At 43.2% G+C, this 72,089-nt stretch overlaps 1 protein-coding gene across 1 annotated transcript; it reads left to right on the top strand.

The window, feature by feature from the left end:
• Positions 1–14,027: 14,027 nt before the first annotated feature.
• On the top strand, positions 14,028–49,487 carry LOC126259987 (uncharacterized). Its single transcript, XM_049957119.1, has 3 exons — positions 14,028–14,273; positions 24,303–24,388; positions 47,957–49,487. The coding sequence occupies exons 1-3, from the start codon at positions 14,046–14,048 to the stop codon at positions 47,994–47,996; spliced, it is 354 nt and encodes a 117-aa protein (XP_049813076.1). The 5' UTR covers positions 14,028–14,045; the 3' UTR covers positions 47,997–49,487.
• Positions 49,488–72,089: the final 22,602 nt, after the last annotated feature.

The following is a 72,089-nucleotide window of genomic DNA, read 5'->3' as shown; positions in this document are numbered from 1 at the left end:
GTATTTCTGCCTTTCTTCGGTCGTCCTCTGTTTCGGTGCCATCGTGGTCAACGAGTGACTGAATAGGGGATTTAGATCCGCTTACCGATTTTACATATGACCAAAACTTTTTAGGGTTCTTGTTTAGATTGTTTGCCAATGTTTTATGTTCGAATTCGTTGAATGCTTCTCTCATTGCTCTCTTGTGGTCAACTCCAGAAAATACTATTCGAAGAAGAACCACCATAAAGACCCAGCGTGCATTAACAACATACATGTTCCTGTCAAAGCCTGCTCAAGTTGATAACTTCCTGTTGTCTCACAAAAATCGTGTAATGGGTGTAAAACCAACATTAAAGAGTAACCTGGTATGCGAAAAACAGTGAGAGACTGACTTGTCCTCTCTCAGTGATACTGGATCATGTTAGAGTCACACGTGTGGCTAGCAGGGCATAGATGTAGAAGATTCTTCAATGACCATACAGCATGACGTTTAAAAGCATACTTCGAAGAATATGGTTCGAATGGCTCTGAGCACTATGGGACTTAACTTCTGAGGTCACCAGTCCCAGAGAACGTAGAACTATTTAAACCTAACCAACCTAAGGACATCACACACATCTAAGCCCAGGCAGGATTCGAACCTGCGACCGTAGCTTTCGTGCGGATCCAGACTGTAGCGCCTAGAATCGCTCGGCCACTCCGGCCGGCTTCAGTGTGAAAAGTATTGGTGGAACGGAAATTACATCCTTATCATACAGTCTCTCTGGAGTACCATACCACCAAGCTTCCTACATTTTGTTCTGTACACAGGTGGATTGGTGTTTTCAGTCGCTGCAATAGCAGTATGGGATACTTCGATCTCATTTCACTAATGACGATTCTCATTCAGCTTGTGACCCAGAACTGTACAGAACCAACCAATAGGACAGTATTTCCCGCTATTGAGTTTCACTGGGGCAGATAGCCTTGTAATCGTTCGAGATGTGCAACCACAATTGTTGGAGACTGTATCTTTTGCCCGTGGGCGGATGTGGTTTCAGTACGACAGTGCACCAACGCACTTCGGTATTAATGTGTATGAACAAGTAAACATCATATGCTATCATCATTACATTGGAAGTGAAGGTATACTTCCAAGATCGACGCAGTCGCCATATTCTGTGGATTTTTCACTATAGGTTACGTAAAGGCGGTGGCGTCTGAAATTCCAACTAACGTGCGAAGAGCAACTGATCCTAGGGTTCCACGTACTTATTTCATTGCCGCGCGGTTTGAGGCGTCATGTCACGGACTGCGCGGCCCATCTCGCCGGAGGTTCGAGTCCTTCCTCGGGCATGGGTGTGTGTGTATTGTTGTTAGCATAAGTTAGTTTAAATTAGTTTAAGTAGTGTGTAAGTCTAGGGACCGATGACCTAAGCAGTTTGGTCCCTTAGAAATTTACACAAATTTGAACATTTATTTGAATTTATCTGATTGCAAAACAGATAAATAATTACTTGAGAGTCTGACAGAATTTTATTCGTCGTTGTAATGCATGCAGGGAGAAGGGCACTCGTCATTTGGAATGCTGTTACGAGATTTAGTTGTCGCTGTAATGTGTAAGTTTATATCAATGAAAAACTAAATATTCTGTGGCATACTGCATATTGCAGGAGATTATCTGGTAATTCACTGATCAGCTGTTACTAGCACTCAATAAGCGTATTGCTGTTCATGGTATTGCACATGCCAACAATATTACAGACTGTGTAATGTTTTTTGTGGTAATCAAGTTACAACGAAGAAGTCAGAAAGCTGCGGTCTTATCTTCCTGTTGTACACCTCTAGAAATCCCAGTCATTTGCTCGCACCTCTCTTCACTGGGCAATAAGGGTCTATCACGATCATGTGATTACTCTTCTTGCCAGTTGACATGCATCCGCCACAGTGATGATTCTTAGATTTTTTTCAAATAGAGCAAGTTCCCCTCCGCTGTCAGGAGTAATTATATGAGACCTTACGACTCGTTCTCCAAATGGATTATTCACCGTAACTGCAATACCACATTGCTATGTCCGGTAACGTCATCCAACGACACACCAGGGCGTCGATATTACACGGGAAATCGCCTGCTATTAAGCCGCTCTCTCGGCAATAAACATGAACTGTGCAAGGCCCCGACTCGAGCTAACCAACGTTTTGGTCGCGCTAGTTATGTCCTGCTCGATCGACCGAGGAACTGATTGCTTCACACGAACTCAAACAATTAAATGGATTAATCGCGCAACGGATTGAATTAAGGGGAAAAATGGCCCTCGGTTATTATAAAATCATAAATTACTGAACTGAAAGTCTCGGTCCGAGATAATTCCAAATTTATTTGCTCTTCATGGGCACACACGTGAAAAAAGGGAAGGACCACTTGAAAAAAGAGAGAGACCACACATTAACAGGAATGGCAAAGATACTAAAGAAACAAAAAGGATGGCAAACATTTAATGTAAGTACGACTTAACTGAATATATACTGGACTGGCTTGGCGTGGCCCACTACACATAGCTAGGATGTGAGTGACCGCCATGTCAATAAATCATCCTCTAAAATTCATAATCACAACTGGAAGTACCCTATCCCCGATGTTATTCAATCTGTATATTGAGCAAGCAGTAAAGGAAACAAAAGACAAATTCGGAGTAGGTATTAAAATTCATGGAGAAGAAGTAAAAACTTTGAGGTTCGCCGATGACATTGTAATTCTGTCAGAGACAGCAAAGGACTTGGAAGAGCAGTTGAACGGAATGGACAGTGTCTTGAAAGGAGGATATAAGATGAACATCAACAAAAGCAAAACGAGGATAATGGAATGTAGTCAAATTAAATCGGGTGATGCTGAGGGGATTAGATTAGGAAATGAGACACTTAGAGTAGTAAAGGAGTTTTGCTATTTAGGGAGTAAAAGAACTGATGATGGTCGAAGTAGAGTGGATATAAAATGTAGACTGGCAATGGCAAGGAAAGCGTTTCTGAAGAAGAGAAATTTGTTAACATCGAGTATAGATTTAAGTGTCAGGAAGTCGTTTCTGAAAGTATTTGTATGGAGTGTAGCCATGTATGGAAGTGAAACATGGACGATAACCAGTTTGGACAAGAAGAGAATAGAAGCTTTCGAAATGTGGTGCTACAGAAGAATGCTGAAGATAAGGTGGGTAGATCACGTAACTAATGAGGAGGTATTGAATAGGATTGGAGAGAAGAGAAGTTTGTGGCACAACTTGACTAGAAGAAGGGATCGGTTGGTAGGACATGTTTTGAGGCATCAAGGGATCACAAATTTAGCATTGGAGGGCAGCGTGGAGGGTAAAAATCGTAGAGGGAGACCAAGAGATGAATACACTAAGCAGATTCAGAAGGATGTAGGTTGCAGTAGGTACTGGGAGATGAAGAAGCTTGCACAGGATAGAGCAACATGGAGAGCTGCATCAAACCAGTCTCAGGACTGAAGACCACAACAACAACAACAACAACAACAACAACAACAGTACAATGACTGCTTTGATCAAACCAGGAAACACGGTGTAGATTCCACATGAAAATGCCTAAACCTGCTTGGTGGTGGGCGAGCTATGAGACTAGATTTAACGCCGCTGCCTAACCATATTTAGTGTGAAACGAATCATAAATACCTAATTATGGCGCTCCAGTGATAACGGAATCTGCAAGCTACTGTCACCAAAATCAACGAATCAAGGAGTCATGGCCTGCATCTGTTACAACTTGCTATTGGCAGCAACTCATCAGTGACAGACAGCCAATACCGTCCACCTCCACGTCTGTATCCAGACTCTGCAAGCCTCGAGACGCAATGTCATCTTCCACATCATCATCCAGACCCAAAAATTCTAAACGTCCTCTTTGCTCCGCAGAAAACGGCACAACTGAGCTTCCAGCACTAGGAATAACTCGGCCAATGATTAGCTAATAGGATTTTTTAAACTGCACAATAACACTCCATCTAGCAGGTACCTTTTTATTCGCCCAGTGGCTGCCTTCCCAGACATGTAAGTTTGAGAACCGGATTTCCAAACTCCCACCTAGCTGATGATTTTTAGGTCCACAAATGTGCTGCCTTGCTGTGTTGCGAGAGAGAGAAATTTGCGGTCCACATGGAGTGGCGTCTAGGTAGTGCCAGACTCCCCCCTCACCCCCACTCACCCCCGCCCCTGAAAGGTAGGAGAAGAAAAAGGTTTATAATATTGTGTGCCACATAGCTTCCCTAGTGAAGGCATGAGTTGGTTATATTTCAGCCAGCCCAGCTTCCGTCATTCTCAGAATATCCTTTGAGCACAGATCCCGACTCATAAAATAAATTGTTTTACATTGGCTCGGACACATGTCACTGTCCCACAGAGCGAGCATTTAGAAGAAGTGCTCGACCATATGCCAAATGAGGTGCTGTTATGAAGAATTTGCGTGCATGCTTGCTGGCTTGCACCGTAGCAGATAATATCGTGCTCGCGATGCATCTCACGTTCCTGCAATGGCTCACCCATGGCTCCACAGAGTCATGCAACTCATTAAATAGAGGATGGGAAACTAAATAGATAGAATGACGAACTGAGATGCGTGTTAACAACTTGATCTTTGCAGTCACTAGCAACGTGGTTTGAGGCGCCATGTCACGGATTGCGCGGCGCCTCCCGCCGGAGGTTCGAGTCCTCCCTCGGGCATGGGTGTGTGTGTTGTTCTTAGCATAAGTTAGTTTAAGTAGTGTAAGTAGTATGTAAGTCTAGGGACCGATGACCTCAGCAGTTTGGTCTCTTAGGAATCACACACATCAGAATTTTTTTTTCAGTCACTGAGATACTGCAAGATATCAACATGGATAATTACCAGTCGTTATAGCGGTTTAAATAAATCGGTGTAACAGCAATTATATACGAACAGTATCATTCCAAAAACCTAGTTACATGTCTCAGTTGTAACGTTGCACCTCTGTCGCCACTGCGATATAAGGCGAAGAATTTGGCTTGCAGTCCGTCATTGGTACGACTCGCGTTATATGCCACTGTAATTTCAGTTACCGACCGGTTCCAAGTTTTCACGGGTGACACGGCTGGACGATCTGCCTGGCGTTGTCGAGCCGTAACTCCCGCGGATACCCTTGGATCGCGCTGGTTTATCTGCGAGAGTGTAAAGTTTGTTGGCAACCGCTGCGGCTGGATGGCGGTGGCTTGAAGAGGAGGCGCTGCTGCTCTCTAAGGATGCAGCCGATACCGAGTATTGGGCAGTGAGTGGCACGTCGGTTAATTTGGAAGCACAGGTCTACGGGACGACGAGGTGTAGGTGTGGCGTCTTCCTGAAAGCGAAACTGATGTTTGGCTGGGGGCATGAAGCAGACGTGGTTGCTGCCGACGGCTGTCGGTGTTCGTCTGCGCTCGCCGCAGCCGGTCCGGGGAAGAGGCAGAGTTGCTGGCTTGCTGCGGTGCTCGATTTTATATTAAACGGTGAGCCACATTCACTGCTCCACGTCCGACTACCTAGTGGGCTCGTGCTCTACGCAGTTAGGGCATTAGTCCCGTTGTTTCCAGCATTAATAGTTGTATCGATCTGGTGCCTCGCCCGAGCTCGTTGTTTGGTTCCGACTGCGCCCTGGTGGTTCTGAACGTAGGGTTAAGAATATGGAAAGGGAATTGACAGCGTTTTCTTGCTGTGCTAAGGACATGCATCTCTTTCTGTGAGACTCTGCTGATAGTTGGGAAAAAACTTTTTTGCTAGTGTTACTGTGGGACTGTCCCAGTTAATTTGTTAGACGAATGCTGTTGAATCAGAATTCAAAACTGTTTGGTGGGTTAATATTTCTACTGGTTGTTTAAACCATGTATAAAGTGCGCTGTTATGAGGAAACCATACTTGATGGTTACAGGTGCGAAATTTGTATTCGGCGACACTTTTAAGGTTCGGGCTTCTCTGTTCCTCTGAAAAATAGCTTGGAATACGAACGCTAGCTATAATTGTACAGATAATTTAACTGCTAGTGTCCTTGTTACGACAACACTTGACTGGCAATAGGGAGGCGACGGTTCACACTTGAGTCCGGTCGTCCTGATTTAGGTTTTCCGTGGTTGTCATCAAACGCTTAAGGCAAACGTCGGCACGGTTCCTTCGAAAGGGGAAGGCCCAAAGTCGCTTTCCTTCTCCATTTTCCCCTAATCCTCGGTGTAGATGGGAAGTAAAACACTATTCTCCTTACCCCCTCTCCTCTTGTTCACGACAATGCCCGAGCTTGTGAATTGCCTACTGGCTGATGTACCAAGATTTAGTTGCTGAAGCAACTTCTCTGTGCCAATGTTGCTTTCGTATGTTTTAGATCTAGCTGTTCGTAGTCTGTGTCATATCTGTGGAGCAGTCGCAAGTTGTGTCTGTGTCACCTAGTTGGTTCAGCGGCTTGTGCTGTCGTAACTGTCGACGCACAACGAGCCTGTGAGCTCTTGATTTCATTTTTGGTGAGTTTTTTGATCTTGCTAGTAGTATTAGTACTTGCAATTTGTCCATAAGATGAAAATTTGTGAAAAGGGAAAGGAGTTTATTGTTTTTAGTTAACACCAAATAGTGGAGGTCAGGACTGGCTGTTCAGCTGTAACGTGTTTTATGCAGTTTGTTTAATGTATGGTAATCAGAAAGGTTTTTAGAAGCAAGTTTGAGCCTAGTTGTAAAATGATAGCTTCCTCGCTTCTTAATTGAGATCAGAGCAAGGCAATGTTTTAGTGAGGATTTTCCTTCACATGCAGAAATCTTTCAAAACGAATGGCTCGTTAAATTGAGTAATCAATAGTAATCTTTGTTACTGTTACCTGATAATTTAGTGCTAACAGTTTTCAAAAATTATTTTTATAAAATTGAGCAATAATTGTATCTGGCTAAAGACTAGGGGAGCAAAGAAAACAGAGAAACAATAACATCGTTATTTAATTGCTGTTAATTTAAAAAATGTGCGGCCTCTTGTAAGGTAGTAGCCTTACTGCTTTATTTAATGCTGATTTAACTATAATAAGTTCAGAATGTTGCGTGCTAGTCAGTCAGTATTTATGCTAATACCACTGCAGCTTGTTTTATGCCTTCTGAAATAAATTAAAAGTTAAAACGTGTTTCCTCTACTGGACTCAGTGTTTCAGCCACAGCAGTCCCCGTGCCCTGTTTCCCAATAATCTGTTTATTAGTGAAAGCTTTAGCAGAATCCGTGTAGTACTTCCTGAGATTAGCCTTCACAGCTGGACGGAAAAACGCCGAGTGAGACTTCATAATTTGCATACATATGTTGTGATAGATATGTATAGATTCTGGTCAATATTCGCTGATCTCTGGAATTGCGGCTGCTGTTTACTGCTTTTTCCGCCAGTCAGCACCTCCTGTGCAGATGACCAGCTTGTAGCTCTCATCATTGACACAAGATGTCACTCCCACTGTCAGTTAAAAGTAGAGCAGATAGCAATACATACAGGATATATAAAAAAAGTGTTCCGTTTGACAGATGTTGGTATGGACCAAAGAAAGACACAAATTCCCAGTTAAATGTAGGTTCTAAAATGCTTACCTTAGGAACTAGGAGCACTTGTTCATCTTCGCTATTGTGAAACACACCTCTTCTACTTCAAGTTCTTTGCTATTACGAACAACCTACCGAATACAGTAAACAAATGACAGCACATGGATGTGCTGTTATCCACGGATACAGCGTGCAATAAACATCTATTAGTGTTGTTACTGTAAACTATATTCACCTTTCTAGGTAAGTTCTGAGCATATATTATTTCTAATGGAACCGGAACCATCTTGCTGAACTGCAACGTTTGTTGCGTTAACTGGTACGCCTTTAAATGTGGTCAACATTGCTTGATAGGTAGAACCCCTTGTTACAAAAACTTTACGGGCGTGCCCCTTATTAGAGTAGCACAAACAAACATTGTGCCAAGCACTAACTCTACTACCGTAGCTTCGCAGCTGCATCAGTGTATCAGTTGAACGTCGATTTTTAAAGACTTACCACTTGACATTATATTTATACCAAGTTTGTTTCTGACATCGGATTATACCCGAAACACGGTAGTAAAGCTTTTGTAACAAATATCAGCAGTAGTAATCGCGTGCCCAAACCATTTTCTTTTATGCAGTTTCAACATTTCAACATTTTTTTGACGAAGGAACGGGGGCCCATTTATTTCATGAAGAGTTTATTACAAATATGTCACATATGTAGCATATATATTTTGGCGACTAGTTTCTAACCGACTGGTTCATTTTGAAGCTTGACCTACTCGGGCTGCATTGAAACGGCTGATCTTAATGACAACTGTCTAAAATTGACAATACATTCATCACGCAATGACGGTAGAAAAATGTCACAAGATAGATTTGCTCACTGTACAGGTTGTATAGTGAGCATACATATAATGGACCGTCTGGTTCATTCTGAAGCCTGATCTACTGGGACTGCGGTGAAAGTGCCTGATCTTAATGACAACCATCTGAAATTAGCAATACATGCATCACTTGTGACGGTAGATAAATGTCACAATATATGTATGCTCACTAGACAAGGACGACTTGTACAGTGAGCAAATCTATCTTGTGACATTTATCTGCCATCACAAGTGATGCATGTGTTGCCAATTTTAGATGGTTGTCCTTAAGATCAGGCACTTTCAATGCGGCCTCAATGGGTCAGGATTGAGAATGAACCAGTCGGTTCGAACCTAGTCCCCAAAATACGTGTATTATGTCTGTGACATATTTATAATAACCTCTTTATAGTTTCGTACAGTTTTAGTGTATTAGAGGGGACGTGTACGTGGTTGTTACTAAAAGCACGATCGAAAAACGACTGTAAGAACACAAGGAGAACTACATAAGAGGAGAAACATACGGATCCGCTGTTGCGGAACGTGCTTTGTAGCCAGAGGACCACCGGATTCGTTTCGATAGGACTGAGCTACTGATAGCGACAAGCGGATACAATGCAAGGCTAGACAGATCACAGACATTACTAAACATCCCAGTAATTTTAGTCGGAAGGAGGAAGATGTGAAGTAAGACTACATCTGGATTTCGCTGCTGAAGGAGATGTGTACGTTTTTCACCATCGGATGATAATAATAACTGACGACAGCAACCGAGAACGGCCAATTCAGATCGAGTGTTCAAAGCATGTGATATCACGCATCTGTACAGGAGCACGCTGAAACGAAATTATACTTCAGTTAGAAGCGACTCAGGGTGTGCATCGGACCTTCGGAAAAGATACAGCCCTCCGGTGGAGGTGTACTCCCCAGAGGAGGGGATGTGCTGGGTTGTTTGAACAAGAAATTCATCCGACCACGGTGTAACAGCCAAATTACTAAAAAGTAAACTCCACCCGAACAGGCCATGAAGGCACAACGGTACCGACCGGTCTCGGAAAATGACATACGGCTGGGAGAGCGGTTTGCTGACCACATACCCCTCCATATCCGCATCCGGTAACGCCTGTGGGCTTAGGATGACACAGCGGCCTGTCTGTACCGCTGGGCCTTCAACAGCCACAATACACTACCGGAAAAAAAGTTATTACACCTGGAAAGACGAAGTCTATTTTGACCCGATGGCTTCATATGACACTTGGAAGACAGTAGATGTACAGTGCTGATAATTGTTTCAGTGTCGTCTGCGAACGCATAGCGTAATCGCAGAGCTACCAGAGTGCCATTTGTGTGTATCCTTTAATAGGGAATGTTACAACCAGAAGTCTCAGTGTTGTGCAGAGGTGTGAAACAAGCAGGCAGCCATGCTACACAGACGTATTCTTGCTTCCTACAGCCGGCAGAGCGAGTTAGAAAAGGGTCAAATTGTGGCCTTCCGAGTGGCGAGATGGTCGTTTTGAAGAAATACCACAGAGCTGGTCGTGCTGTGTCAGTTGCGCAACGATGCTAGTATCGGTGGTCACGTGAACATTCTCACACCTATAGAAGAGGTTCTGGACGTCCACCCAGCAGACTCACACCAGGTTAGTCGTAAGAAGAACAGTGGCAGAGCCGGCCGGTGTGGCCGTGCGGTTCTAGGCGCTTCAGTCTGGAACCGCGTGACCGCAAAGGTCGCAGGTTCGAATCCTGCCTCGGGCATAGATGTGTGTGATGTCCTTAGGTTGGTTAGGTTTAAGTAGTTTTAAGTTCTAGGGGACTGATGACCACAGATGTTAAGTCCCATAGTGCTCAGAGATATTTTTGAACAGTGGCAGATCATTTACCTACTAAAGCACAGATAAGAGGGCTTGTGAGCTCAGACATATCAACACGAACTGTTACGAACTGGTTATTAACAGTGGGGCTACAGGCAAGCACACTTCTAGCCCGTCATCCACTCACGCCACAGTGTCGAGGTGTACGGCACAACTTGTACCATCAGAGGATCAGTTGGAAGCTGGAATAATGCACCATGTTTTTCAGTGATGAAAGGGCATTCTGCCTGCACGCTAGTGATGGTCATTTGTGTGTGCGACGTATACCTGCTGGGCGCTGATTCGTAGAGTGCATTTGTCCAAGAGAGATTGGACTCACCCCAGGCACTACGGTCTGGGATGCGATAAGCAAAAATTCTCATTTCACCTTTGGCGTTTCTAGAGTACATTCGTCCAAGAGACACTGGCCTCACCACAGGCGTTATGGTATGGAATGAGATAAGAAAAAACTCTCATTTCACCTTTGGTGTTTCTAGACTGCATTCGTACAAGAGAAACTGGCCTCACCCCAGGCGCTAAGGTCTGGGATGGGATAAGCTAAAACTCTTGTTTCACCTTTGGTGTTTCTGTACGCGATGCTAACCAGCGCTCAGTACGTGTAGAATGTCTCTACACCTGTTCTTTAGCCGTTTTTGCAACAAGTAGGTGATGGGTCGTTCCAATAGCATAATGCTCAGTTAAGAATTACCGTGAACCTCTAAGTGATCTGCAAGACGCGCAGCTACTCCATTGAGCGGCACAACTCCAGACTTGCCTCCAATCGGACACATGTGGGATACGACAGGAAGAGAAATGATTCACTTGACTCGTCAACCAAAACCTCTTATAGAACTAGACGAATAGGCTGTGCAGAGGTGGAATAATGTATCCCAGGACAGGATTAGCCATTTGTAGGATCGACTGGATGCCAGGGTGAGCGCCTGCATTGCCGCCCGCGGAGGCTACACCACGAGTTGATACAGGTGCTTCAGCATGGGTCAATACCTGGTACCTCACAACCGCTTGTGCTATTGATCTGTAAATACAATCATTTCATGTACTCCATATGCCCTGTTGGAATAATACACTACTGGCCATTAAAATTACTACACCAAGAAGAAGTGCAGATGATAAATGGATATTCATTGGACAAATATATTATACCAGAACTGACATGTGATTACAGTTTCTGAAATTTGGGTGCATAGATCCTGAGAAATCAGAACCCAGAACAACCACCTCTGGCCGTAATAACAGCCTTGATACGCCTGGGCATTGAGTCAAACACAGCTTGGATGTCGTGTACAGGTACTGCTGCCCATGCAGCTTCAACACGATACCACAGTCCATCAAGTGTAGTGACTGGCGTATTGTGACGAGCCAGGTGCTCGGCCACCATTGACCAGACGTTTTCAATTGGTGAGAGATCTGGAGAGTGTGCTGGCTAGGGCAGCGGTCGAACATTTTCTGTATCCAGAAAGGCCCGCATAGGACCTGCAACATGCTGTCGTGCATTATCCTGCTGAAATGTAGGGTTTCGCAGGGATCGAATGAAGGGTAGAGCCACGGGTCGCAACACATCTGAAATGTGCCGTCAATGCGAAAAATACGTGACCGAGACGAGTAACCAATGGTACCCCATACCATCACGCCGGGTGATACGCCAGTATGTCGATGACGAATACACGCTTCCAATGTGCGTTCACCGCGATGTCGCCAAACACGGATGTGACCATCATGATGCTGTAAACAGAACCTGGATTCATCAGAAAAAATGACGTTTTGCCATTCGTGCACCCAGGTTCGTCGTTGAGTACACCATTGCAGGCGCTCCTGTCTGTGATGCAGCGTCAAGGGTAACCGCAGCCATGGTCTCCGAGCTGATAGTCCCTGCTGCTGCAAACGTCGTCGAACTGTTCGTGCAGATGGTTGTTGTCTTGCAAACGTCCCTGTTGACTCAGGGATCGAGACGTGGCTGCAAGATCCGTTACAGCCATGCGGACAAGATGCCTGTCATCTCGACTGCCAGTGATACGAGGCCGTTGGGATCCAGCACGGCGTTCCGTATCACCCTCCTGAACCCACCGATTCCATATTCTGCTAACAGTCATTGGATCTCGACCATGGCGAGCAGCAGTATCGCGATACGATAATGACGTCGCGATAGGCTACAGTCTGACCTTTATCAAAGTCGGAAACGAGATGGTACGCATTTCTCCTCCTTACACGAGGAATCACAACAACATTTCACGAGGCAACGCCAGTCAACTGCTGTTTGTTTATGAGAAATCGTTTGGAAACTTTCCCCATGTCAGCACGTTATAGGTGTCGCCAACCTTGCGTGAATCCTTTGAAACACTAATAATTTGCATATTACAGCATCTTCTTCAAAAAAATGGTTCAAATGGCTCTGAGCACTATGGGACTTAACATCTTTGGTCATCAGTCCCCTAGAACTTAGAACTACTTAAACCTAACTAACCTAAGGACATCACACACATCCATGCCCGAGGCAGGATTCGAACCTGCGACCGTAGCAGTCGCGCGGCTCCGGACTGAGCGCCTAGAACCGCGAGACCACCGCGGCCGGCTACAGCATCTTCTTCCTGTCGGTTAAATTTCGCCTCTGTAGCAGGTGACCTAGTAAATAGTGTCGGAAGTTCCATGCGGCTTTTCGCGGATGATGCTGTAGTATACAGAGAAGTTGCAGCATTAGAAAATTGTAGTGAAATGCAGGAAGGTCTGCAGCGGATAGGCACTTGGTGCAGGGAGTGGCAACTGACCCTTAACATAGACAAATGTAATGTATTGCGAATACATAGAAAGAAGGATCCTTTATTGTATGATTATATGATAGCGGAACAAATACTGGTAGCAGTTACTTCTGTAAAATATCTGGGAGTATGCGTACGGAACGATTTGAAGTGGAATGATCATATAAAATTAATTGTTGGTAAGGCGGGTACCAGGTTGAGATTTATTGGGAGAGTCCTTGGAAAATGTAGTCCATGAACAAAGGAGGTGGCTTACAAAACACTCGTTCGACCTATACTTGAGTATTGCTCATAAGTGTCGGATCCGTACCAGGTCGGGTTGATGGAAGAGATAGAGAAGATCCAAAGAAGAGCGGCGCGTTTCGTCACAGGGTTATTTGGTATGCGTGATAGCGTTACGGTGATGTTTAGCAAACTCAAGTGGCAGACTCTGCAAGAGAGGCGCTCGGCATCGCGATGTAGCTTGCTGTCCAGGTTTCGAGAGGGTGCGTTTCTGGATGAGGTATCGAATATATTGCTTCCCCCTTACTTATACCTTCCGAGGAGATCACGCACGGAGGCTTTCCGGCAGTCGTTCTTCCCGAGAAACCATACGCGACTGGAACAGGGAAGAGCGGTAATGTCAGTGGCAAGGAAAGTACTCTCCGCCACACACCGTTGGGTGGCTTGCGGAGTATAAATGTAGATGTAGATGTAGATGTAGGTCATCTTCGTGGTGTACCAATTTTAATGTCCAGTAGTGTAAATCTGGAGTGAATTGGAAACCTGTAAAAGGGTGTACTATTTTTTTTCCGGCAGACTATTTTAATAAGTGATATCAGCAGGAGTTCCACGGCTAGAAAAACTCCGACACGTGGAGCTCAGCGGTTCGATGCTGCATCACGTAAACAATGCCAGGTATAGTGGTTCCCCATCCTTCCATAACACCTGCGCCTTTCCTCCTCCAGCAGACGCGACGTAATTCCAGCTGACGTAAGGCGGTGGAAGCTCTCACGGCACAGTGGCGCAATCGCGGTGACGGCTGCGGCCTGAACCCGAGGCATGCAGGGCTCTGCGCTGGGGCTATGCACGGCGGGGCGCTGCGCCACTGGAAGTCCTTGGGCGGGCGGGGAACCCAGCCCAGGGCGGACGACCGCGCCGCGCCTCGCAGGCAACATACATCCCGCGACGGACGCCCCGCTGGAGCAGTCAGACACAGACAGCCGCCGCGAGGACAGCCGCAGGACGCACCGGCACTACCAGCGACGTCTCTCGCCATGGACGCGACTTCTCCGCTCAGAACGCTGACGCTTGTAAGTAGTGCTCCCGTCTAAATTTACACGCGGACGCAATACATTCTGTGCCGGAAGATTTTTCTGCCACTGCCATCAGTTCCCCTTTTCCCTGTTCCACTCGCGAATGGCAACTTGGAGGAATGTCGGTAGATAAACTCCCTTACGAGATACAGCTTCTCTGAGTTTCATATCGTGATCATTTCGCTGACCCATTTCGGAACGTACGCTCTCGGAAATGCAACAGTAACCCTCTCTGTGATACGCAACACCTCTCTTGTAGCGTCTGCCACTGGACTTCTTCGTAACGTTGCCGCGCGGGATTAGCCGAGCGGTCTCAGACGCTGCAGTCATGGACTGTGCGGCTGGTCCCGGCGGAGGTTCGAGTCCTCTCTCGGGCATGGGTGTGTGTGTGTGTGTTTGTCCTTAGGATAATTTAGGTTAAGTAGTGTGTAAGCTTAGGGACTGATGACCTTAGCAGTTAAGTCCCATAAGATTTCACACACATTTGAACATTTTTTTCGTAACGTTGTCGCGGATGTCTTCACTAAATATTCTACGAATCCAAAATGGTCAGGTATCCAGACCATTGAGCAACACTCAACAATCGCTCTTACAAATCTCTTGTAAACCCCTTCTTTCATGGACGAATTAAATCTCCTTAACGATCCTGCAGTGAATTTTGCCTTGCATCTGGATTTCCGACAGTAAGTTTAAAGCGGTCATCCCACTTCAGATCGTTCTGGAAGCGTTCTCCGAGATTTCTTATGGGTGTCACTGTTTCCAATGATTCATCGCCAACAGTGTAATCGAACAGTACGGGGCCCCCTCGCTTATTTATGCATAATATATTTCATACTGCAATTTTTTAAAAAAAGTAAGCGGGTCTGGAGTGCCGCAAGGCTCTCGAAAGAACGTATCATCTCAATCCTTGAGTGCTACAAGCGCCCTTAAAGGGGGTGCAGTATGATTGCGGTTCAAGATCCCGTCGCCGACTTGATCATGAACTAGGATTTGGAGATGATGGAGAAAGAAATCAGTCGTGTCCTTCGTAACGGAATTTTCTCGGCCATGGGCGAGTTAGGTAAACCACGGGAAGCCTACGTTTCGGTAACAGGACGGGGATTTGAACCTCCGTCCTTCCAAAAGCGGGTACTATGCCGTATTACAGCGTCCCTTCACTCCGTTTGGCGGGCGGAAACCTAATGACATTGGTCTGTACTGACAGCTTTCCGGTCGCCACCAACTGCAGTTAGCAAACAAGTGTTTAACGCATTTAGTGGACATGGATCAACTGTACTCCGCTAGCTGCTCTACTGTGCTTTCGAAAATTATTGGACAAAAAGTGCTCGGCAGAGTCAGAACGTATAAGATTCTATAAACCATTAACGGTAATCTTTTGGAGCCCGCCATATCGTTTAAATTCGTTCGGCTAACACTAAGAAGCAATACGAAAAGGAACGGACAACTGGAATCGGTAGTAGGCATTTCTCTTTTTTAGAATTAGTGGTAAATGCATTGTGTGTGTGTGTGTGTGTGTGTGTGTGTGTGTGTGTGTGTGTGTTGGCGGCTGGTTGGGTGGGCGGGTGTGTGGGTATGTGCGTTGAGGAAACCGTATGCAGAACTATAGTGTGAACTAACATTTCCTGTATGGCAATCACTTTAGACGCATTTTATACTGACAGAAGAAAATCGCAACCTGTCCGTCCCCGGTAGCTGAGTGGTCAGCGCGACAGAATGTCAGTCCTACGGACCTATGTTCGATTCCCGGCTGAGATTTTCTCCGCTCAGGGACTGGCTGTTGTGTTGTACTAATGATCATCAGTTCATCCCCATCGACGCGCAAGTCGCCGAAGTGGCGTCAAATCGAAAGTCTTGCACCCGGCGAACGGTCTAAATGACGGCAGGCCCCAGTCACACGACATTTATTTATTTATCGCAACATCAATAAATAATTAATGTAGAGTAACGAAACTTCAAGAATATATTTGTCTAGGTAACATATTTCAGTGAATAACTTTGCAAGATCACAGATTAATGGAAGCGCAAGAAAAGCCATTGCAAATGTGAGGTAGTGGTATAGGAAAAACCGGTATAACCGTGAATAGGTCGAATGCAAGCGTGCTAACGTGTATGCATAGTGTCCTACAAGTGCCATATGTCAGTCTGTGGGATGCAGTTCAATGCCGGTTCTACTTGGTCGGTCAATCCAACGACGGTTATTGCAGTCTGGGGATAACGCACAAACTGGCATCCAATGATGTCCCATATTTGCTCGATGGAGACAGGTCTGGTAGTCCAGTAGGCCAAGACAACATGTCGACACTTTACAGCGCATGCTGGGTTACAACAGCGGTATGTGGACAAGCGTTAGCCTCTTGGGAAACGTCTCCACCAATGCAGTTCATGAATGGCAGCAGAACAAGTCGAACCACGAATGGCGTTACGAATTTGCAGCAAGGATACGTGGGGTAGCCACGGGTGTTCCTACTGTCGTACGAAATCGAACCCCAGACGATACCCCCAGATGTAGGTCCAGTATATCTAGCACACAGACAGGTTGGTTACAGGCGCTCAACCCGCCTCCTCCTAACCAACACACGGCCATCAGTGGCAGAATCAGCTTTCATCAGAATACAAAACAGACCTGCAACCTCTCCTCCAATAACTTCTCGTTTGAGACCAGTGATGTCACAAATGGCCGCGATTTAGGGTCAGTGGAATGCATGCTACAGGGCATCTGGCTCGGAGCTGTTCTTGACCGATCTGTAACAGTTCCTTGTATCGCTGTGTTACCAACTGCTACTCAGGTTATTGCTGTAGTTGCAGTTGCGCCACAGAAGTACGCCGAACACGATGGTCTTCCCTCTTGGTAGTACTCCGAGGCCGCCTGGAGGCTGGTCTTCTTGGAAGCGTGTCATCATTGCCAGCCTGTAAAGTGGCTTCTTTCCTGCAAAGTCTTTCTGCAGTATCGGAGAAGGAACGTCCTACCACTCGACCTCGTTCAAACTCAACGAGCCGGCCGAAGTGGCCGTGCGGTTAAAGGCGCTGCAGTCTGGAACCGCAAGACCGCTACGGTCGCAGGTTCGAATCCTGCCTCGGGCGTGGATGTTTGTGATGTCCCTAGGTTAGTTAGGTTTAACTAGTTCTAAGTTCTAGGGGACTAATGACCTCAGCAGTTGAGTCCCATAGTGCTCAGAGCCATTTTTTTGAAACTCAACGAGATGTTGATAATGGCGTTTCTGACGCTTTAAAGCGATTCATGACCACGTCAAGTGTCAGAGATAACTAACGCTCGTGACTGTCACATCGTGTATATAAAGTAAACCTGATTTGCATTCTCATAGTGACGCTAGTGGCGTTGTTGTTATGCGAATGGCCCGAAACGTGAATAGGCATCATCTTTCAGATGCAGAAACACGATTACCGTGTTTAGTTTGTGTCGACCAGCCCGTTCTTGGTGTTGCAATTTTTCTCCAGCAGTGCATTTATGACAAGATATATATCCTTTTCGACAAAGCAATAAGACATCCTTTCCACCCACGATTAGGCTACTCATGCAATTACGAGGCGATTTTCAAACTCTGTATCAGACGTCGTAGTCTAAAATCGGACCACAGTGTGCCAAAGCAAAGTATTGGACGCCCTCAAAGTTTATGGCAGTACACAAATTCGTCACAAGAGGCTGTGTACAGCCACGAATTTTGGAACTGTCAGATAGTGTGGCCATTGCTTTGGATATCAGATCATGAGATGTGCTAAGACGGTTCTGATTCCTCTCAGGATGGTACATATGCCGAAATGGAATGAAGTGGACATAGGTTACAATCATGACTGTATTTATAGCTCAATCACGTATTAATCTATCTGCATTAAAACATGCGTTTCGGTAGACCATACGCCCGCTATCAGACACAAAACAGCACAAGAATTAGAATATTGCATCGAACAAAATCTGCAGATCTATTCATAAACATGAAAAATTCGGAACGTGGTTGTCTGCATTTACTTTTGGCACTTGTCTTGTCGGCCTCTGCCTTCGCCGGACAATACAGTATGTTGAACTTTGCAACGTTGTTCGTCAAGGCTATTACGAGCTTGTCATCCTACACGATCAGAAACCACGTCCGACTTGCACAGGCTGGTTATAATGAAACTTCCGCTACCTGAGCCAGTATGGGCAGAAAACTTTTTACCATATGAGTACCCAATTTTATAGGATGGTCAGACTGTGCGCTGCAGGATTTGCCGTGTTAGTAGTGTTAGTCTCATTACTCGCCGTTAGGCACTAGTAATGGTGCGACGGTGCAGGGCTGAAACAAAAGCATCGGTGTGCATTACAGTTGCAGACAGTCAACATGGGTCTGGACAGAGCGAGAATAGCTTTACTCGTAAAGCAGTTTTATGAAAACAACATCAAAAGTGTTTCTGCTCTCCCCAAGTATCAACATATTAACTCGATACGGAGACGTCCTGTTTCCGCAACGCTGTTGAAGTACCTGATTCGGAAGTTCTAACTAACTGGCGACTTGGGAATTGCTCCTGCACCAAAAGTTGTTGAAGTTACTGTAGCCATGGCTAAGCATGCTGCACGCAATGTGTGATCTTCAAGCAGTGCACGGCCTGTGTCACAACAGCTAAACATTCCATGGTCCACCGTTCGAAAAGTACTGCGAACGGCTGTGAAATGATATCCGTACAAATGGGAGCCGTACAAATTTCTAGGCTCTCGTCGATGCAGATGGCCATCACATTGAGAACGTTTGTAACATGGGACATAACCATGGTGCGCCATTAACAAATGTTACCTTGTCGTGTGGAAATTAAAATGTATTTCTTTCAATGGGTGACTCGTTATCTTTTTCCGTATGTCTTTAAAAACGTTCCCACAAAGTTTCGTTGTTCTACGATCACCAGTATTTCATGAGCGCTCTCTCAAATAGCGAAAGTTTAATTACGAGTGTGTTGTTGTGGTCTTCAGTCCTGAGACTGGTTTGATGCAGCTCTCCATGCTACTCTATCCTGTGCAAGCTTCTTCATCTCCCAGTACCTACTGCAACCTACATCCTTCAGAATCTGCTTAGTGTATTGATCTCTTGGTCTCCCTCTACGATTTTTACCCTCCACGCTGCCCTCCAATGCTAAATTTGTGATCCCTTGATGCCTCAAAACATGTCCTACCAACCGATCCCTTCTTCTAGTCAAGTTGTGCCACAAACTTCTCTTCTCCCCAATCCTATTCAATACCTCCTCATTAGTTACGTGATCTACCCACCTTATCTTCAGCATTCTTCTGTAGCACCACATTTCGAAAGCTTCTATTCTCTTCTTGTCCAAACTAGTTATCGTCCATGTCTCACTTCCATACATAGCTACACTCCATACAAATACTTTCAGAAACGACTTCCTGACACCTAAATCTATACTCGATGTTAACAAATTTCTCTTCTTGAGAAACGCTTTCCTTGCCATTGCCAGTCTACATTTTATATCCTCTCTACTTCGACCATCATCGGTTATTTTACTCCCTAAATAGCAAAACTCCTTTACTACTTTAAGTGTCTCATTTCCTAATCTAATTCCCTCAACATCACCCGACTTAATTTGACTACATTCCATTATCCTCGTTTTGCTTTTGTTGATGTTCATCTTATATCCTCCTTTCAAGACACTGTCCATTCCGTTCAACTGCTCTTCCAAGTCCTTTGCTGTCTCTGACAGAATTACAATGTCATCGGCGAACCTCAAAGTTTTTACTTCTTCTCCATGAATTTTAATACCTACTCCGAATTTTTCTTTTGTTTCCTTTACTGCTTGCTCAATATACAGATTGAATAACATCGGGGAGAGGCTACAACCCTGTCTCACTCCTTTCCCAACCACTGCTTCCCTTTCATGCCCCTCGACTCTTATAACTGCCATCTGGTTTCTGTACAAATTGTAAATAGCCTTTCGCTCTCTGTATTTTACCCCTGCCACCTTCAGAATTTGAAAGAGAGTATTCCAGTCAACATTGTCAAAAGCTTTCTCTAAGTCTACAAATGCTAGAAACGTAGGTTTGCCTTTTCTTAATCTTTCTTCCAAGATAAGTCGTAAGGTCAGTATTGCCTCACGTGTTCCAACATTCCTACGGAATCCAAACTGATCTTCCCCGAGGTCAGCTTCTACCAGTTTTTCCATTCGTCTGTAAAGAATTCGCGTTAGTATTTTGCAGCTGTGACTTATTAAACTGATAGTTCGGTAATTTTCACATCTGTCAACACCTGCTTTCTTTGGGATTGGAATTATTATATTCTTCTTGAAGTCTGAGGGTATTTCGCCTGTCTCATACATCGTGCTCACCAGATGGTAGAGTTTTGTCATGACTGGCTCTCCCGAGGCCATCAGTAGTTCTAGTGGAATGTTGTCTACTCCCGGGGCCTTGTTTCGACTCAGGTCTTTCAGTGCTCTGTCAAACTCTTCACGCAGTATCTTATCTCCCATTTCGTCTTCATCTACATCCTCTTCCATTTCCATAATATTGTCCTCAAGTACATCTCCCTTGTATAAACCCTCTATATACTCCTTCCACCTTTCTACCTTCCCCTCTTTGCTTAGAACTGGGTTTCCATCTGAGCTCTTGATATTCATACAAGTGGTTCTCTTCTCTCCAAAGGTCTCTTTAATTTTCCTGTAGGCAGTATCTATCTTACCCCTAGTGAGACAAGCCTCTACATCCTTACATTTGTCCTCTAGCCATCCCTGCTTAGCCATTTTGCACTTCCTGTCGATCTCATTTTTGAGACGTTTGTATTCCTTTTTGCCTGCTTCATTTACTGCATTTTTATATTTTCTCCTTTCATCAATTAAATTCAATATTTCTTCTGTTACCCAAGGATTTCTATTATCCCTCGTCTTTTTACCTACTTGATCGTCTGCTGCCTTCACCACTTCATCCCTCAGAGCTACCCATTCTTCTTCTACTGTATTTCTTTCCCCCATTCCTGTCAATTGTTCCCTTATGCTCTCCCTGAAACTCTGTACAACCTCTGGTTCTTTCAGTTTATCCAGGTCCCATCTCCTTAAAATCCCACCTTTTTGCAGTTTCTTCAGTTTCAATCTGCAGTTCATAACCAATAGATTGTGGTCAGAATCCACATCTGCCCCTGGAAATGTCTTACAATTTAAAACCTGGTTCCTAAATCTCTGTCTTACCATTATATAATCTATCTGAAACCTGTCAGTATCTCCTGGCTTCTTCCATGTATACAGCCTCCTTTCATGGTTCTTGAACCAAGTGTTAGCTATGATTAAGTTATGCTCTGTGCAAAATTCTACAAGGCGGCTTCCTCTTTCATTCCTTCCCCCCAATCCATATTCACCTACTATGTTTCCTTCTCTCCCTTTTCCTACTGACGAATTCCAGTCACCCATGACTATTAAATTTTCGTCCCCCTTCACTACCTGAATAATTTCTTTTATCTCGTCATACATTTCATCTATTTCTTCATCATCTGCAGAGCTAGTTGGCATATAAACTTGTACTACTGTAGTAGGCATGGGCTTTGTGTCTATCTTGGCCACAATAATGCGTTCACTATGCTGTTTGTAGTAGCTAACCCGCACTCCTATTTTTTTATTCATTATTAAACCTACTCCTGCATTACCCCTATTTGATTTTGTATTTATAACCCTGTAATCACCTGACCAAAAGTCTTGTTCCTCCTGCCACCGAACTTCACTAATTCCCACTATATCTAACTTTAACCTATCCATTTCCCTTTTTAAATTTTCTAACCTACCTGCCCGATTAAGTGATCTGACATTCCACGCTCCGATCCGTAGAACGCCAGTTTTCTTTCTCCTGATAACGACGTCCTCTTGAGTAGTCCCCGCCCGGAGATCCGAATGGGGGACTATTTTACCTCCGGAATATTTTACCCAAGAGGACGCCATCATCATTTAATCATACAGTAGAGCTGCATGTCCTCGGGAAAAAATACGGCTGTAGTTTCCCCTTGCTTTCAGCCGTTCGCAGTACCAGCACAGCAAGGCCGTTTTGGTTAATGTTACAAGGCCAGATCAGTCAATCATCCAGACTGTTGCCCCTGCAACTACTGAAAAGGCTGCTGCCCCTCTTCAGGAACCACATGTTTGTCTGGCCTCTCAACAGATACCCCTCCGTTGTGGTTGCACCTACGGTACGGCCATCTGTATCGCTGAGGCACGCAAGCCTCCCCACCAACGGCAAGGTCCATGGTTCATGGGGGGGTAATTACGAGTATAACGCACATATTCAGTTCTTCAAATCTTCCCAGCAAATTTGTTGTTGTTGTCGTGGTCTTCATTCCGAAAACTGGTGTGAAGTAACTCTCCATGAATCGCTATCCTGTGCGGGCTACTTCATCTGCTAACTACTGCAAATTACAGCCTTCTGAATGTGCTTACTGTATTCATCTCTTGGTCTTCCTCTGCAATTTTTACTCCCCATATATCCTTCCAGTATAGGTAATCCCTTGATGTCTGAGAATATGTCCCATCAACCGATCCCTTATTTTAATGATTTGTGAAGCAAATTTGTCTCCCCAGTTTTATTCAGTACTTCCTCATTTATTAAGTGGTTTAACCATCTAATCTTCCACATTCTCCTGTCGCTCTACCTTTCGAAAACTTCTGTTCTGTTCTTGTCTAAACTGTTATCGTCCATGTTTCACTTCCTTACCTGGCTACACTTCATACAAATACTTTCAGAGAAGACTTCCTAAAACTTAGATCTGTATTCCATGTTAACAAATTTCTCTTCTTCAGAAGTGCTTTACTTTCCATTGCCGGCCTACGTTTTATACTCTCTCTACGTCGGCCATTATCAGTTATTTTGCTGCCCAAATAACAAAACTCACTTACTGTCTCGTTTCCTGATCTAATTCCCTCAGCATCACCTGATTTAATTCGACTACATGTTGACGTTGATTTTATATTCTCCTCTTAAGGCACTCTCCTATCCTTTAGATGCTCTTCCTAGTTCTTTCGCTGTCTCTGACAGGATTTCAATGTCATCGGCAAACTACGAAGATTTTGATTCTTCTCACTGCACATCAATTGCGAATCTAGACGTTTCTGGCATGTGTCTTACCTGCCATTTGCTTTATGTGGTCGTTTGACTTTAAATCGCTCCGTACGCGTGCACGTAGACATTTTATGGATGCGACTGCTTCCAATGATTGTTCTGCATTCGTGTAATCATATAATAATGAGTCTTTCTGCCCAATACGTTACATTTATGTTGAGGACTAACTGCCAATCGCTGCACCAAGCATCGATGTCTTGCAGGTTTTCTTGCATTTCGCTGCAATTTTCTAGCGTTGCGACTTCTATATATACAACAGCACCATCCGCGAAGAACGTTTTGGAACTTTCCACCTTATTCACTAGGTCGTTTATATACGTTGTAAAAGTATTGGTTCTCTAACACTTCCAAGGGGTACTCCCGAAGTTACTTTTACGTCTAAAGATTTCTCTCTGTTGATAATGATATCCAGTGTTCATTCTGCTACAAACTCTTCAGTCCGATCACACAGGTGGTCTGATATTTCATTCGCCTGTATTTTGTTCATTATACGGAAGTGCGGATAGAAGACTGAAGAGATACGGAAGATCCAACGAAGTGCGGCGCGTTTCGTCACGGAATCGTTTAGTCGGGGTGAGAGCATTATAGAGATGCTAAACAAACTCCCAACACCAGACTGTTTCACTTAATAGTCTCAAATGCCACACAGGCAACGACAGTACTACTGCCAGCCAAAGATCACATTGCTTGTACTCAGAACCAGTGTGGTGTAACATATCGACTATTAAAAACTTCCGTCTGAAAAGTATTCAGTATACATGAGGGAAGTATGACTCATCGAATAAAACTAGAAATCACATCACTCTTATCGAATACAAAGAATAATCTAGAGATCTTACAATTAAACAGCACGAAAATGACAGTATTGCCTCTTACATGTTGTACTGCGATAACCTGGACCAAACTATATTTGACTAATTGCTGGTTCTTCCCGGTGTCCACAGATGTTGGCGATCTTGCTGTTTGTGGTGTTACTGTCGTTTGCATCCGATGGTGAAGCGTACACGGAAGTGGCAGCTACTAGGATTAGGTAAGTAAATCATTCAATAGCTATATCTGTCTCAAAAATCTTCAGTACCGTTGAATATTACAATTATGCCTATATCAGAAAACCCAGTATATAAATCACCTTCAAGGTCTACAAACTGAAACTAAAGATTACCTGTGCTGTGATTTAAGATAATAATAGATACCAGACACTTTGCATTTAATCGTGCAATCACACCATAATCAGTAACAAGCATACTTAGGATACTGAGCGTCAGATAGTGACATTAGGGCTAAAGTATGAGTCACAACGCAAAGCACACATAGACAGAGCTGAAGAATATAGTTTCTCTTATTTTGTTTCCCCTCTGAAAACGACTGTTTCTCTGGGTGCCCCCCCCCCCCCCCCACCAAAAAAGTGACCCCTGTTATCATAACACAGACGTTTGGAAGTACCTCGAGCTCTGTCCTCTCACCAGTTAAGTAGCATGTGTTGGCAATGATGCATGTATTGCAGCAACTCTTAAATAAACTACTCTATTTTAACGTTAAAACGCGGACAGACTCATCCACTGTATACACATTTTATTTCGTGAACGTGAGTCGTTCCTTGCGCCCCTGTATCGGAGCTCCGATGGCGTTGTAGCCGCGGCCAAAAACTTCACGTACTACTCGTATTGAAGATGTGCCGCTCTCGTGACATTACGCGGCGCAGTGCTCTTCAGATTTAACTGAATGTGAGGGTGGGTACTTGTCTTGCTCTGAAAAAGCTAATTTCTTTGACACAAGATATATGACACGGCTGTTCCACCTTGCAGGGATGAGCAAACAACGTCAGTCCTATAGGGCGTTAATCAGGTAGGGTCTTTGAGACCCCGGATGGCTTTGTCTATGCCCCCCGCGAACCGATCGATTCCATATTCACATTAAAGTCGTGAGACCTGGACCAACGCGAGCAGCAGGACCGCGGATGATAAACCGAAGTCTGTATAAATTTTGTACTGAACAACAAATTATCTCGCTCATTTGTGTATACCCGATTGTAGATCGATGATTGATATCATGAAACACGTTGCATGTTCCAGCTTTCCTTGAGCGTCTACTCTTCTTCCTTTCACAACCGTGGGCGCATTCGTTGCACACCCGACTTTGAGGCAACGACGAGAAGAAGTTCGTCTGTCGGCATACTGTATAAGATTTTCCTGAACGATTCCCAAACTTTTTATCTCTGTTAGTAACCACGGACGTAATAGAAGTACTGTACTTTAGTTCAATCACAGTGTCGTTTCTGCAGAACTGGGACACGGAGGCAGCAAATTACTTTCTCCTGTTAACCTTACCTGAGTAACAAAATCACACACACACCCACACATACACACACACACATACACACACACACACACACACACACATACACACACCACACACACACTATACGCATGCGCACGCCCACAGCCATATGAGAATGCCTGTGATCAAGGTTAATGGGAGCAATGATGTAATTTTGTTTTTACAAAGCCTACTAACAGGAAGGAATGACGCTCTTTCATTACATCCCACTGCCAATTTCCGTCTTACCACTGCACGAAAACACGGTTTCTACGCAATGGAAACGGCTCCGGGTTTACTTTTTATGGAATCGTCTCTACAGCGAGATATTCGTTAAGAGGATGTAAAAGCGGTGGGAAATTCGTCCTTTGTTCTCTTCCAGACATAACAACGCTATCGCGTCATTAGCTCCAGGAAGCACTCTGCCCTTTTTTATTACGCCTTTCATTAACGCCAGGCCAGGCGTTAAGGTCAGCTACAAGTGCTGTAAGGTGCCAGCGGCACTGTAGCACACAGCTTGAACGACGACAGAATGCGAAGAAAATTATGAACCAAATTAATTCTCATTTGTGAAGAGCAGCAAAGTGCATAAAGTGGGAGATAATGACCTTTGAATGAGATCCAGGATGAACCTCTCACTTTACAGTTGAGTGTATGCTGTTTTGAAACTAACCGGTAGTAGAACATTGAATGCCTGACTGGAACCCAAACCCAGAGAATTACCTTTCCTAGTCAATGCTCTTACCAGATGAGCTACCCTGGCACGTCTCATAGACCAGCTGTAAAACTCGTCGTACCGATTTCTCACACGATATTCGTCAAGCATGAATGAAGCGCAACAGGTAGATCCCGTTTTCCTAAATTTCAGGTAAACATTTCACACAGTGCCACACTACAAACTGTCTACCATGGTTCGAGTATGTGGAACAGATTCTCATATGTGTGTGTCGCCTGAAGACTTTGTAAGTTATAAAGCCCAGTACGTTACCCTGGATGGAGAGTGTGCATCAGAGATAAACGTATCAGCAGGAGCGCCTGAGGGAAGAAGGGGCCACTCTTGTTCTTGACACAGAATAATTTTGCTAAATGGGAACAAACTACAATAAACTATTCCTGACAGGATAAGCAACAAAAAAGGTCATATGGACATGTGTTCGGAGATGTGTTACAATGGAAACACCCATTTTAGGGTGCAGATAAGAGTTCTTTGAAAGTGATCCCATTATCAGCACTGGGCAGACGGCTAGCCAGCATAGGTAATGCAGACGACAGTAAAGGTCATTCACCAAGCCAACAGCCGCTATTTGTTTCACATAAAGAAATGTACGAGGGCCGTTCAGAAAGTAACCTCCGGTTGATTTAAAAAAATACACCAAGTTAAATAAAAATATTTTAATACATACATCTTACAACTACATCTTTGCACTATTTTTCTACATAGTCTCCATAGCGATTGAGGCACTTATCGTATCTCTTCACAAGCTTTGAAATTCCTTCTGCATAAAAATCACCCGCTTGTGCCTGGAGCCAGCCAATCTTGCTGTCACTATCTGGTACAAGAGAGTCTTAGAAATCTGTGGAAAACCAGTAGACAACTCCGACATTGAGAAACGTCGATTTTCACGAACTTTTGCATCAACTGTCTGAACGAGTTCGTCAGTCACCAATGATGGTCTACCACTCCTCTCTTCATCATGAACGTTTTCTCGTCCACTTTTAAATAAACGTACCCATTCACGGACAACTCCTTCACTCATAACTCTTGGTCCGTACACGGCACAAAGCTCACGATGAATAGCTGCTGCAGAATATCCTTTGGCTGTAAAAAACCTTATGACAGCACGCACTTCACATTTGGCGGGGTTTTCTATTGCAGCACACATTTCAAACTGCCAGAAAAACTAAACTAGCGCAGGTACGACGTTCACTCGACCACGGCCTGATGCCGACTGACCTGTTGAGTGCATGAACGCACAGATGGCGTCGTTACTCCCCCCACAACCTGCACTGTGACCAATCGGAGGTTACTTTCTGAACCGCCCTCGTATATACCAGGTGATCAAAAACTTAGTAGAAATTTGAAAATTTAATAAACCACGGAACAATGTAGATATAGAGATAAAAATTGACACACATGCTTGGAATTACATGGGGTTTTGATAGAACCAAAAAAAAAAAACAAAGTTCATAAAATGTCCGACAGATGGCGCTGGACAGCAAAACGTCAGTGACTGCGCTAGACAATCGTGTTACAGAATCGCATCATTTCCAGCCTGGCTGATAATCACCTGCTGGAACGTACGATGTTTATGCAGGATGGCGTTCCACCCCATATTGCTAGACGCATGAAAGATCTCTTGCGCGCGTCGTTTGGTGATGATCGTGTGCTCAGCTGCCACTTTCGTCATGCTTGGCCTCCCAGGTCCCCAGACCTCAGTCTGTGCGATTATTGGCTTTGGGGTTACTTGACGTCGCAAGTGTATCGTGATCGACCGACATCTCTAGGGATGCTGAAAGTCAACATCCGACGCCAATTCCTCACCATAACTCCGGACATGCTTTACAGTGCTGTTCACAACATTATTCCTCGAAGACAGCTATTGTCGAGGAATGATGGTGGACATATTGAGCATTTCCTGTAAAGAACATCATCTTTGCTTTGTCTTACTTTGTTATGTTAATTTATTGCTATTCTGATCAGATGAAGCGGCATCTGTCGGGCATTTTTTGAACGTTTGTACTTTTTTGGTTCTAATAAAACCCAATGTCATTCCAAGCATGTGTGCCAAGTTGTACCTCTCTATCTACATTATTCCGTGATTTATTCAGTTTTCAAATTTATACTGACTTTTTGATCACACGGTATTTTAGTGGTGTGTGTTCTGTCATGCATGTCCGTCAGTCTGCGTTTGGCACTGAAGTAGTGCGGACGTCTTCTTTATGTTCTTGCCGCAATAGGTTGGAAATTTGAGTCTGTCAGGGACTGTGTCAGGATGGCCAAAGTAGTTAATTCAACTGCTCATGAGAAGTGGCAAATCAGGATTTGAGTCCTGGTCCAGCACAAACTTTTTAACTCTCGCTATTGCATTTTCACAGTGCTCTATGTGGCTAGTAGTTCCTGTGCTGCCATTATTACATATAATAGTTTTGTTGCTGGTTCATTGTACAGGCCGCCATGATGCTACGATTGGTCTTACCCAACCTATCCACAGACGAGACTACCTTTATATGGGATGTATCGTCACCTTCACAACAATCACATGTGAGCTACAGAGAATTCCAGTGAAATGTTAGGAGTTAACCATCAGCCTTGGATCAGTCTCAGTGTGTGGGTGGAGATTATTGGCGACTGCCGTGTGGGGCCACTCATGCTACCATAATGCTCCACAGGTGAGGCATGTCTACAGTTTCTGTGGCTGAACTTGCCTCCTCTGCTGGAAGACATGTATTTGGTGGTAATGCAGCTGTAAAATGATGGCGTGCTCTAGTTCACTAGCCTCTTGAATGTGCAAGTAAAACAATACAGACAGAATAACCCCTCTTGTCTGGGAATGTAACATGTGCTACAGATCATTGTAACACAGGCTGACAAAGATCTTTTAGCACCAGCATCAAATTAGTGTTCCTCCCTTCCAACGAATTTTCGACCATATGTTCATGTGACCTTTTTTGCTCTCATCATTTCAGGAATCGTTTTCTGGTATTTGTTTCCATTTAGCAAGACCACCCTGTGGACTAGAACAATCTGACGGATAGGATACGTACCAACACAGGACTGTTTACTGATGACGCTTTAGTGTGTGGAAAAGTGTCATCGCTGAGTTACTGTAGGAGAATACGGGATGCCTTGGACAGAGTTTCTATTTGGTGTGATGAATGGCAGCTTGCCCTTAATGTATAAAAATGTAAGTTAAAGTAAATGAGTATGAAAAGCAATCCTGTAATAATCTAATACAGTATTAGTGCAGTGCTGCTTGATATAGTCACGTCGATTAAACATCTGGGCGTAACGCTGTACGGCAATATGAAAAGGACGAGTATGCTAAAATCACTTGTAGGGAACAAGAACGATCACCTGAAGTTTATTGGCAGAATTCGAGACAAGTGTGCCTCATCTATATGTAGAGAGACTGTGCGACCCATTATGAAGTACTGCTCTCGCGTTTGGGATGCCCGCCAGGCCGAATTCAAGGAGGACATCGAAGAAATTCAGAGGCGTGCTGCTAAATTTGTACCGGTAGTTTCAAACAGCACACGAATATTACAGAAATGATCCGTGAACAGGACTGGAATCTCTGGAGGGAAGATGATGTTCTTTTCGCGAAACACTATTGATAAGTACAATTAAGATTTTCACGACTGCATATCCTGATTGCTGATGAATTTTCTGGCCTGTATGGACATGTTCGAAGAAACTTTTCGGTTCCTCATGTTTTTGTCGTTGACAGGCGACAATCGACACTTAAGTTTTATCTCTGACTAGTATAATCTCTGATGATCACGTGTAAACTCGACCATTCCCACTTTACGCAATATTTATGTCGCTCTCCGACGTCTGACCCGTCCGTCAGCAAGACTCAGCTTTGTCATAAGCACCTCGGAAGATGTCCAGCGCAGCTCTAAAAGGAACGCAAGGAACCAAAAGCTTCTTCGACCATGGAGTACAGCCCGGAAGACTCATCAGCAACTATTGAGAGAGTTTAGAGAACAGACGTTTGCAACAGAATGCAGGACGATCCTACTGCCTCCAGCATGTATCTCACATTAGGACCACGAAGCCAAGATGAGAGAGAACAGGGCTCATATGGAAGTAACAGGGTGCGACGAAAAGTAATGCCTACAAATCTTCATGTGAAAAGTCTTAAGGCTTTTTAGATAAAACAAGCGTTATTAACATTCTACAGCTTTATTCTTCGTATCTAGATATTTATTGCTCGGTCAGTCATTCTGGAGACGAAAACCTTTATCCCAAGTGTACACCAATTTATTGACACCGTCGCTAGAGAATGGCTGGCTTCGTTGGTGGAGTCACAACTTTACCTTCGCTTGCACTGCTTCATCACTGTCAAAGTGAAGTGTTCGTGTTCTTTAAGTTTTGTAAACAGATGAAACTCGGATGCAGTGAAGTCGAGACTGTACGGAGGATAATCTGTGACACCGAAACCAAGGCGTAGGATTGTTCCAGATGTCTCAGAGTTGAAGGAGAGGGTGGCTCTATGTGTGGACGAACACTCAGAATTCGAAACTCGATTACAGCAAGCTGTTTCTCGCTCACCGACACACTTACGTTACACACGACCATGCTACACGCTACTACTCGGAGCCATCTTTCGGCACGGAGTTGCAACTGGCGTCAGAGGAAAAGTCGGCCGAGTAGCACGCATGACATGCAATATCTCAACCGATATTGTAAACAGAATAAAAAATTCGGAAGCGCTTCTTTTCAGCACATCCTCGTATAAGGGGTGACCCAAAAGTTTCTGTTTGAGGGCGTCGGTGCAGCATATATGCAACACCGCTACTCCAATTCGCTTGTGTAAAAGCATCGACACGTAAGCAAGGGGTTAGAGTGGTATTCGAAAAAAACATTTTGATCGTCGCTTATATGGGGTAATTCAGCTGCTCCTACCTATGGCCTTTATGCTACGTGCAATGCCTTCAAAAACTATGAGCAAGATTTTCATATTCTCTCGCTCGCTTTTAGTCCTACAGAAAAGTGAAGAAGACATTTTTTGTAGGAAATTTAATGCTGTTAAATTTTGTACTAGGATACGTTTGCGCCAGAGGCCCCAGTTTTCGAGTTATTCGAGAAAAACGTGTTTGAAGGTCATTTCTTTTTTCTTGAACAATTCGAAAATTATGTGTTCTAGCGAGAATGTACACCAGTACAAAATTTAACTATATTAAATTTCGTTCAAAAGGATCCTGTTCATTTTTCCTGTAGGACTAATAGTTTGCGCGTAGCAAGTGAGACGTCTTTTTGAAGACATTGCGGGTTGCATAAAACCTGTCGGTGGAGGCAGGTGATTCACCCTGTATACAAACGATTGTCTTTCCCTCGTTGCATCTGCGAGTGGAGCGGCAAAGAGAATGACTAGCAGCGTTGCACCGTATGGTGACTTGTCGAGTATGTATGTACAGTGGATGTGAACCGGGCTTCACAGCTTCACGTCTGCCAGTTCTCCTCTTAAGAAAGCTGGAAAGGGGTACTAACAGAAGTGGTGAAGCTCCGAAAATAGGAGAGAGGTACTGGTGGAGGTGAAGCTATAACTGTGAGGACAGGTCGTAAGACGTGGCTGGACAGGCTAGGCTTGGAGTTCCAGTCTACTTTCAGAACATGTTTTTAAGATGTCCATGAATTGATACCGGTACACATAGCTCACTACGTTTCGCGTCAATATTGAATTATTAAAGTGATTACTGGCAGCCTTTCATTTCTAAGGCCGTAGCAACGGTCGCTTTTAAGAAAAAATACGGTTCTCCTCAATATCAATTTAAAAATACATTAGAAACGTAAGTAAATTGAAAGCCCAATATTATAAAAAGGATAGATTGTTACTCACTGGATAGTGGTTATGCCGAGTCGCAGATAGGCACAACAAAAAGACTGCTAAGCAAGTAAACTTTCAGCCAAAAGGCCTTCCTCTGAAACGGACAAAACACACACACATTGACGCAAACATGGCTTACACACACATGACCACTGACTAGACTCTGATCTGGTGTTGGCTGCCAGAGACAGTGATCGTGTGTACGTGAGCCGAGTTTGTGTCATTGTGTGTGTGTGTGTGTGTGTGTGTGTGTGTGTGTGTGTGTGTGTGTGTGTTTTGTCTATTTCAGAAGAAGGGGTTTGGTTGAAGACTTACTTTGCTTTGCCTGTCTGCGACTCACTAAGTCCACTGTATGGTTAGTAGCAATCTATCCTTTTCATAAGTTTGTCACTATTCCATCCTGGATTTCCATCGTTAAATTTAAAAGTCTAAAACTGACAGTTCCCTTTATGAGACGCTCATATGCAGACGCTACCGCAGATGTTAATTATTTTTCTTCAGTCTTAAGGTACTGTAACTATCACTAACGTACGTACGTACGTAGAGAAGTGGAACATTCGAAAGAGGGAAGGTTGTAGTAAGTTCAGATTGCCTTCCGAGAGTAGATGTTCACGTTCTCCGCGATTTCCCAAAATCACTAGGATGATTACGTTGAAAACGTTACGGCCAATTGCTCGCGCTATCCTTATTCAATGCGAGTTCCACGACCAACGATATAACGCTAAAGTATATTTTCCCTTTGTTCTGTAACGGCCGCTCTGTGTTCCATCGAATGTGTTGTCATGATGACACATACCTATCACATTTGTCAGAGACTGATCATCGAATTAATCAACTTGAAATCCATATTTATTCACTTAATTTAATTTTATGCAGTTACTTATTCATTCCATATGCTGACATTGTAGCCTCTGCATTTGGGAATACGACTCGGCCGGTTATCGACTCCCAATCAGAGATTATTTCTGTAGTGACAAGTTGTAACGGTACAGAAGTCACCTGGACACACTGAGGAAATAGTGGGGAAGATATCTCAGCTACGCAGCAGTGAAACCAGGACTCTCTTGCCTGATGCTTCTCTGGTTTGCAGTTGCAGTCAGTTTCATTATGAAAATAATAGAAACTTAGAAGCTGCTTCGTATCTCTTTCTATGGCCTAACGACATAGGAACATTTCAAAGGCTGATGATGACATAAAGGTAAGATGAGAGATCCAGCAAAATTCAGTCGCTTTATAAGTCCAACAGCATGAAACAAATTTTTCGGAGAAGTAATGAACTCTAAAGTTACTTACAGAAGATATAGCTAAAATATGGTTGAGAAAATAATCCGAAAATGTGGGGAAGACGAAAGAAAAAGCAAATAAAATATATAATGTTTTTCCTTTATAAAAAGCTTTTTGTCAACTCTATGGGAATTATGAATAAAATCTTAAGTATCACTTGCCAACGTCACATGCAAGCCACTATCAATAGGTAATGGAACAATGTTGCCACGTATAGACGGGTGGTAGAAACGTAGTTTCGGATTCCAGACGAGGAGTAAAACGAGAATTTAGTGAAGAACGTGACAAAAATTTATCATTGTACTAGAATTATTTTAATAGTAATAGTAATAATAACAATATTAAGTAAGAACCAGTAACTTTGTTGCATGATGCACTCCTGTAAAGAAACTTGGAAAGATCTGGACGTGTGTCCAACAGAAAAAGGAAATTTGTAAATATGGATGTCATATATATATATATATATATATATATATATATATATATATATATATGACTTTTGAACATTATTAAGGTAAATACATTGTTTTTTCTCTATCAAAATCTTTCATTTGCTAACTAAGACTATCAGTAGTTAGTGCCTTCAGTAGTTAGAATATTTTATTTAGCTGGCAGTATTTGTGAGGTGATTCATGAAAGGTATAGGTTGTTGTTAGTCAGGGCCATTCTTTTGTAGGGATTATTGAAAGTGAGATTGCGTTGCGCTAAAAAATATTGTGTGTCAGTTTAGTGATGATCAGAATAAGTAAAGAGAAAACTGTTTAAGTACGTTGTGTTTTGCTCAGCTGTTTCTGTAGCAAATAACGTAGTTTACCAGCACAGTCACTTTTAATTTTTCTAAGGGGACGTTTCAAAGCTTAGATTATTAAAGGATGATTTCTTCTCGTTTTCCGTGGGATAGTGAGGCATTTAACAATTTATCATTTATTTCATAAAAAAAGTTTTTTATGTAGTGTACTAATTAGTATAAAAGACTCTTTGCTCTGTATGGATGAAGTGAAAAATGAACTATCCTGCCCATTAAGTAATTCTGTCTTTTAACTGGAGAACGACAGGAACATGCCATATCATAGCGACACTGTGTAGTACATAGTGCTGCACTCCTCTTGGAAATAACACGTTCGTGACGTAAAATATATTTACATGCCGTCTACATACGTTAAGTGAAGAAATGCGCCAAAACATGTTATCTGGGGTAATACAGCAGATTATGGACTACGTAAGCTAAATAATTTTTCTTCTGGAGCTCTCAAAATAACAAGAAGCCTGCGTTTCTTATAACGAGACATTATAAAGATGTTTTCTTAAGTTGTTGCCCACTACTTATTTGAATGGATGTTTGTTTGCATAGTAAAGATAATTAACATTAAACGGTCACTAACTTTGGGTTGAAGATGGGGAAACTAGCACGATGAATGTCTGAGGAGTTCTAAGACCCTGCGCTGTAGTACTTCCGCTTTCATAATTATTCCTCTGCACTGAAAGCACATCATTTTACGTCTGCTTTCTCGCAACTAATGTTAGAACGACCACTATTAGCCGCCGTGTACTACAGAAGATGCAGTTCCTGAGCACTGAGACATACATAAATTGTAAGAGAAACAGCGATAAATAAAATAAAATTGCGTCATTCATCATTGCGGTGGTGAGGGTACAAAGATGCTTTAAGCTTTGTTCGTTATCTCCTTACGGTGGAAATCTGACTTTGGATTCACATACTTCAGCTGTAACAAACTTCACAAATCAACAAGAGGACTATAACCCACACTACAGTTTGTGCCCATTTCGTCTCCGGTGAAGTGTCCAGATGCCGTCTCAAGGCATATAGTCTTATATTCAGAGAGGTAGATAGATAGATAGAGAGAGAGAAAGAGAGAGAGAGAGAGAGAGAAAGAGAGAGAGAGAGAGAGAGAGAGAGAAAAAGAGAGAGAGAATGAGAGAGAGTGAGTGAGTGAGTGAGAGAGAGAGAGAGAGAGAGAGAGAGAGAATAAAAAAATCAGAGTTAACAACTAAACAAATGACATTCGGTAATCTCAGCACCAGTCTTTGGAATTTCTCTTCTTTTTTTATCAGATATACGAGTCTCATATGATAATTTGCTTAATTCTCGGTTCGATTTAGCGATCGTAGTGACGCTGTGGTTGGCACGCTGGACTCGTATTCAAGAATATGACGATTCAAACCCGCTTCCGCCCATCCAGATTTAGGTTTTCCGTGATTTTACTAAATCACTCCAGGAAAAAGTCAGCATGGTCCCATTGAAAAGGTACGGCCTATTTTCTTCCCAATCCTGGAAACTTCAACTTTCCGAGCTCGTACTCCATCCCTAACGACCTAGTGGTCGATGGGACGTTTACACCTAATTTGCCGTACTTCCTTCTGCTGTATTTCATCTGATCCCGTGACACCTGCCCCTCTTCATTGAGCTATCCTGGCATGACTCACGACCCGCCAGTACCTCATCTCCTACCTTCCAGACTTCACACAACTTCTCCTGCATACCTTAGGACACCTAGAAGAACGGTTACTGTGGAGACATGACTTAACCACAGTCTGGAGGCTTATTTCCAGAATGAATTTTCACTCTGCGGCGCAGTGTGCACTAATAGGAGCATTTGCCCTCGAAAGGCAAAGATCCCTGGCCCGAGACCAGGTTTGACGCACAATTTTGATGTGACAGGATGTTTCACACATGCCTTAGGATTAAGTGGGATTTCTCGTTTATTACCAATGTTTTAAACACGACGTTGAAATGAGGGAATAAGTACGCACTTCGGAGTAAATCTGTATGCAGAATCGGGACAATGCTCCTGCAAAATTGTTAAAACAGTTTCACATATCAGTCTTGTAAAGCAATGGAGTGGACTGAAATGATCTCATTAATTAAAAAAAAAATGCTCTCATAATCGGCAAGCAGAAAGCGGAAAGGATGGTAAATAAATAATATTCTGTTATAAACATAAAGGGAAATAAAGTCGTCAAGGTAATGTTGGCAAACCATTTACGAGGTAGCCCATGTATTCTCCTGTTGCTACATCCACGCTACACATATAGCCGCACTTACGAGGTGCGTTGAACTGTACATGTGCGCGTCACTCACGTTCCCAGTACAAAGTCTGACAGTATTACAGTCAAGTTTCACGTTGACATATCTCATTTAGTTGCCATTATTAAAAGAGCACTAAGTTCAAAGTGGCAACAATGTGTACGGTTTTTATATTTCTGACAAGATTAAGGTTTAATAACATTACTCAATAAAGCAAACGTATTTCAGTTACTGCAGAACGCAGATGCCAAACAATTTAATAGGTGTATAGCGACCAAAATATGTGATACTCCTATTTTTCTAGGCAGGCAAAATGTGTGATAATAAGACACATTAAAACAGTGAATGGAGGAAAAGTTCGAGTCCTATACTTCGCTTACTGAGCCCCTTAAGGAAACTGGGCCCAGAAAATAATGTAATTTTCCAGAATAAATATAGGAAATGAGGTACTGTTCGAAGTACAGTTGTGAGAGTGGGTCGAGAGTAGTGCGTTTATAACTTAGTCTGCTGCAGGTACCGTAGCTCGGTATGTTCAGTCACGGGGCTGACCGCTGTCTTAAAAACAAACAAAAAAAGTGAATATCTCGTCGATGAGATTTGATATTTTGCCACATCTGCACAGAACCACTGACGCAAAAATGACGACGAGAAACAGATCGAAAGAGCGAAAAAAAAAGTCGCTAGGGCACTTATCGGTGACAACTAAGATTTGAAGTTCGAGTCCAGTTCCGAGACACAGCCTGCTAGGAAGTGTCTCCAGTTCCAACGTATTTTCGTTTCTGAGTTTTCTGTTACTAAAATAGCAGAAAATTTCCATACATACAGGGTGGTCCATTGATCGTGACCGGGCCAAATATCTCACGAAATAAGCGTGAAACGAAAAAACTACAAAGAACGAAACTCATCTAGCTTGAAGGGGGAAACCAGATGGCGCTATGGTTGGTCCGCTAGATGGCACTGCCATAGGTCAAACGGATATAAACTGCGTTTTTTTACATAGACGGCCAATCGAATAAACTGACTTCTCAGAGAAAGTGCACTTACATTTACATAACATCGAATATTGCAGTCAATACTTACCCTCCAGGGTAGTCGAGAGCGCTAACGCGCTGCTTCCTGGACTCGGGTAGGCGCCCCGGCCCTGGACCGAATCCGCCCGGCGGATTAACGACGAGGGCCGGTGTGCCGGCCAGCCTTGATGTGGTTTTTAAGCAGTTTTCCACATCCTACTAGGTGAACACCGGGATGGTCCCCACGTCCCACCTCAGTTACACAACTCGCAGACATCTGAAACACATTCACACTATTTCACGATTCACACAAGACGCAGACAGCTGGGGTAAACTAATTCCGTCCCGGGGGGTATGGGGTGGCGGCAGGACGGGCATCCGGCCACCCCTTAAAATTAGCCATGCCAATTCCGTACTTAACCCTGCCGACCCTGCGCACAATGCGGGATAATGGCAGTAGCAAAAGAAGAAGAGATTGTTGTCAATACTTCTGTTGAACCAATAAGAAAGTGTCAGAAGCGATTAGCTAACTCGAAGGTGAATAAAATAATATTTTGATCTATTGGAACGCGAACCAGCAACACATCACCTACAACACTTTACAGCACTGCGTCTCCACTGGTTATGTTATACTGACCATTACTTAAATGCGGACGTACTTCACATCTTACCAATTTTAATCGTAGACGTATTATTAACTGACATTGGACTATTGCAACTTGTACCAAGTACAATACGTTTTTTATGAATCCTCAGTGTGCCGTTGCCTTGAAACGGCATACTTTCATAACTTAGTTACAGTAATTCTTTAACCATCAATATGACGTTTCCCGTCATTTTATTACAATAAATCACACAACTGACGATGAGTTTTCGAGTTTATCAGTTTGTTGGTGCTTAGGAATGGCATGTATATCACATACACATGTGGAAAATATCACAACACTGGACTCGCATTCGAGAGGACGACGGTTCAAACACACGTTCGTCCATCATGATTTAGGTTTTCCGTGATTTTCTTAAATCACTTGAGGTAAATGCCGGGATCATTCTTATGAAAGGACATGGGCGACTTCTTTTCCCATCCTTCTCTAATCCGATGCAACCAATGACCTCGCTGTTTGGTCCCCTCCCACGAATCAACCAACGAGCCAACCAAAATATCGCACTCCGCGAGTCTGTACTGAAGGGAGGCGGTGTCATGTGACATAGATGGTGTCCTTGCATCTCACTGATTTACATTCAAACGAGCGTTCGGAATGTCTGACTTGCTAGATATTGCGCCGCACGTTCGGAAAGACTCTTCAAAGCTACGACGTCAAAACCTCGGCACGCTCAATGCTCACGTTCGAAACCACTATTCGTGTACTGACTTCTTTAGAGATGACGAAGTAAAATATTGCGTGTTTGCAGAAAATATTAGTTTACATACTTATCGTACCATTTCCATAAGTCATGAAAAAATTATCAGTGCCGATAGGAACTGGTTAAAAAGTTGTTTTAACTTTTGGGCATACACTACTGGTCATTAAAATTGCTACACCACGAAGATGACGTGCAACAGGCTCGAAATTTAACCGACAGGAAGAAGATGCTGTGATATGCAAATGATTAGCTTTTCAGAGCATTCACACAAGGTTAGCGCCGGTGGTGACACCTACAACGTGCTGACATGAGGAAAGTTTCCAACCGATTTCTCATACACAAACAGCAGTTGACCGGTGTTGCCTGGTGATACGTTGTTGTGATTCCTCGGGTAAGGAGGAGAAATGCGTACCATCACGTTTCCGACTTTGATAAAGGTCGGATTGTAGCTTATCGCGATTGCGGTTTATCGTATCGCGACATTGCTGCTCGCGTTGGTCGAGATCCAATGACTGTTAGCAGAATATGGAATCGGTGGGTTCAGGAGGGTAATACGGAACGCCGTGATGGATCCCAACGGCCTCGTATCACTATCAGTCGAGATGACAGGCATCTTATCCGCATGGCTGTAACGGATCGTGCAGCCACGTCTCTATCCCTGAATCAACAGATGGGGGCGTTTACAAGACAATAACCATCTGCACGAACAGTTCGACGACGTTTGCATGGACTATCAGCTCGGTGACCATGGCTACGGTTACCCTTGACGCTGCTTCACAGACAGGAACGCCTGCGATGGTGTACTCAACGACGAACCTGGGTGCACGAATGGAAAACGTCATTTTTTCGGATGAATCCACGTTCTGTCTACAGAATCATGATGGTCGCATCCGTGTTTGGAGACATCGTGGTGAACGCACATTGGAAGACTGTACCCGTCATCGCTATACTGGCGCATCACCCGGCGTGATGGTATGGGGTGCCATTGGTTACACGTCTCTGTCACCTCTTGTTCTCATCCTCGGCACTTTGAACAGCGGACGTTACATTTCAGATATGTTACGACCCGTGGCTCTACCCTTCATTCGATCCCTGTGAAACCATACATTTTAGCAGAATAACGCACGACCGCGTGTTGCAGGATCTGAACGGGCCTTTCTGGATACTGAAAATGTTTGACTGCTGTCCTGGCCAGCATAATCTCCAGATCTCTCAACAATTGGAAACGTCTGGTCAATGGTGACCGAGCAACTGACTCGTCCCAATACGTCAGTCACTACTCTTGATGAACTGTCGTATCGTGTTGAAGCTGCATGGGCAGCTGTACCTGTACACGCCATCCAAGCTCTGTTTGACTCAATGCCCAGGCGTATCAAGGCTTTTATTAGGGCCAGAGGTGGTTGTTCTGGGTACTGATTTCTCAGGATCTATGCACCCAAATTGCGTGAAAATGCAATCACAAATCAGTTCTATTATAATATCTTTGTCCAATGAATACCCGTTTATCATCTGCATTTCTTCTTAGTGTAGCAATTTTAATAGCCAGTAATGTATTAAGAAATTATTGCCTCAAGAACTATTGAGAAAGTATTTAAATCCTTTTGGCAAAACCTGTTAAACATACTCACCGTGCTACTGCGTTGTTACGTCAGCTGCTGTACTCGGAGTCTGGGAAAAAAAGAATGTGGCGGATCACGGAGAAGCCACTCTGTGTTAGGTTTTATTTCGAGAACTGTCTTTCACTTGCGGTAGTCTGGGAGATTGGGCATGCAGTTGTGAGATAATACCCGGCAAAAATGAGCAACAAATGGAGTGGCTGCCGGCGCTGTTTGCCGTTACGCGGCAGGTTTCCAGCGGCGGCTGGGCTGGGAAAACCAAACAAGTAATCTGCGGATGCGCTGACGTAGGCGAGAGGAGCACCCGGTAATGACCAGGCTCTGCCGCTAGCCAAACAAGCCGTGTTGTGTTGCGGGCGAATTTACGCAGCTGACCTTCAGGCTGTGGAAAACTACTCCCTGCATAACGTTTTTTGTCGCACGAGTAATTCAAACTGCTTCAGTTTCCTTGAGCAATCTGCCTTCATCCATCGTCATGCCAACGCAGACCTTGGCAGTGTTCGTGCATACCACTCCTTTCGTTTTTTGTTTCCTTTTCACGTTAGACCAGTCAGGCCTACTGTTTGCAACTGTTCTTTTGTGTTTGTGTCGCTAATGGTAGTTCTTGTCATCTTCATATTAAGCTGTTTGAGGAGAGAGTACAGGCAGTATGCAGACAAATGACGTATCGATCTGATTATTGTTAGTGACCTTTTTTTACCCCAGTCGCGTTTCATCCGTACTTCAGCTTGTAGTGTTACATTCAGCTGTCTACGAGCGAAGAATTTCTGTTAAAAAGATCCTCCATAGATTTTCACAATCTGTAATCGCGTCAACGCTGGCAAAAGCTTCCTCTAAGTCTACAAATGCTATAAATGTTGGTTTGCCTTTCCTTAATCTTTCTTCTAAGAGAAGTCACTAATTTCTCACGTGTTCCTATGTTTCTTCGGAATTCAAAGTGATCTTCCTCGAGGTTAATCTCCGTCGTACTATTATACACACATCAAAAGAAGTTTTGCATCACCATGGTTCCAGAACGTTGACTGTGGATATTGTATCACCGACACAGTCCCTTTGACTGTTCAAAGATGTCACTAAACGCACCCAAAGACGTGAACAACCATGCATGAGCAGCGTCTATTGTACGGAGGATGTCCGACTGCCGATCAGTTTCAGTCATTCCACCTAGAAGGAGGTACACGGCTCGTGTTGTCTTAGTTCTACCATGTCTAGACGTTCAATACCGCGGTTCGACCGCGTCCGCATTGTTGCTTTGTGCCAGGAAGGGCTCTCAACAAGGGAAGTGTCCAGGCGTCTCGGAGTGTATCAACGCGATGTTGTTCGGACACGGAGGAGATACAGAGAGACAGGAACTGTCGATGGCATGCCTCGCTCAAGCCGTCGAAGGGCTACTACCGCAGTGGATGACCACTACCTTCGGATTATGGCTCGGAGGGACTCTGACAGCAACACAGCCATGTTGAATAATGCTTTCCGTGCAGCCACAGGACGTCATGTTACGACTCAAATGTGCACAATAGGCTGCATGATCCGCAACTTAACCCCCGACGTCCATGGCGAGGTCCATCTTTGCAACCACGACACCATGCAATGCGGCACAGATGGGCCCATCAACATACCGAATGGACCGCTCAGGATTGGCATCACGTTCTCTTCACCGATGAGTGTCGCGTATGCCATCAACCAGACAATCGTCGGAGATGTATCTGGAGGCAAACCGATCAGGCTGAACGCATTAAGACACACTATCTAGTGAGTGCAGCAAAGTTTGGGTTCCCTGATGTTTTGGGGTGTCATTACGTCCGGCCGACGTACGCCGCTGGTGGTCATGGAAGGCGCCGTAACGGCTGTACGATACGCGAACGCCATCCTCCGACCGATAGTTTAACCATATTGGCAGCATATTGGCGAGGCATTTGTCTTCACGGACGACAGTTCGCGCCCCCATCGTGCACACCCTGTGAATGACTTCCTTCAGGATAACGACACCACTCGACTAGAGTGGCCTGGATGTTCTGCGGGTATGAACCCCCCCCCCCCCCCCCGAACATGCCTGGCATAGATTGAAAAGGGCTGTTTGTGGACGACGTGACCAGCTAACCACCCTGAGGTATCTAGTCCGAATCGCCGTTGAGGAGTGGGACAATCTGCACCAACAGTGCCTTAATGAACTTGTGGATAGTATGCCACGACGGATACAGGTGTCCGCAGCTCGTGGTCGTGCGGTAGAGTTCTCGCTTCCCACGCCCGGGTTCCCGGGTTCGATTCCCGGCGGGATCAGGGATTTTCTCTGCCTCGTGATGACTGGGTGTTGTGTGATGTCCTTAGGTTACTTAGGTTTAAGTAGTTCTAAGTTCTAGAGGACTGATGACCATAGATGTTAAGTCCCATAGTGCTCAGAGCCATTTGAACCAGTTTTTGAATACAGGTATGCATGCATGCAAGAGGAAGTGGTATTGGGTATTAGAGGTACTGGTGTGTACAACAATGTGGACCACCATCTCTGAAGGTATCACTGTTTGACGGCATAACATGCAATGTGTGGTTTTCGTGAGCAGTGAAAAGGCCAGAAATGATGTTTTATTGGTCTCTATTCAAATTTTCTGTACAGGTTCCGGATCTCTCGGAACCGAGGTGACGCAAAACTTTTTTTGATGTGCATATAATCAATCTAAAAAATTCCAGTGTGAGCAGGTCTCTTTCATTTATACGATCTTCTTATATGATTCTTAAACAAAGTGTTTGCGATTATTAAATTATGCTCTCTGCAACAATGTGGCTTCCTACTTCATTCATTTCCCCCAGGCCTTATTCATCAATTGTTTTTCGTTCTTTCCCTTCCCCTACTGTCACCCATCACAGTTAAACCTTCGTCTCCCCTTAACTGTCTATATAATTTCTTTTACCGTATATTTTTTCGACCTCTTCATCAGATGCGGAGCTATTTGGTGGATGAACTTATACTAATGTGGTGCGTACTGGATGCATGCCTCCCTGCAATAATGCGTTCACTATGTTGTTCACTGCAGCTACCGACTTTCGTATTTTCTTATTCATTATTAGACCTATTCCTGAATTACCCCTAACTGAGGTTCTAATCATAACTCTGTATTCACCTGCCCAGAAGTCTTTTGCTACTGTCATCGAACTTCGCTAGTTCCCACTACGTCCAGTTTCAACCTATCCATTCAATTTTTTTTAATTGTCTAACCTCTCTGCCTCCGACCACTTTTGTTTCCCTAACAACGACATCCTCCTGAGTTGTCCCCGACTAGAGATCCGTTTGGGAGATCATTTCACCTCCCAAAAATTTTACTCAAGAGGATGCCATGATCATTCAGCAATACAGCAGAGCTGCAATGCCCTCGGAAAAATTAAACTTGTAATTTCCTCTTACTTTCAACCGTTCGCAGTACCAGCACAGCAAGGCTTTGATAGTCGTTGGTTGGTATTGAACGGCCATATCAGTCAGCCACCGAGATCATTTTCCTTGCAAGTATTGCAAAGGCTGCTGCCCCTCTTCAGGAACCATACATTTGGCTGACCTCTCATCAGATACCCCACCATTGAGTTTGCACCTACGGTACAGTCGTCTGTATCGTTGAAGCACAAAAGCTACACTACCGCGGCGAGATCCATGGTTCGTGGGGGAGAATGTTCGTTTTATCGATTTGCGTTAACAGAGACAGTAAAACAGGAAGAATAACCAGTATTCCAGCGGCGACTCGCAAGCCAACCTTTCCCGTGTTGTCTGCTACCGCCATTCGACACTGCTTATCATTATTCAGTTGCTGCTGAAGTATTGGTTACTGTTTCTGTTTTACTGCCCTTGTTAATACATATCGATAAAACGAATATCGCACTAGATTAATTTGGAACCACTTTGTCGAATGGGACCATGCGCGGCTTGGAACGTTGATAGTGATTGGTTGGTTTGTGGGGGTTGAAGGGACCAGACTACAAACGCCATCGGTCCCGAACTTTGATATAGGTAACTACTTATTTACACCTCGTACAAAATAGATACGTGCCTCAAAGTTTTATGACCTTCAAAGTTGTCACCAGCATTGTGTACAACCCGTTGCCAGCGATGTGGACGTCGTAGGATCTCTTAGCAGTGCCAGTTGTGTTGACAGTTCGAGCGGCGCGGTCTATTGCCTGACGAATTCGTAGCAGTTCTGAAGCGAATACCGTGAAGTGTTCCCTTCAGTTTAGAAATCGAGTTAAACTCACGACGGTTTAAGTCAGGGGAGTGCAATAGGTGGTATAGCACTTAGCAGCTCCATCAGTCAAACAAATCAGTAATAGCTTGCACTGTATGTGTTTGAGCATTGTCCTGCAAAATGATGGTCAGGTCCTGCAGAAAGAGTCATAACTTCTCTCTATAAGCTGGTCGTAGGTTGTGTTCCAAAAATGAACAGCGTAGAGACAGAAGTTATGACACTTTCTGCAGGACCTGACCATCATTTTGCAGGACAATGCTCAAACACATACAGTGCAAGCTATTACTGATTTGTTTGACTGATGGAGCTGCTTAGTGCTATACCACCTATTGCACTCCCCTGACTTAAACCATCGTGAGTTTAACTCGATTTCTAAACTGAAGGAAACACTTCACGGTATTCGCTTCAGAACTGCTACGAATTCGTCAGGCAATAGACCGCGCCGCTCGAACTGTCAACACAACTGGCACTGCTAAGAGTGTCCTACGACTTCCACATCGCTGGCAACGGGTTGTACACAATGCTGGCGACTACTTTGAAGATCAGTAAAACTTTGAAACACGTATATATTTTGTACGAGGTGTAAATAAATAGTTGCCACTATTACAGTTCCAGCCGTCGAAAAATTCGTCTTTAAAAATCTTTCATTTGTCACGAGGAAGAATCCAACGCTTTTCAGTGACACTAGTTGTCACACGAAATATCTGATGAGCAGTATTTGTTCGGATCTGCTCCAATTACGCATTGCATAAGGAAAATTGCTAATGTTTGCCCAAACAATAGAGAAAAAGCACCTGATGACTCTTAGGGGAGACCGTATATACGTTACGTACATCATTATTCGAGGTATCCCACACGAGTGACTATCACAGCTGTCGTAAGCTATACATTTAGTCTAATTATTTATGTAACGTATAACGGCTGAATCCTGAATACGCTTAGAAATGCCAAGATTTTAACGGAGACTTCAATAATAATATAAATATTTCGTAGCTCTTATACAAAACCTTGTACAAAAATCTCAGTTTCGCTCGAAACCTAGGAGGAATACAGTAACTCCAGGTAGAAATGGGAAACATACTGAGAGCTCAGCGTAAATGCAGATACACTCCTGGAAATGGAAAAAAGAACACATTGACACCGGTGTGTCAGACCCACCATACTTGCTCCGGACACTGCGAGAGGGCTGTACAAGCAATGATCACACGCACGGCACAGCGGACACACCAGGAACCGCGGTGTTGGCCGTCGAATGGCGCTAGCTGCGCAGCATTTGTGCACCGCCGCCGTCAGTGTCAGCCAGTTTGCCGTGGCATACGGAGCTCCATCGCAGTCTTTAACACTGGTAGCATGCCGCGACAGCGTGGACGTGAACCGTATGTGCAGTTGACGGACTTTGAGCGAGGGCGTATAGTGGGCATGCGGGAGGCCGGGTGGACGTACCGCCGAATTGCTCAACACGTGGGGCGTGAGGTCTCCACAGTACATCGATGTTGTCGCCAGTGGTCGGCGGAAGGTGCACGTGCCCGTCGACCTGGGACCGGACCGCAGCGACGCACGGATGCACGCCAAGACCGTAGGATCCTACGCAGTGCCGTAGGGGACCGCACCGCCACTTCCCAGCAAATTAGGGACACTGTTGCTCCTGGGGTATCGGCGAGGACCATTCGCAACCGTCTCCATGAAGCTCGGCTACGGTCCCGCACACCGTTAGGCCGTCTTCCGCTCACGCCCCAACATCGTGCAGCCCGCCTCCAGTGGTGTCGTGACAGGCGTGAATGGAGGGACGAATGGAGACGTGTCGTCTTCAGCGATGAGAGTCGCTTCTGCCTTGGTGCCAATGATGGTCGTGTGCGTGTTTGGCGCCGTGCAGGTGAGCGCCACAATCAGGACTGCATACGACCGAGGCACACAGGACCAACACCCGGCATCATGGTGTGGGGAGCGATCTCCTACACTGGCCGTACACCACTGGTGATCGTCGAGGGGACACTGAATAGTGCACGGTACATCCAAACCGTCATCGAACCCATCGTTCTACCATTCCTAGACCGGCAAGGGAACTTGCTGTTCCAACAGGACAATGCACGTCCGCATGTATCCCGTGCCACCCAACGTGCTCTAGAAGGTGTAAGTCAACTACCCTGGCCAGCAAGATCTCCGGATCTGTCCCCCATTGAGCATGTTTGGGACTGGATGAAGCGTCGTCTCACGCGGTCTGCACGTCCAGCACGAACGCTGGTCCAACTGAGGCGCCAGGTGGAAATGGCATGGCAAGCCGTTCCACAGGACTACATCCAGCATCTCTACGATCGTCTCCATGGGAGAATAGCAGCCTGCATTGCTGCGAAAGGTGGATGTACACTGTACTAGTGCCGACATTGTGCATGCTGTGTTGCCTGTGTCTATGTGCCTGTGGTTCTGTCAGTGTGATCATGTGATGTATCTGACCCCAGGAATGTGTCAATAAAGTTTCCCCTTCCTGGGACAATGAATTCACGGTGTTCTTATTTCAATTTCCAGGAGTGTATATTCGCCATCGGTTTTTGTTATGTAATTCAAGTAAAGCCTGAAGGCTGTTCATTACCTATCCGTCACTGTACTCCACTCAATCTATGATACTTTCTTATCTAATTAAGCAAAAGTTACAAAGAGCAGGGCACTCGCAACACTAAGAAATAAATTCTCGCAACTTTCCTGGATTTTAAGAGTGTGAGAGCAAAAATAATAATGCCTTTTCGCGCCGAATGACGAAAGAAAGATATAGAAAAATGCGAAGACGTGTTTTACATTATCTGAAAAACGATAGCTCTTCTGACGTGCTCAGCTAAAGTTGGCACTACATTCTAGACACTTTAACATTATTAAATGGTCAAATCACTGTTCTAAAGCGCAATCTCGGAACACGGGTATCTTCTAAACAGCCAAGTCACAGAATGCGTGATGTAAAATCACAAATGAAGTAGCATCATACTTATCATTTCAAAGGAATAGTTGATTAACTACGCAACACCGTAGGTAATTTATGCTGTGTAGTTTGTTTAACATCACATTCCTGTTTGAAATTCGCTTATAACAGAAACGAGTATATAAACAATAAGTACATGGAACACCACTCATTAACTGTGCCACACTATTCAAATCCATTATTAACACTTCTTAAAGACGCCTTTTTGATGTGTTTCAGGGACCGTCTAAAAGTGCACGTTGGCTTTCCGTCGAGGTAGTTGGAGGCGTGGATCACCAACCATGAAACCTCTCACCAACCACCAGCCAACCACTGACGCCAGAGATCTGTCCACTGTCCAGTACAGACAACAGTGAATCAACTGACGCTTCAGACACATTATCCAATGAACTGGACTTCATTACATGTTGTACAACATGTCAGAATAATATTTAAGTTCCTGAGTTTTCTTCAGAACCTGAAATACTGGACGAACCATTGATTTCAGGTGTTGCCTCGATGGATTTTGTCACCGGTGTTTCACTGTGTGTTAGTAATAGGGCTGATTTCAGTGTGAAAATTTAGCATTTCATTTCCTGTTATCTAACAGAAAACTCGAAAAGAAGCGCTAAGTTAATGTGCCTTACAGTTCCTCAATGGCAAATGGCCAGTAGTGTCAAATAATCATGTAATTAGGTCAAGGTTCACAGTCACAAAAAAAAATCTGATCTCATTACGTACCCTCATCGGTGTCTTGCTCACGGTATAAGTTTACTAAGTGATCAAGTAACTGTGAATATTAATTATCCTGTAGAGGGTGGGATGGTACAAGCTGAAGATTACAAATCTATACTTGTCCACTATAATCTCAAATACTGAAAAAATATGACACTATGAAACAGGGATCATGAGATGGAAATGTGAATGGCTGTCAACCTAGAGAAAATAACATATTTCATGAATTAATTAATTACCTTAGTGTGTAGCTGTAGAATATTACATTCCTTTACAAAAAGAAGAAAGTACTATTATCTAGAAACCTCCATCGCAGAGTAAAAACTCCTATCTCCAAATACAGAAACTATGATTCCAGTTAGTTAGCGGATGCCTTTTTCTTATCAGTTCCAGCAAGAATAAGAGTTCTTTAGAAATAATACCTTCAGCACATCGCTCCGAGCTTTTCTAGCTGCACCATGAATATTTACCTGCATGTCTCACCTTATGCAAGGGAATGGCAAAACTTCCGCTTCCTGATTTCGAGTGTTATTTCTCAGTAATTAACGACAGACATTGGTACTAAAGCTCCGAAATAAGCTTTCAAATAAAACGAGCGGTGCAACAGTGGAAAGAAGATTGGAGGAACTTGTGAAACTTCATGAATATTAAGTGATACTAATGGATCAGGATGACTGTATTTCATGTTCTGCTGTTATGTTTCTCCACACACGTTAGCTCTTTCACAATTTTATCATCATTACAAATTTCAGTATGTGTTTTACAAATGAATCAAGTTTTTCAGTTTGAGTGAAGTACTTTACAGTTGATGGTATCGTACGAGTGACTGATAAAAAATAGAACTTTTTTTAAAAATATTTAAATATTTGTAGAATATGCTTTGCATCTACCTGAAAATTACAGTAAATCTATGTCACTTCATTATTTATTCAGAATTCTTGAAGCGTTTACAATGTGGCGTGTTTATGTGTTGGTGATAACTTTAGTATATCTAAATGCTTATTTTGTACTTTTCTAATAAAAATATTTCATATCAGCCGCTGTGTATCTCTCTTTTCTATCTATTTGATCCCTTCTACAACATACCCAATTGAAAATACTGCAAAAGAGGCACAAATTGCTCGTTAAACCGAAATAAATTTTAATTTGCATGAAAAAGTAGACCAAAAAAACAATTTTTTTTTCACTTTCACAGTTAACTCTAAGAGAACCACTTTGAATTTTGTCATATTATTTAAATTGCCACTCGAAATGTGATTAAAACTGCATATTCACGTTTGGTAAATGTCTGCAAACAGAATATCAAAGACATCAGAAAGGTAAGTGTTAATATGGTAACTTACTGCCCGTATTCTATTATTGTAAATGACTCACCTTTGTCTACTTATCCTGGGTGTAGCTACAGCATCGTAAGACTATGGTTAACTGTTTGGATTAGATTAGATTAGATTCAGTTTTCGTTCCATAGACCCAAAAAATGAGGTTATTCTCGTGGGTGTGGAACGTTAGAAAGTATGACATACAAAATAAAACATTTGAATATAATACTTACTACCCTGATCATTTGTCAGGAGACAGTCGAAAATAAGCTAATACAATGCAGTAAACTGGGACAGCTAATATTTACAGAATTAACACACTGTCAGAATGAAACACTGTTACCTATTATTAACAAATTTATCATACGCAAAATACCTAATCTTGACTGTTGTGACAAACTGTTGTCAAAATTGAAATCTGCCAGATATTTTTACTTAAGCTGACTTAAAAGTCTCTGTTAAGATATTCATCTATGGAGTAGAAGGAGTTGCCTATGAAAAAATCTTTCAAACTCTGTTTAAACGGTGCTTTATCTGAAACCAAGTTTTTAATGGTTGCTGGCAATTCATTAAAAATGCGTGTTCCTGAATATTGGACCCCTTTTTGGACCAAGGTAAGTGATTTTAGGCCTTTATGTAGATTGTTCTTATTCCTAGTATTGATACTGTGTACTGAGCTATTGGTTGGAAATAGAGATGTATTACTTGCAACAAATTTCATTAAGGAATAAATATACTGAGAAGCAGTGGTTAGAATATAAAGTTCCTTGAACAGGTTTCTGCAAGGTGTTCTTGAATTTACGCCACAAATGATTCTTATCACACGCTTTTGCACGCTATAAACTTTTGCTCGGTTTGATGAGTAGCCCCAGAATATGATCCCATACGACATAATAGAATGAAAGTAAGCAAAGTATGCAAGTTTTTTTGTATTTATATCTCCTACACCAGACATCATTCTCACGGCAAATACAGACTTGTTTAGGCACTTAACCAATTCTGTGGTATGCCCTCCCCAATAGAATTTATTACCGACTTGTAACCCTTGTCAGATCCAAAAATTATACGTATTAATTATATTTCCACATCCAAACTACGTAACACACACACACACACACACACACACACACACACACACACACACACACAAGCTGGGTTGGTTTGGAAAACAGCCTTATGAAAACACAATTCGTTGATATTTACATTTACCCAGACATGTTTCGACACTTATGTGTCATGTCCTATGGGTCAAATCACTGGATTAACAGGAGAGCAGCGACAATAACACAACACCTCCCACTGAGTAGTATGTTGTCATAAGTGTCTGCTCAGATCACATTTCGCCACATTTTGCGGTAGTACTTCTGAGGTGATTTAGTGTGTGGAAAACTGGGTGAAAACAGTACACTAAATAGCAGTTGATCGAGACACGAACCAGAAACGCGAAACAGGACGAAAAATTTTGAAGATGACATGCTGTCAAAAAACGACGAAAACGAGCACTAAAATCGGTGTATAATAACACAGTTCAGTCAGCGATGTAATTATAAGAAATAAAGATTTGACCCACAGAATATGACACATAGGTGTCGAAATATGACTGGGTAGATATAAAAATAAACTAATTGTATTTGCATAAGGCTGATTTTCAAAACAACCCAGTTTTTAAATCGCAAACACGGAAGAACAGAAAGAGGAGCACCAGACCTTCGTAAAATGAGTAAAACACACAGACATATATGCACTACGTTTATGAAATGAGCTTACAGATTAAACAGTACTATGAAGTGTTTTTTGTTGCTTGTTAAGTGTTGCAAACTTAATTCAACGACTAAACCGTCTGAAAAAATGTCGGTAGCACAATGCTATTTTCTTATCTTGCCAAATTAAATAAATACGTCAGAGCACATACAAAATTTTCGTTAGGTGCTATAACAGTATCCCGTCATCTAAAATACGTAAAAGGTGTTGACATTTCAACATCACCTGAGCTTTTACAACTTTTCAGTAATACTTCACCTTATCAAGCAACATTTTATGGGTGAAGAAGATAATGCATCATATTCTACATAAGAAAAAGATGATCGATGTTATTATAAGACTGCTACTGCATTTTATTTTGCATTCGAATTATGCCTACACGAATCTATACACAAAACGTAGCTTTGAGGAAACCTGCACTACTTATCGACTGGAGCTATGGTATAAGGGTCTCTGAAACATTTACAAAAGTGTATTTACCATAATCAACAACTACATGCCACTAAGAATCGAGTCAAAAGATGTGATGTGAAAACATAACATAGCCATCAGAATAAAAACCATTCTAGGAAGGAAGAAAGAAGGTGCTTTGACGAGATCTCTATCACAATGTGTCACTTAAACTTCATATTTTCGTAATAACAAGGATAAGTTCGTAATACGAAAAGTTTACATACTACACGTCCGAAGGCAGTGGTGGAACAAGATAGAGATGAATATGGTAAAAGAAGATAGTGTACCAAGACAGAGCTAAATGGTCGATATTTCGAAAATGTTATCTTTGGCAACAAAATGAAGTTATTTATTTAGATAAGTAATGGTTAAACGCACGCACGCACACACACTTAATGCGAATGAAAATTCGAGCTTTCTATACAAAATATATCTGTCATTACCGTTGTAGCTTAATTGCTCTGTAATATTAAAAAAAAAAATACATAACCTGCATGTTGGCACTACTGATTGCACTAACAGGTTAAGCAGCACTTATGAATTCGTAGTTTGACCTTTTTACTACACTTTTCAAGCACTATGAACCGTCAAATTAAATATTTCCACATCTAAATTGTCTCTATTACTTATCAAAACACATGTGGTTCGCTCACTGGCGTTGCTAAAATAAATTATACTTAGCAACGAGCATAGTTTTATCTTTGTACCATGCATTAAATTCATTAAAACAAATAAAATTGTTTATGTAACCTTACAAAATACACAAGGGTACTACTGCTGATCCAATTTACAGATTAAATTGCATCTGTTGACGCGAAATACCAAAGAAAAAATAATGTTATTCTCATGGCTATGGCGTTGACAGTATTTTATGCTTACAAAAAGCAATTTCAGTTAGTCCCCCATTCATCGGTACATCTTTCCATGAGTGGAATGTATCTAGCACAGTAATAAGATCAGAAATCTAGCCACCACCAAATGCTTTTTTATTGATGCGTCAAATGGCGATGCCTCAAAATGACTGGTTTTTCGTGTTGTCCTCAACATTTCATCATCATTCATGAAAGAGGCGAAATTGGACTGAGCAAAGGTTGGGACTTTGTACGCAGTTGAGCGCCCCACAAACCAAACATCACCATCGTCATCATAAAATGGCGATTGCTCACACCATCAACAAAAACTTCTGGAAAGGAAGTGATGTTGAAACGTGATTGACTTCATCTCGCAACTTAACAATAGAATGAAATGATTGTATGCCATTTATTGACTGGGATATCCGCTTCAGGGTTCGGACGCCGTACTGCAAGTCTTTTTAGCTGACGCCACTTCGGTGTCTTGCGTGTCAATAATGATGAAAATGGTAACGAAGGATACACAACATCCAGTCCCCTGCCGTGAATCGAAGCCTGGCCCCCTTGCGTGGTAGGCGGTAAAGCTACCGCTGTGGTTCGAAGGCGGACAACTTAACAATAATCCATCTCAACGGAGTAATTTCATCGTCATTTATCTAAGCACTTTATTTCTCTTAGTAAGACTTCAGCGAAATAACATAGTGAACAGTAGTAATAGATATTTGTGTAGGAATGAAACAAAGATTACTATACTTGTAACTAACTACATTCAAAATTAGACATTGTAGTGACTCTGTGTTAATGTATTGTCTGTATGTTGCAGTAAAAGACGTTTGATATCATCTGCTAATAATGCTAACTTATGTTATCGTAAGGCGGGAACTACAATGCTAAGCAGGCAAGTTGACACAAACAAACTAGCGTTTAGAATGTCAATAGTAATCTAAAGTGGATATGTTCTATAACTCGACAGTGTATGTGCCATAAGGTGATAGTGGGTGTGAGCTACTGGGTATTCAAACTATTTTGTACACCAGTATCTAACAGTGCGTATAATATGCATTGGGTGTCAGCTACTGGGGGTTTCAGCTGCTACCCATCACGTACTCAAACCATTCTTCACCTGGAAGAACGCTTTTCTTCTGTATTGAAAGTAATGAAAAAAACCTCGCTTAGTGAGGAAAATATTCATTGACCCCACAGGCATTAAGGTTCTGTAGCATTAGTCTGGCGGTATTCGGTCAAGATGTTGATGGTGTAACACTTCCCAGTGTACTAGTCACCTTTGAAATAGAACCAATTTTAGTTCCCACACTCCTGCATTCGTTTCTTCTCTGGACGAAACCTATCTGTAAGTCTTCCTCGGTGAGTCTGCATGAAGCCCTCTTTGGTTTCCGGTGCTGCGTAAGAACACGTTTGCTTTCATCTGCTCGTTCACAGCCACATAACTAACGAAACTAGTCACAGTGGAAGGACCACAATTCAAGCCCGAAAAACATTCAGGCACAAGTAAGGCGCCGATAAGACGCCACACCACCCGAGCTAGACTACCAGAGTACCGATGGAGCAGAATCACGTCAAAGAGTGACCTGAAATTGTAAAGCCAGTGCTTATAGGCCACATCTGGTCATTTTTGCCACAAGACAACGTAATTGGTATAGACTGGCTGGTATAAGTACTCTGACTTCCAAAGCCGGGTTTTCAGTTTCCTGCTAAGCACTCCCGAAGTGGGACCTGTGACGCTCCATCTGCCGTCCACCAAGATGTTTTCACCTACATCTATATCTACGTGATTACTCTGCTATTCACAATAAAGTGCCTGGCACAGGGTTCAATGAACCACCTTCAAGCTGTCTCTCTACCGTTCCACTCTCGAACGGCGCGCGGGAAAAACGAGCACTTAAATTTTTCTGTGCGAGCCCTGATTTCTCTTATTTTATCGTGATGATCAATGCTCCATATGTAGGAGGGTGCCAACAGAATGTTTTCACAATTGGAGGAGACAACTGGTGATTGAACATTCATGAGAAGGTTCCGTCGCAACGAAAAACGCCTTTGTTTTAATGATTGCCACTCCCATTCACTATGTCTGTTGCACTATCTCCCCTATTTCAGATAATACAAAACTAGCTGCCCTTCATTGAACTTTCTCGATGTAATCCGTCAGTCCCACCTGATGAGGATCCCACACCGCACAGCAATACTCTGAGTCAGGTGTAAGCAATCTCTTTAGTAGACCTGTGGCATCTTCTAAGTGTTCTGCCAATGAATCACAGTCTTTGGTTTTCTCTACCCACTACATTAAATTAATAGTTTAGTCCGATTGTAAAGTTAACCTCTACCCATACTATTTCGCAGGAACTATCTACTTCAATTTCACTACAAGGTAAATTTTTCCTGACAGCAAGAAATACTCCACCACCCACTCAATTAAATCTGTCCTTTCTGAACACTATTAGCTCCTTTGAAAAAAAAATCCGCTGAACTTATTTCCGGCTTTAGCCACCTTTCTGCACCTATAACTGTTTGAGCTTCAGTGCTTTCTATTAGGGCTTGGAGATCTTGCTCTTTCCCAATACAGCTTCGACAATTTACAGCTACAATACCGATTGTTGCTAAAATTTCCTTACTATGTTTTACCTGCCCGCTTTTAGACGGACGCCCTATCTGTGGTTTCCTGAGACCCTCTAACCTAAAAAACCACCCATTCCCTTCCACACAGCCCCCGCTACCTGTGAAGCCGCTTCCTGTGTGTACTGTGTGTAGTGGACTCCTGACCTATTAAGTGGAACTCAGAAACCTGATGGTGCAAGTCAAGGAAACTGCAGCCTACAGGCTCACAGAACTGCCTGATTCTCTGATTCCGATCCTCCACTCGGCTCTGCACCAAACGAACACAGTCGGTTCTATCGACGATGCTGCAGATGGTGAGCTCCATCTTAACCTCGCAAGCAAGATTGGCAGGCTTTACCATTTCTGCTAGCTGCCCAAAATCAGAGACTATCTCCTCTGATCCAAAGTGACACATGGTCATTAGTACCGACATGAGTCACCACCTCAGTTGGCTGCACCCTGTACTCTTCATGGCATCTGGAAGCACCATCCCAGTAAGCACACAGAGTGCACACTGGCTTCCTTCCCCTCCTTGGCAGCCATGTTTCTAAGTGGCCTCATTACACCTTGGACCTCCCAACTACTAGCAAACCTACCCTCTGTGAATGCCCAGACCTTGTGGCTGAGGAGCTTTCCCTGGAACAGGATGGACGACTACATCTGGCTTAGAGACTTCGTCAGCCATAGATAACGCCCGGAACCTGTTCGTCAAATGAACTGGAGAGGTCCTATGATCAGCCCCTTGAAAAGTCTTTCACTGCCTGCCAGACTTTGCATTGATCTCCCTCTCGACCATTGGTGAGGGGTCAACACCAGTGCAGGCAGTACCTGGGGCAGCCACAGTAGTGTACCGATCGGGAGACATGTGTGACTTGCTCGACGTTCTGTCACCACACAGTGATGCCCCTTGGCAGCAGCCTCAAGCTGTGTGACAGAAGTCAACACCACCTGGAGCTGTGAGGGAAGGTCACCTACTCAGCTCAGATCTGCACTCAGCTATCACAGTTTCTATCCATTACTGAAGTCGCTCCTGTTTGCAGTTCGTAAAAATGTGTAACAAACGAATGGTGTTACTCAGCTTATTAACAGCAGGAACTGGAGGTGCTCTCTCACTGATGGTCTAACCGACACTTCGATCTATGATGCAACAGCCAGCCCAATCTGAAGAACTTGACCGTCTTTGCCTGATGAGAAGACTTCATGCCCCTTGGAGGCCTATCTGATTGTACCTGGCGAGCTGCTGAACTGCCATAATCCCAGAATAGCACAGTAGCTAACACCCCTCAATAAGCATCTACGAGCACTTACGTCGCTGGCCATTCTCTCATTGAGACTTGAGGATCTCAACGAGAGCGTCATGGTAACACGCTAGCTGTGCTGCTGGCCAAAGGGACACCTGAGGCAGTGCATCCGGGCAGTAAGCATATGTAATGTAGCTGTCCGCTGCGTATTCAGTGCTGTCACCGTAGCAGCCGAAACTGCGGGTCCTGCAGGCGTCGTTCCATGCTCGTGTGGCTACCACTTTTCAACTCTCCCAGCTACTGGCAGCCACGAAGGGAGACAACTTTGTACCAATAAGTAATAAACGTGTATTCTGTTAACAGTGTCTTACTAGCGGCTTCTGGTGTTCAACAGATCCTCACCACTGCACCTCAGTCCATGCCACTGTGGCAATCATAGAAGACACAGCTCTGGCCCTCTATAGTCCTGATCTATACAGAACTGGCCTAAATTAAAATATTAGTGAAATATTTGTCACACGTGTACTAATGATCATTCAGATCTACATGAGAACAGTTCTTATGGCCCATCCATAGCAAATATGGCTTTGAATAATCTACTTCGAAGATTTCATGGGTCATACATTATCGTTTCCTGTTCATGACTAAATGTCCTCAGACATAAAATTCTTTCCAAAGACTGGTTTCGTGACCACCCATTTGTTTCTCCGTCAAGGTTTATCATCTAGTATACTTCTTCGAACTAAATATTTCTCACCCAGTTCTCATAATTTCATTACAAGATATATGACTTTTTCTATGACTTTCTTCGCGTTATTTCCATCCCATTTATGTCGTGACTTCTCCATGTTCGCGTGTTAGAGAAAACACCCAAAAATAAATTTAACTTATTATGTCACTGGGTAATGTCTGTGTTGACAGTTCAGGTTATACAATGTTCCTTCATACATATATGCATATCTGAAGAAACATACAGAGCATGACGACCCATACATGTTCATTAAATATTATGAAATTTGATTCACAATGTGCGAGTCTATTTAGACTTCAGCTGTAATATTTATCGGTGAGGTATGAACATATGTGCCAGACTGGGATTCGAGCCCGGATTTCCCGCCTTAAGCGAGCAGCCGCCCTAACTTCTTCAGGTATCCAGGCAAGCCTCCAGGACTGACGAGTTAAAACGACGATCATACCGAATGCCCCTCTCTGGCAGGAATCACATAATGTCTGTCGAGGCTTTTAAGTTGTGAACAAGTGTGATAAATAGTAGTGTGTGTCGGTACTGGTGGCGTGCTCAAAGATCCGAATCGCTTAAAGCGACTGCTCGCGTAAAGCGGAAAATTTGAGCTCCAGTCCTGGTCTGGCACAGATTTTCATGTCACCAACATGTACTACAGCTGAAGTTGATTTTTATCCTCAATTTGCTAATCAAATTTCGTAATAAGTAAAAAAATTAACTTTTTGTGGTATCTGTTTTCTTTGGTACAACCCGAAATTGCTTTGTCCGATACAACGGAAATAAATGAGGTGATCTGTACTGTGCGGTAGCAGTGGGTCACTGGTAATGGTGGGGACTGCCGCCTGAACGACCACCATAGGTGAGGCTCAAGTCGACAACTGAAACCTATGTACACTTGCATTTCTCGCGTAACTTTTAACCTACATTTATGGACTCTGCAGAGGATCTTATTAACAGGTTATGTCAGTAAGACTAATAATTAGACATATTTTATACAGACGTACCGGGTCAAAAGTATCTCAGTAGAGCACCAAAACAGAATAGTCGCGTAAACGATAGATCAACCAAAGGGGTTGAGGACAAGTACGCAGCTTGATCAAAAATGGTTCAAATGGCTCTGAGCACTATGGGACTTAACTTCTGAGGTCGTCAGTTCCCTAGAACTTAGAACTACTTAAACCTAACTAACCTAAGGACATCACACACATCCATGCCCGAGGCAGGATTCGAACCTGCGACCGTAGCGGTTGCGCATTTCCAGACTGTAGCGCCTAGAACCGCTCGGCTACTCCGGCCGGCCAGCTTGGTCATTTAACAGTAAATCCTGCAGTGGACATTTGAGGCTTGAAAGCCATATGCAGCTATTAGGGAGAGGAAGATCTCGAAGTACTTACGGGACAGCATGCTGGGCCTAAGAATCTCTTCCACCATGTGCAAACAATACCTTTGGCTGAAGAGGTAGAACACTGTTAGGTGCTTCTTGCCACAGCAGGGGCCCATAGGCATGGGAGAAACCTAGGTCAGCCAGCCATTGCAATATGACAACTTAATAAACATTTTTTGTGAATAGTGATGGTGGCCATAAAAATTCGCGTTTCCACGTTCACCATAGACTGGACGCTATCAAGGGAGCTGTCAAGTGGTGTCATCCCTCAGCATGCAGAGTTTTTTTTGGAAAGGCTCAGGCTTTCAAAACACTTTTGTAAGGAATACAACATTTATGGCTGCTCTGAAATGATCTAAGTTGGGACACAAAGGCACTTCTCTCAGTTTATCTGGGGCCCCTGGTTGGACAAGCGGTAATGTGCAGGCCGCTCAAATAATGCTCTCCATGATAAATGTATTGTTCACTTTGAGAGTCGTATAGAAACTCAAAGAAATACGCTGCCTAAAGTGTCCGTGACAAAATACAAGACGAGAGCACAATGTGTAAGTAGGCTGTTTATGTTTTCTTATTGGCAACGTTACGTAGCGCTCTGTATGAAAATCACTGGCTGTGCGGTGTGCAGTCTGTGGCTAGTTTGCATTGTTGTCTGCCATTGTAGTGTTGGGCAGCAGGATGTTAGCAGCGCGTAGCGTTGCGCAGTTGGAGGTGAGCCGCCAGCAATGGTGGATGTGGGGAAGTGAGATGGCGGATTTTTGAGAATGGATAATCTGGAGGTGTGTCCATCACAAACAGTACATTTGTAAGAATGGATGTCATGAACTGCTATATATATTATGACTATTAAGGTAAATACATTGTTTGTTCTCTATTAAAATCTTTCATTTGCTAACTATGCCTATCAGTAGTTAGTGCCTTCCGTAGTTTGAATCTTTTATTTAGCTGTCAGTAGTGGCGCTCGCTGTATTGCAGTAGTTCGAGTAACGAAGATTTTTGTGAGGTAAGTGATTTGTGAAAGGTATAGTTTAATGTTAGTCAGGGCCATTCTTTTGTAGGGATTATTGAAAGTCAGATTGCGTTGCGCTAAAAAATATTGTGTGTCAGTTTAAGCACAGTCATGTATAATTTTTCTAAGGGGATGTTTCATATGTCGACCCTTAGCCGAGGATACCTCACTGGAATCTTCTGATTTTTTTCTTGTAGTTTGTGTAATTAGTGTAGCTATTGTTTATTGCTAGCGCGTAATTGTAGAGAGAATCTCCTTTGTAGTCGCAGTCTTTCATTGTTGTTGTGGCATGCAAATAGATTTGCACCAAGAATTTCGCAGCTGCGCTTGCAATTAACTAGATATTATTTTCAGTGCTATGTTAATGTGTTTTCTTATTTTGCTCTTTAAATTGTGCTTATCTGTGTTGTCGTGTGAAATATTGTGACAATAATGGCGTGTGAAAAACGTAATACTAGGCTCCAAAGTAAACTGAGAAATGACAGTGAAGACGAAAGCAGTGTGTTAGCGCCACGGTGTAATGAATTAACTAATGTTCAAACAAGTGATTTGGTAATTGTGCATAGGGAAATGGAGTGGGCGGCAAATAATGGCGTAGACAGTGAAACAATTAGTGAACAGGGAAGCATTATCGATCGATCGGTCGGCAATAGCTCGCCTCAGGAATCCGAAATGACAGGACACAATCTCGCAAATACTGTAGATTCAGGTTTTGGGTCCTCACCGTTTTCTCAAATAAGTCAAGACACATTTTCTGCTTGTCAAACTGCGAATGTTGCCGGTGCAAATTCCCTGCCGAAAAGCACTGAGGAACATGTTTCAGACCCCAGTGCATTGTTATTACAATTAATACAACAAATGGGACAAACACAGCAAAAGCTTCAAAAGTTAGACACAATGGAACAAAATCTTCGAAAGTTAGACACAGTGGAACAAAATCAGAGACAAACACAGAAAAAGCTTCAAAAGTTAGACATAATGGAACAAAATCTTCAAAAGTTAGACACAATGGAACAACACCAGAGACAAACACAGCAACAGTTAGACACAATGGAACAAAATCTTCAAAAGTTAGACACCACACTTGAACAAACACGTGAAGATTTAACTACTGAGTTACATAACATTGAATCGAAATGTCAAAAAGTCTGTAATGACGTAAAAACACAAATATGTGAGCATTTTTTTCGCGGCATGAAAATGCATTACAGAATCACGAAGCAGCCATAAAAGAACTGCAAACCACTGTTCATGAAAATCATGAGACCTTGTGGGCTAAAATTGAGTCAGTTGCATCTACCGATTCGGTTACACAACTTGCAAGAACTCAGGAAAACTTAAAGGACACAGTAGATACGATTTCAACACAAATGGACACTCTGAAACTTGGTTCAGAAAAACACACAGAGGAAATAATTTCACTATCGGATAAAGTAGCCGAACTTTCAGATCAGTTCACTAACTTATCTACAAAGGTAGATGATCTGAATGACACGAGACCTGTAGCCTTCACGGACACTGAAGAGTATGAACAAATTAGAAAATTCAAACAAAATCAAAATCAAATCAACACACAGTATAAAAGAGAAATCCGGGAAGTACAAGATCAGTTGGCACAAGTAATACAAGAATTACATATTTCAGAGGACACTCGCGCTCCAGTACGGGAAGAGGGACATAGAAATACGGAGCAACCACAAAATAATAACATAGGACACTTCGGAAAATAAGAAAGAAATTGGCAAGGCGCATTGAATTTTGAAATGGAACAGCCGAAACGACGTAACAATGACCGATATGCGACTCGCCGACATGATGATTTTGACTATAAGCTGTTCATTACTACACGTAAATTTAAAACATTTAAGAATTCTGACAACGACATTCATCCACAAGCATGGCTCCATCAATTCTCTCATTGTTTTCCTCCCACCTGGTCATTAGAGCAAAGATTAGAATTTATGTGTGGCTATTTAGAGAATGAACCAGCTGTAAGAATGCGATCGGTCATTCACGATTGTCACAGTGAAGGAGAATTTTACCATGCCTTCATCTCAGCATATTGGTCTCAAACTACACAAGACCGAGTAAAACATAGCATCATAATGATGAAACATTTCGAACAATCTGAATTTTCCAGTGTTGTGAAATATATTGAAGACATGTTGCACAAGAATCAGTACCTGTCGAACCCATACAGCCCCTCAGAACTCATCCGTATTTGCTTAGTCAAATTACCTGAACATTTAAGAAATATTATTTTGGCAGGACGTTACAAAGACGACATTGAAGCTTTTCAGGGACTCTTACAAGAATTAGAAATTGACACAGACCGTCGCGGGATGCGAAAACAGGAAAACAATCACTACAGGTCACATCCGTCACAATTCCGTGACGACATAAACAATAACTGGACACGACAAGTCTATTATTACAACGCAAATCGTGAACAAAACAGACACCACCAATATGACAACCACTGGCAGAGTAATAGTTACAGAGAAAGATCGCATTTCCGTAGTAATGAATATGACAGATAACCATAGAAACAGACAATATGGGAACGAAAATAATTATTATCAAGGGAGACAGAATAACTTCAGACGCAAAGGTCCACCACGCAGTTACGATTCTGGGAGAAATTCTCCACCACGTGACCGACAAGAAAGAATCTATGGAATCTACTGACATGACGACAGACGATATGATCGTAACGACAGACCTGAATTGCATCAGAACTGGCGGGATTGAAACAGAGCAGGGCCCTCTCGACAAGGTGAATTTGTAGAAGTTAGGTCTCCTAATTCTAATAACGACGCGCGCCAACAAAGAAACAGACAATGACTCGCACCGGCAGGCAGCCACGTGCGCCGGCTGGGCTTGAGAAAAATAACATAAGCTAACCTTGAGAAAAATTCCAGTATTCTTTACCGACATATACCACATGATGATTCTGTTGAAGCTGGAGCTCTGCATAGTAGTAAGAGTAAAGGCTTGCACCACATTTCACGTGTAAAACCGTTTATTGAAAGATAATCTGCTTTTTAACTTTGTCTTTGCCATATAACTTCACTTTACATTACTAGTATGCTTTGTCAGACTTAGAATCTGTTACCATGCAACAATGTTTGAAGTTAAATATCCAATCAAGAAACAAGAGAACTTATTTAAACAGAAATTCCGAATGCATTGTTATAGTGAACAGACGTCACAGTGTTATTGTGTGTGTACATTGTTGCTTGTTAGTTGCACGATTACGTGACGACTATAAGGTTTGCATACTTAGAACATATACTGGTACTGCTAATGAGATTTTAATGCAACATTTTGGTTTACTTGAAAATACATTCTGGATTTAAAGTACTTTCTGTAAGATACCAGATGAGACAGTGGTTTATGTGACAGCTACACGATTTTATCACGACGCTACTAATGAGTGACAATTTATAATGTTGCTTTTGCAGTGTTTCTGTTTTATATCTGCACAGTTTTTCTGTGTTATTCTGGAAAGTAAAACATGTTTTAGTAGTAACTTTTGTGGTATAGCTACAATGAGACAGCCTTTTCCGTAGCACAACAATACGTTAAAGCACAGTACTTTCTTCATCACGGCAATAAGCGTAATAACTAAGATATCTATACGCAAAGCATTTCACTTTTGTTTATCATGAGGTAAGTACATTGGCTTCTGCAGAACTTATCTTTCGGAGGACAATAACTACGACACTTCCACAGAGATTATCTTACAGCAAGACGCACATTTAGCGCTACAGGACACGTATTTGAGTGATTAATTTTGCACTTAAATCATTTATTTTTAAAGATATTTGAAGTACAGTGATACAAAGGTTTTCCGTGATACATTTCATTCCATTGCTGTAATCTGTAACACCTGAGGGTATAATTACATTAATCCTCAGGGGGGTACACGCGTACTTTGTGTACCATGTGTTTGGTAAGCACAAGGAGCCCTAGCTAATATGGTATTTGCTTATACAACTTTACACATCGGTACCATATTCCTCTAACACAGAATTACACAGCTATCTGATTATTTAACAGAGAAAGAAACTTTTTTTTTTACTACATCAGTGTCACATGTTTACGCAATTACACAGTTGGATAATTTCATACTTACGAAATTGTATTTTGTCTGTACTTTGTGAACTGTTCATATTTTTGCGGAACCACTGTGATACAATGAGAGCTTTGAATGATATTTTTGATATGGGATCATGATCAGTTTAAGCACAGTCGTGTATAATTGTTCAAAGGGGACGTTTCAGATGTCCCCTCCTGTCTGCACGGGAATTTGTGAGTCAGGGGTTGGCTGCTTCTCCTGAAATGAGAAGAATCTATTAGGACCGGCCGATGAGTAAAACAAACGAGTTAGAGGGGAGACATGGCGTTCGTGGAGTCTTGTTATTGGCACAAAACCCTTGTGGGGCTGTTGCGTGAGTGGTTTTTGACAGTTTACTGAGGTTTGACGCGGAGTAAGGACAAGAGAAACTTGGTCTTCTGACTCAGACTCCGGGCTGGAGTGGGTCATCTAATTCAGACTCCAGTCTGGCGAGAATTCTGGTCTTTACTTCTGTTTTGAGTGGGTTGCACTAAGGACTGAAATGCCCGGTAAACCCTCTAGGCAGAACAAGTAATTAGGATTTTTGAAAGAGCCAAATAAGGTTGGGGTCAGTTTCACCTTCTAATTGTAATTTATTGTAATTTAATATCACATTTACAACCAAAGCGGCACATAGCCGAACCTTTACCAAATGCAACTCTTTGACGGCTGAAGGCCTCCGAACAAGAAATATTAAAAATCAACAAGATAAAAATGCAGTTAAAATAGCAAATAAAATAATTAAGAAAATGTATCACAGCTCGGTGGAAAGCCTCAAGGCAAAGTAGATAGAGCAAACATATGCAAGGTGTAATACAAATGGCTGAAGACCACAATGAAGTTTCAAAATTTTAAAATATGTCACCATAATCTTTTAAAGGCAGAAGGCCGCAATGTTTAATCTTGATAGATAATTTTAAGAATAAAGTTGCGAGGCTGAAAGCCCACATTAATTTTTCAACATTTTAAAAAATATAACCGTAAGCCTTAAATTTTAAATAGCTGAAAACAGATAATTAAACACCGTTGGGAAAGACAATGAAGACAACGACACTCAGAAACATCCAGGGAGGTCGGTCTGTCCTCGTTCACTTAGGTGAGACAGGTGATGAGCCCAACTACACGTGATCTGTCGGAACCCAACCAGGGGTAGCCACGGTCCGGCCGACACAACGACTTGCTTGCCAACAATCAGCACATGAGAACTCAAACACAAAAGGTTACGAACATGATTATCCACAGTGAAATCTGTATTAGCTGTCAAAATTACACACCATGTTGGACAGTAACAACAGGTGAGGGAAGGACGCTGCCTGAAATTACGTTAGTGGCCAGAGCAGGTAACTGGAACACTAATGGCCACAAGGCAGAAAATTCCGCTGGTGCAGTCGAATTGTAGTGAACCAATATAGTTAATTGCACTGCGTGGCGGCTAAATTTCAGCAATAGAAACACTCGGTGTTGCTCACAGGAAAACCTCCCCAACAGCGAACCACCGAAACGAACCACCACAACATGAATGGACGTGGCTAGGATAGTTGAAACCACTACTCAACTTTGACGTCCTGGGTCGGTGAACCACGAAGCTCGTAGCGATCGGACAGCTCCACACACGCTCCGACACTGCGTAGGGACCGCCAGCGGACCCAGCCAACTGCACCGAGCGGAGAGAACTCCCCTGGTCCGCAGCAACCGCCCGACTCCTCTCACAATGCCGACAACATCTAAAATAGTCGTCAGTGGAAATAACGCCAACTACACACACAACCTGACAAACACTTGCACGAAGACTTGAACGATACCCAACAGTAACTAAGCACGCACGAAGACAAATCGGGATTCGGTGCACACTCACACAGCCGACTCATGAACGATCGGCGAACCGAAAACGCGTCGTCCGGTAGGACTACCGACCGACGATCCAGAATGACCGTGGCCTGGCTGAAGTGATGCGTGGCGGCAATGGTCTGGCGAACCATGTCGATGCAAACCTCACTGCTCCATCCCGACTGCACTAGTGCCGCATTGCAACGCCCCGACTGGCAGGTCCGGACCGCACTCCAGGCGCGTTCCAACTGACTGGCGGACTCGAGCTCGCGACGCGAACTGTTTACGACAGCAACGACCGGGAAGTAATAGCAGTCGAGCAAAGATATTAGAAGAGGGGATATATTGATATGGGCTGCTAGCGTCGGTCGCTCTCAGGAAAAGCAGCAACTCAGTTACAGTAGTAATTTAAATTAACGTAGTGAGGTGGAAGTACGTTAAAAACAGGGTGTAAAATACATGATGGCGGGAACACGAGCCACGCACGGCTCATGGACACTTGTTCTTGGTGTGACTTTGCACTAGCAATGGCCTAGACTAGGGAGTCTGTGACGACGACTAAGCAGTACCGACAGTTTAGACCTCAGTCATCTCAGACAACTCGCTGCGCCGATGGAATACTTATTCGTGACTACTCTGAGGTCTGATCTCCTTCTACTCACTGCGATATAGGTGAATCAAATTGGTCCATGGTTGTGTAACAAGCTGGAAGCTGTCGAGATTTCAGGGCTCCGTTAGAAAGTAATTCCGGTCCATGTAACAGATCGCCAGTCATGACTTTTTCATATTTTGTGCCCGCGATAGGGAATTACAGGCATCGCACATCACTGCTTTGCCGACACTTGAACCACGATCATCACCTGAGACAGCGCTGCGCACCGTGAAAAGGGGTATCGTATTGCTGCTCCGGCTTGTTAGGGCAAACAAGATCACAATATCGCCCCTTGTTTTCAGCTGCACCAACGTGGAGGAGATTAGCGTTAAACATCCCATTGACGGCGACGTTTTTAGAGATGGAGCACAACCTCCGGTTAGGGAAGGATAGGAAAGGAAATCGGCTATTCCCTGTTTGAAAGGATTTAGGGAAATCGTGGAAAACCTTCATCAGGATAGCCAGACATGGGCTTGAATCATCATCTTCCCAAATGCAAGTCCAGTGTGCTTACCAATGAGCCACCTCGTTCCTGGATCAACATAGTATAACTTGAGTGCAGAGTAAATCCATCGAGGTCTATTCAGTGTTGGGTAATTTCAGATTGCGTTATCCATATTTTGAGCCAGAACAGATAGTTCAATCAGACAAATGTCAGTCTTTCCCGACCAGCTGCCCCCTCAAGGTTTTTAATTGATCGTTGCATATTCGTGCCGCCATCAGGTCAAGTTTTATTTTTGTCATCACGCTTCTAGGCGCTCAGTCCGGAACCGCGCGACTGCTACGGTCGCAGGTTCGAATCCTGCCTCGGGCATGGATATGTGTGATGTCCTTAGGTTAGTTAGGTTTAAGTAGTTCTAAGTTCTAGGGGACTGATGACCTCAGCAGTTAAGTCCCATAGTGCTCAGAGCCATTTGAACCATTTGTCATCACGCTTAACATGTATTTTTGTCTAGGTTTTAATAATTAAACTTGTGCCATATTTTTTTTATGAAAGATTAGTAACATGTTGATATATTAATGACCCATCTACAATTGATAAAATGATAAGAGGAGTATTATTTCGTTAATACTATTTCAGCATTCAAGTTCATTTAGATTCTGATAACCTCTATCAATAACAACCTCAGTTAAAGGGCAAAACCACTTTAGCAGACGCATGTGGCAGGTAGTCAAGTGGAAGGTTTGCTAGCTAAAGTGATCACTATCAAGGTGGTAACTTAGAGTCACCTGTCGCCTTCCAAAACATACCGAAAGTCCTGTGTAGTCTTGCAATCTGGCGACTGCGAGGATCATGAACTGATGGCACATTCTGTTACCGTTACTAGACTTCTGCTTCTACGTGTTCCGATTCAGTTGTTGGTTAAAATGTCTCTGAGCACTACGGGACTTAACTTATGAGGTTATCAGTCCCATGGAACTTAGAACTACTTAAACGTAACTAAACTAAGGACATAACACACATCCATGCCCGAGGCAGGATTCGAACCTGCGAACGTAGCGCCTAGAACCGCTTGGCCACTCCGGCCGGCCGATTCAGTTGTTGCACTGAGGTAAATTATTTTCACATAACCATAAAAATGGCTAGCTCTAAATATCCTGATGATTTGTAAAGTTTGTATGTGTTGTTGGTTTGTATTTTTCATTCATTTGTTTTTGTGATTTCAGTGTCACTTCTGGATTGTTCCTGACGGAAAACGCCGTTGTGTTAAGGTTTGGGATGGTAGATTATCTGTGGCTATTGTATTTGTCATAGATTGTTGTTTCTTAATTTAGTAATGGTTTATCAGGGATTTATAATTAGTATGTCGACTGAGCAAATTACAGGATAGAATTGTGTGCCATTGCGGCGAGGAAAGATTGAAATCTCTTCGGAGTAGAAACCTGAATTCATGCTCACTAGAAGCTAGGCCCCTATGCTTTAAAGTAGTGCGAGTATTTCGAGTGTCGTCCCAAATTTATCAGTGTCAGAATGATCAAGACAAAGTTGCGGAGAATTCTGTCGCGTGTAGTAGCTGACCTTTTGGATATAGCGAACGCATTTTCTGATTATGACGAGGTACTTCAGTCAGAAAACGAGCTCGAAGGTGAAACTGCAAAAGAGTGCCCTGTAGAATCTGCAGGCATGGAAAGACATACTTTTAATGAGAGTAACGGAGCAAAATCACGAACAACATGTCACAGAACGATGGAATCGTGTTCGTCTAGTCCTGGATGTATTAGCGGAGGATCTCAGTTTGAGGCCCCCGTGAGATTTATGCAGGAAGAGGAGAAGAAGAGGCAGTAGAGAGAGGAGATAGCCACGAAGTAGATGAAGAGACTACTCACTAAGATGACGAAGGAGATACGGATGGTAGCTGAAAAGCTTATTGAAGTTATAGACCAGATATAGATTGAGGCCAAGTTAAGATGTTCTTTATCTGCATAAGCAAGGTAGCAAAGTCGCCCCCAACACTCACGTCATCTTTGTGAGATCTCAATGCCATCCTATGTCACACTGTGACATTTTGAAGTGAGACAATAAACGTGCGCAAATCAACCATGTTGGGGAGCAGTGAGAGAGGAAGAGTCACTCTCTTACTATTCTCAATATTCAAGGGTACAATTTAACGTCGATTTTCACTCAAGACACCGTATTTGTGAGACAACCGGAAGTTATCAACATGATCAGGCATTGATGGAAGTGTGCACATTGTTAATGTGCGTGGGATCTTTATGATGACTCTCCTTCGTATAGCATTGTTCTGGGGTTGAGAACAAGCAGGCAGCTTGGTCATTTAATAGCAAATCTTGCAGTGGACGTTTGGTACTTTAAAGCCACGTGCAGCTATTAGCGAAAGAATCTCGAAGCGCTAGTGAGTATAGAATGCTGGGCCCAAGAATTTATCCCACGATGTGCAGACAATGTGTTTCGTCAAAAAGGTGGAAAAAATGGCCTACCTCGACCTATCTGTTAGGCGCCTCTTTCCACAGCAGGGGCAGGGGTGCGAGAGAAATCTAGGTCACCCAGCCAATGCATTACAGCAACGTCATAAACGCCGTTTGTGAACAAGGATGGTGCCCATAAAAATTCATGAATTTCCATGTTCACCGTGGACTCGACACTATTGAGGGAGCCATCAGGCGGTGTTGACGCTTAGCATGCAGAGTTTAGTTTGGGAAGCCTCAGGCCTTCAAAACAATTTTATAATGAACGGAACGTTTAAGGCGACGTGAAATGATTTGTGTTGGGACACGAAAGCATTTATCTTAGTATTGCTGGAGCGCCTGGTCAGACACGTAGTAACATTCAGGCCATCCAGATAATTATTTCCATAATAAATGTGTTGCTCACTTGAGAGCTACACGGTAACTCAAAATAACACGCTGCCTAAAGCGGCCGTGAGGGAGTGAGGGAAAAAAAAGAATAGAACAAGTCGGGGGGGGGGAACCACCTCCTCCTCTCTGTGCGGGAATTTACGAGTCAGGGATTGACCACTTCTTCTAAAAAGAGAACATCTACATCTGCTTGATTACTCTGCTATTCACAATAAAGCACGTGGCAGAGGGTTCAATGAACCACCTACAAGCAGTCTCGAATGGTGCGCGGGAAAAACGAGCACTGAAATTTTTCTGTGCGAGCCCTGATTTCTCTTGTTTTATGGTGATGATCTTTGCTTCCTATGTAGGAGGGTGGCAACAGAATGTTTTCGCAATCCGAGGAGAAAACTGGTGATTAAAATTTCATGTGAAGCTCCCGTCGCAACGAAAAACGCTTTTGTTTTAATGACTGCCACTCCAATTCACGTATCATGTCTGTGACACTATCTCCCCTATTTCGCTATAACACAAAACGAGCTGCCCTTCTTTGTACTTTTTCTGTGTCATCCGTCAATCTCAACTGATGCGGATCCCACACCGCACAGCAGTACTCCAGAATAGGGCGGACAAGCGTGATGTAAGCAGTTTCTTCAGTAGACCTGTTGCACCTGCAAGTGTTCTGCCAATGAATCGCAGTCTTTGGTTTCCTCTACCCACAATATTATCTATGTGATCGTTCCAATTCAGGTTATTTGTAATTGTAATCCCTAAGTATTTAGTTGAATTTACAGCCTTCAGATTTGTGTGACTTATCGCGTAATCGAAATTAAGCTGATTTCTTTTAGTACTCATATGAATAACTTCACCCTTTTCCTTATTCAGGGTCAATCGCCACTTTTCACACCCTACAGATATCTTATCTAAATCATTTTACAAGTCGTTATGTTCATCTGATGACTTAACAACAATCTAAGACGGCTACTCAGATTGTCTCCTATGTCGTTAATATAGATCAGGAACAATAGAGAGCCTATAACACTTCCTTGGGGAACGCCGGATATTACTTCTGTTATACTCGATGACTTTCCGTCTGTTACTACGAACTGTGACCCTTCTAACAGGAAATCACTAATCCAGTCGCACAACTGAGGCGATACTCCGTAGGCACGCAGTTTGGTTAGAAGACGCTTGTGAGTAACGGTGTCGAAAGCCTTCTGGTAATCTAAAAGTATGGAATAAACTTGACATCCCCTGTCGATGGCACTTATTACTTCATGAGTATACATATCACAAGAACGATATTTTCTGAAACCGTGCTTACTATGTGTCAATAAATCGTTTTCTTCGAGGTACTTCATAATGTTCGAATACAGTATATGTTCCAAAACCCTACTGGAAATCGACGTTCGTGATATAGGCCTGTAATTCAGCGGATTACTCCTACTTCCCGTTTTGGGTATTGGTGTGACTTGAGTAATTTTCCAGTCTTTATGTACGGATATTTCTGTGAACGAGTGTTTGTATGTAATTGCTAAATATGGAGCTATTTTATCAGCATACTCTGAGAGGAACCTGACTGGTATACGATCTGGTCTTGCCTTTATTAAGTGATTTAAGCTGCTTCGTTACTCCGAGGGTATCTACTTCTATGTTTCTCATCTTGGCAGTTGTTCTTGATTGGAATTCAGGAATATTTACTTCGTCGTCTTTGGTGAAGGAATTTTGGAAAACCGTGTTCAATAATTCTGCTTTAGTGGCACCGTCATCAGTGACTTCACCGTTGTTGTCGCGTAGTGAAGGTATTGATTGCGTCTTGCCGCTGGCGTGCTTTATGTTTGACCAGAATCTCTTTGGGTTTTCTACCAGATTTCGGGACAGAATTTCGTTGTGAAAATTGTTAAAAGCATCTCGCATTGAAGTACGCGCCATACTTCGAACTTCTGTCAAATTTTTCCGATCATGGGGATTTTGCGTTCTTTTATATTTGGCATGCTTTTTTGTTGCTTCTGCAACAACGATCTGACCCGTTTTCTGTACCATGGCTGATCAGTACCATCACTTATTAATTTATGTGGTACATATCTCTCAGTTGCTGTCGATACTATCTCTTTGAAAAGATTCCACAACTTTTCTACACTTACATGATCAGATCAGAAGGAGAGAAGACTGTTTCTTACAAAGAAGTTAAGAGCATTTTTATCAGCTTTTTTAAATAGGTATATTTCGCGTTTTGTTTTGATGGTTGTAGGTGTTACGGTATTCGGCCTAGCAGCAACTGTCTTGTGGTCGCTAATCCCTATATTCGTCACAATAGTCACTATTTGTCCAGGATTATTTGTTGCTAAAAGGTCAAGTATGCTTTCGCAACC

The sequence above is a fragment of the Schistocerca nitens genome, chromosome 5 (genome assembly GCF_023898315.1).
Source record: "Schistocerca nitens isolate TAMUIC-IGC-003100 chromosome 5, iqSchNite1.1, whole genome shotgun sequence".
Lineage (NCBI taxonomy): Eukaryota > Metazoa > Arthropoda > Insecta > Orthoptera > Acrididae > Schistocerca > Schistocerca nitens.
Note: the sequence above shows the minus strand (reverse complement) of the source record. Positions and strands in the feature narration are given on the sequence as shown.

Coding starts and splice junctions, on each gene's coding strand:
- LOC126259987 (XM_049957119.1), top strand. CDS start 14,046: ATGCACGGCGGGGCGCTGCGCCACTGGAAGTCCTTGGGCGGGCGGGGA. Junction 14,274..24,302: donor CGCTCAGAACGCTGACGCTT/GTAAGTAGTGCT, acceptor CGGTGTCCACAG/ATGTTGGCGATCTTGCTGTT. Junction 24,389..47,956: donor GTGGCAGCTACTAGGATTAG/GTAAGTAAATCA, acceptor GATGTGTTTCAG/GGACCGTCTAAAAGTGCACG.